At 39.7% G+C, this 72,089-nt stretch overlaps 1 protein-coding gene across 1 annotated transcript; it reads right to left on the reverse strand.

Moving 5' to 3' along the window:
* Positions 1-22,736: 22,736 nt before the first annotated feature.
* SERPINB7 (serpin family B member 7) lies at positions 22,737-45,617 on the reverse strand. The gene is made up of 7 exons (XM_045886310.1): positions 45,450-45,617; positions 39,172-39,222; positions 38,484-38,600; positions 31,652-31,769; positions 27,884-28,026; positions 26,176-26,322; positions 22,737-23,518 (listed from the first exon to the last, which is right to left on the reverse strand). Exons 1-7 carry the CDS (start codon positions 45,615-45,617, stop codon positions 23,120-23,122), a joined length of 1,143 nt encoding a protein of 380 aa, XP_045742266.1. The 3' UTR covers positions 22,737-23,119.
* Positions 45,618-72,089: the final 26,472 nt, after the last annotated feature.

Consider the following 72,089-nt stretch of genomic DNA (forward strand, 5'->3'; position numbering starts at 1 on the left):
TGAATATAAATTCATTTCCTTCCTTATAGGCTGGATATTCTGCCATAGAAGAAAACCATCTTAGTTTCCTTGTGTAAGATAAAGAAGAGGAGAGGACCACCCACCTTGAAGATGTCAGGATTTTCCACTTTGCTCATTTGGTTGGTAAGTGCTAACTCACCACCCTCAGAAACCTCTAGCATGGCCTTATGGATTATCCTGGAGACCACAAAGCCTCTTCCTGCAGTTATGTCAGACAAGTTAGCCCTCGAGGGGTCCAAGACATTGGCATTCCCAAAGCCGCCAATATGAAAGTTACATCTTCATGAAACTGGTCAAGTCCGAGCGGGGGCAGGTGCAGAACCACAGCTGTGTCAGTCATGTTGGCCGAACCTATCCAGTCCTTCAGTTTCTCCTTGGCAACCCATGGGAAAAAAAGCAGGAAGCAAAATATGAAAAAAAATTTTTTTATTTTTTTATTTTTATGTTAATCCCCGTACATTACATCATTAGTTTTAGATGTAGTGTTCCATGATTCATTGTTTGTGCATAACACCCAGTGCTCCATGCAGAACGTGCCTTCCTCAATACCCATCACCAGGCTAACCAATCCTCCCACCCCCCCTCCCCTCTAGAACCCTCAGTTTGTTTTTCAGAGTCCATTGTCTCTCATGGTTAAAATATGAAAAATTTTAGTTAGAAAAAATTATACGCAAATGTGAAGCATTCGAAAGGCTGGATGTGAGGTTCTGAATAGGTCAGGCTACTTTCCCTTGTCATTTTGGAAAGCAGGTTCTATAAGAATAAGTGGCGAGGGGCGCCCAGGTGGCTCAGTCATTAACCGTCTGCCTTCGGCCCAGGTCATGATCCCAGGGTCCTGGGATCAAGCCCCACATGAGGCTCCCTGCTCAGCGGGAAGCCTGCTTCTCCCTCTTCCCCACTTGTGTTCCCTCTCTCACTGTGTTTCTGTCAAATAAAATATTAAAAAAAAAAAAAAAAAAGAAGTGGGGAAAACGCAGCTGTGTGCGGGAACTGCAACTGAAGCATGTGAGCCCTGGAATCTCTGCCTTGACACACCATCCCAGAGTCATGTGGGAAAAAATAAATCATCACAGGGAATTGCTACTTTCTTCCTTTTATGACCCTCTATAAATAGCACAACATGTATTATAATTGCACACTTTACGTAAGTGCCTACACTCTTCTCTCATTCACATTAAAAAGACACCTTTGAGGGGCGCCTGGGTGGCTCAGTCGGTTAAGCGTCTGCCTTCGGCTCAGGCCATGAACCCAGGGTCCTAGGATCAAGCCCCCCATCGGGCTCCCTGCTCAGCGGGGAGCCTGCTTCTCCCTCTGCCTGCCACTCCTCCTGCTTGTGCTCTCTCTCTCTCTCTCAAATAAGTAAATAAAATCTTTTTTAAAAAATACACCTTTGGAAACTGAGATCCTCTGATTTTGATGACATAAATTATAATTCTAAACTGACCAATTTCTTTTCTACCTCAACTCAAACCAACATTCTCACTAGTCAGGCATCTGAAGACACTGAATTTATATCCAAGCAACATTTGTAAATGATTAGAATGAAATAATCTTAAATTTGAAAGAGACCTTCGAGAAGCGTCTCTCACAGCATTGGCGCCACCAACCAGCACCCACTTGAGAAGCCCTTGTGTCAATGGTTCACCTCTATAAAAACAGCTGGGCTCCAGGGTTGCCCAGCTCGGCTTGCAAGAAAGGCCCTTGCCATTTTGACCATAAACCTCCTTCCCTGTAATTCCCACCTATTCGTTTTAGTTCTCACTCGGGGAGCCACACATTACCCATTCCTTCTTCCCCAGGGCCACGAAATATTGTAAGACAACAAACATGCTCCCTAATGCAGAGCCCCTTTCCTCCTTTCCTCTTCACAGGGCACCTTCTCTTGCTTCTCCTCATTCCAGGGGTCCTTGCTGGGAGGAGGTTTAAGTGTCCCATGGCTCCTTTAGACTGTGTTGGGGATGGAATCTATCTGGGGTTAGGCAGACCACACACCAACCAATACAATCTCGAGCAGAAAAAAAACTTTTTTGCATGGAATTGACATCCATCATATACTGCCTTCAACTCATACTCATTTACAAAACAGGGATGACTGTCCTCATGCACAGAGATGAATTAACATGACGTATCATAACAGGAGAAAAGTGGTTGACCATAAAGACCTACTAACTGCACCCCATTCCCTCTTTAAGATCATTTCATCCAACTGTGACTGTACTTCAGAATCTGCTTACTTCTCAGAGATCTTAACATCATTCTAAAATGTTCCAATTTTATGATTCATGTCAAGGATATTGAAGTACACCACAAAGTATTGACAGTGTAATCATGTAGTTTATATTAGATGGATGCCATTTCACTGAACTTTCATGAAATTATCAAATTTAAGAGCTAAAAGGAACCATAGGGATCATTTACTGTAACGTCTTCATGGGGTGGATAAAGTGAGGTTTGGAGAGATTAACGCACTGTCCCACAGCCCTGTAGTGAGTTTGTGGCAAAAACCATGGTCAGATTTCAATGTTGCCACCTACATTCAGCATTCATGCATTGTCGAACCATGGGAAAGGAACTCTAAAATAATAATACTATCTGGCATTAATAATTTTTAATTAGCAATAACTCAAACCTCACTTATCAGAAAGGTTTTCCCTTGTCCAATGTAAAATAGATGCTCACTAACCCTGTCTTTTTCATGTCTGTCTTATTTTTCTTCACAGACTATAGCAATCATATTTCTACATTTGCTTATGTGGAAATATAATTATACATAAGAACTGAGATTTTGATTTTCAGCCATGTTCATACAGCATCTGAATAACTTAAACACCAAGCCGGAGCGGGCTGAGAAGCCAGGGAACTGGGCTCTCGTGGCATCACCGACATGAGTAGCTATGAAATACTGAGCAAATCATGGCTTGGTCCCCAGGTTTCTTGCCCCTGATGGGCTGCCACTCCCAGCATGGTCACCTCACAGGACCAGTAATGATCCTTGCCACCAGGGATGAAGAAAGAGTAAAGGGGAGGATGAGAAGTCCAGCCAGAGAGAAACAGGTGGGAGGGACGTGAACTTGAGAGATGCATAAAATGCAGAAGCGAAGGAGGAAAGAAAGGAGTTTAAAGAAAGCTGCAGGGACTAGATCCTTTCGATGCTGGGAGCAAGAAGACACCGTCACAGTGTGGAGCAAAACATCCACATGGGGCTCAGGGGAAAGTACCAGAGAAGGAAGCACAGGGAAAAGCCTGAGCATTGAGTTTGTATGTTTGGGCCTTGGGTGTTGGTGGAAATTAATTTAGTTGGTTGGCAGCAGGTCCAAAAGAGATGTCAATGTGTAATATTTTTTGAAAAAAGTATATGTAAATCAACAACCAGCCATGAGGACTGAAAGAGGAAATGTGGTGACGGCTTTGAAAGCCTAAAATTTTTTTTTTAAAGATTTTATTTATTTATTTGATACAGAGAGACACAGCGAGAGAGGGAACACAAGCAGGGGGAGTGGGAGAGGGAGAAGCAGGCCTCCTGCGGAGCAGAGAGCCCGATGCGGGGCTCGATCCCAGGACCTGGAATCATGACCAGAGCCGAAGGCAGACACCCAACGACCGAGCCACCCAGGTGCCCCAAGCCTAAAATTTATACAAATAGAAGCAACACATCCTAGCACAAGGACATGTCCTTCATTTGGGGCTTCTGATTCTTTTTTTCAAGTGGACATAACACTGCATTAAGTAGTCACGTAAGTGCTTATTTTAAAGCTCCAAGCCTTCTGCATGGAATCCTCAAGCAGAGCCTTTTCTTGTGGCTCTGTCTGCAAAGGCCAGTGGTTTCCCTGTCCCAGGACGACATCCCCGCTGGGTAGCAGGATGACCACACTCAGGTGGCCCTCGGCGGCGGGCACTGTGAGGACCTGCGCCTGGGGCTCCTGTACGGAGACCATTCTCAAGTGCCCTTGTGGTTGCATTATCCGCTGGGCTTTGCTCTGGGGCTGTAAAAGTAAAACCAGGGAAACAACATAGCCAATTTCTTCTTATTGTTCCATTTAAGGCATGGGAAATTCACATTTATATTCATCCTCCAACGTTGCCTACATTGCAGTGACCAAAATGAAATCTATGTCTCTTTCCACAGAAATATCTGATCACTATCGTGATGATTTGAAAGGAAGAGTCACCTCAACAAAGCAGCCGCTGAAGGACAAAATGTCTGTCTCTCAATATGTTCTTTTCACTCAACTGGATGTGGTTGATGCCCAGAAGCAGTTAATTCACTTCAAAGAACTGGGAAATGTGCACCAAAAGATCTTATCAGGAAAACTTTTTAAAAGTCAGATAGATCCTTTCAAGAACATAATTTAGAAATCTTTCCAGATCAAGTAAAATGTGACTCATCTGGACTAATCTGCAGCATTGAGGTGCATGGTACAAAGTAGTCACAAAACAGCTAAGAATGTAAGTGAGCTAAGTAGCTAAGTGAGTTCCATATAATGAGACCACTTTAAGGAAATCTAGTTGTGACCCCAACCATATTTTGTTTTTCTCTATGACATGCTAGTGAACATAACATAAAGATACTTGCATTGTGTATGTAAACCAAAGGGACCAGATTTCACTAGAAATTAAAGATTCCAATTGATTAACTGTTTCCTCTAGCAGATGTGCTCCTTTTTGGGTATGCTTACCCCTCAAGTATCTCTCTATGAATCCTGCTAAAATCTCCACTGCATTTTCCTTATACTGGGGTCCCCCAACTGGGCTGATCCTTGGAAGGACCTACGGGGGCTATTTAAAAAATGCAAATACTCAAGCACTTTTTGCAAATCTTCAGGAACGTGGCCCTGGAATCTGCATTTTTAAAAAACATCAGCAATAAAAAAGAACATAATTTCACTATGTGTTATGACCCCAATATGTGATGGTAATATTCTTTAGAAAGAGAATACTAGATACTTCCAGATGTGACTGATGTGTTGGGCTAGAGGGTTATTTTTTTTCCTTAAAGTCATTCACTATTCCTTTTGCATAAAAACATTTTATTCAGAACTATAAACCCTCTTTATTTTTATAGTTGACTATAACAGATTTTAAGTTGACCAACAATTTCAAGCATTTGAGAGAATAAACACATTTGATAGTTTAGGGACTGAATTATCATATACAAATTCATTCTTTTTTATTAAATGACATGTCTGATTTTGGGTGCAGCCTGATATCTTGGACACCTTCGGGGCACTAAGAAAAGCTGAAGAAAAGAAAACTGGAGGTGGGAGCAAGACAGCACACCTGGAAACTTTTATTGTGATTGTGAATCTTGTTCTCTGGTTTGGCTTTGCTTAAGATCACACCCATTTTACAAATGACCTGACGATTAGTTCTGAAAGTGTTGATTCCTTGTTCTCCATCAACTGCCTCATTTCCAGTTTGCAGTTAGTGAATTCTTTAATAATGATTTAAGTTTAGCCCAAAGCCCAAACCCACTTTAAACAATTCCAAGGTCTATATTTTATACCACTTCTTCATTTTACAACTGGAATGCCAAAAGTAGTCTCTATTTTCAGAAAGGGTAAAAATACTATGGAGAATTTAAAAGAAAGGTTTAGTAGCAAAACCAACATTTTGTAAATCCAACTCTGCACTTAGTTGAGTATGTACTTAGGACAGTCGCTTAGAAATTCATTACCTGCCTAAAGCCAGAAATAATGTAACGTATTTTAAGGGCAAAACTGTTGAGGATTGCCTTGAAAAGAAAAATAAATTAAGACAGGAGACTACTTCATCCAACCCGAAAGCCACTGCTTCGGTGTGGTCTTTCTGGAAGGCACAGCAATAGTGTTAACCAGCACCTGATGATGGGGTGCCATGAGGCTGTTGGGTGATAAGGGTCTGCATTTCACCTTTGGGGAGAGAAACACACCTGATGAACCATGGGATAGGAATTATTCCCACTGGCATTAGATGAGACAGTAGATGTAATAAATGTGAAAGACTCAGAACAGTCTGGTGTAGATGAAGTGTCATTAAGGTATTCATCATCAGCACCATCTAACAGGAAAGGGGGATTTTAAAAGTTAGGAATCCTGTTGAAGTTAAAAAAACGATTTAATGTATTTGACGATTAAGTTACCCAGTTAAGAGGCGGTTTAGAGATCCTAACACATTAACCATTCAGCCTTGGCTTTCCTGTGACCTTTCTCCTCCTACCACCATATGCTGAAAACATGAATGTCAGAGTAGGTAGTTTTGCAGATCACCACTGTCACCTGACAACAAGTTTCTGCTCAAATCAAGCAAAAGAAATCACTGGGAAAATGGCAGAAGAAAGATTTTATGCTTTTTATGCCTCCTTACTTCTCAATAATAAAATTAATAAGAAACTCGTGGTTTTTCATTTTACGAAATTAAAAATGTCTTTAGATTGTCAACAAATGATTTTGAAACAACCAGTTATTCACATGGAAAAAAGAAAGAGCCTTCACTTTTATTTCACTTCCTACATAAAAGTCAATTTGAAGTGGATCATAAACCTGAATGTAAACACTAAAATAATAAATGGAAAAGAAAACAAAAGAGAATATCTTTGTGACCCTGGGATAAGCAAAGCTTTCTTAGAGAGTATACAGAAAGCATAAACCATAAAAGAAAAATATTGATAAATTGGACTTCATTAAAATTAAAACTTCTGCTCATCAAAAACACAGTTAAGAAAATAAATACACAAGACACAGACTGGGAGAAAATATTAGCAATATATGCATCTGACAAAATTATTTGTCTTGAGAATATGTAAAGAGTTCCCACAACTCAAAGATCAAAACAATCCAACTGAAAAATCTTTATAAAGAAAGATATATTAAGGTCCAAGAGACATGAAAAATGATAGTTGATGTCATTAGTTATCAGAGAAATGTGAATTAAGGCCACGATGAGACATTACTACAAACCCACTGAAATGGTTAAATGAAACATATTTACAACACTAAAAAATTGGAGAGGATTTGCAGCAACTGGAACTTTCATACGGAACTGGTGAGAGTATAAAATGGTTCAGCCACTTCGGGAAACTATTTGCCAGTTGTTCAAAAGTTAAACACGTCTCTAGATCAGGACCTAGCAATTCTCCGTCTCTAGACTAGGACCTAGCAATTCTACTACTAAGTACATGAGAGAAATTAAAAGATATGTACACAAAATGCCTTTTACAAAAATGTTCACAGCAACATTTTCATCATAACCCCAAACTGAAAACAACTCAAATGTCTATTGACAGGAGAATGGATAAACACACTGTGGTAGATTCATACACGGAATTCTACTCAGCAACAAAAAGGCACAAGCCATTGATACATCTAAAAACCTGAATGGATCTCAAAAATAATATGCTGAATGAGAAAAGCAGTTAACAAAAAAGTGCATACTATACTGCATTTATTTAGAAATTTAGAATAGACAGAACTAACCTCTGATGATAGAATCAAATCAATGGTTGCTTGGTGGCACAAAGGAACTTTTCAGGATGATGGACATGTTCTGTGTCTTGATATGCATTTGTCAAAACTGTCCAAGTATACTTTTTAAAATCGGAGCATTTCACTCAATGTAAATTATTACTAAAAGAAGAAAAAGATTGAGGAAAAGAAGTCTTAGATCCCTTACCTTTTGTCTTATTTCCAATCCATGAGTTAATCTGCATCCTGGCTTCTTCTAAATTATCTTTCAAATCCAAATTTTCAGGTTTCAGTTTATATAATTTTTCAATACATTCTAAATATTCCTATAAAGCGAGCATAGAAAAAGAAGAGACGTAGCAAATAAATTATGATTTTAATACATTTAGGCCATACATGGTAAAAATCTTACATAAATAAAGGCAGAAATATGTAAAATACAAGTATGCAGGACTAGGCCCAACTAATAAAAATATATACATTTGTCATATTTGAGGCATATAGTGAAGGAAAATTAACAAATTACTATAGGATGTTATTTCAATGACAAAGACATTTCTCTTTCTTCTCAGCCTCTGAGGGTGCACTGCATAATTAGGATAATCTGACAAGAGAATTAGTGTCCTCAGTAATTAGTGTCAGATATCTTGGGTTCCAAGATATCAATTCCTTCTTTATTACTGATATCAAAATTTTGTCAGTGTTGTTTTTAATCGTAACCTATGTAAAATGTATTATTTTTATGCTTCAACTGGACTCATCTGAAACATGATTGAACATGTCACAAATTAACATCTGAAAATTAGAATCCTAAACTCTTCTATATGAGATAAATGCATATATAAAATATATTGTATGTTCTCTACATAGCAATATCTATCTCAATATATACTACATCTTTTTATTTTCCTACAGTTTTGAAAACACAAACAGTACTAGAATAAATTAAATAAAGGAAGGAAGGAAAGGCTTCTACCTTACTTATGGAAACATGTTTTACTTTAACTCCCTAGGAGGAACTTCTGCAAACATCCCACTTGCCATGGGGACTTGACTGGACATACTGATTTCCAAGAGAAGTGTTTGAATGTGTGAATGGATCCCTGTTTCTTGTTCACACTAGGATGAGGTTAGAAAATACTTGAAAACAGGGGTGCCTGAGTGGCTCAGTCATTAAGCGTCTGCCTTCGGCTCAGGTCATGATCCCAGGGTCCTGGGATTGAGCCCCACATCGGGCTCCCTGCTCCGCGGGAAGCCTGCTTCTCCCTCTCCCACTCCCCCTGCTTGTGTTCCTGCTCTCGCTGTGTCTCTCTCTGTCAAATAAATAAATAAAATCTTTAAAAAAAAAGAAAAAAGAAAATACTTGAAAACAGGGACCTTGGTATCACCCACTTAACTATCAGCTGAGGTTAGACGAGGGGGTCCTTGGTTTGCATTAGGACATGAGATTTCAGGAAAAAAACGGAAACAAAGACTATTTGTTCCGCCATGTGGACATATTGAAAGTTTTGCCTTTCACGGACTGTGCCTGTCTGACAGTGAGACCATGCTCAGAGAGCAGGCACCACGACATGTCACCATCACCTCACGGCATGAAGGACAGCAACATATTCCATGCCCCTGGGCGGAGCTTGCCCCGTCTCCTCCACAAGATGGCCCCGGGCACACATTCCCATGGACGTATTACTTTTCGTAGAGGTGGCATCGGGGAAAATGTGTTTGCTATATTTTGTAATAAATAAGAATTCTGGGCAATGAAGTTTGGTCTTAGTAGCCCACCATAGATAATAGTGGGAAGGTCACATCTTCTAAAATGCTATAGACCTCCTTACATAAATGAAGGAATACATTACACTGGTTTTTTTTTAGAAATTACTAATATGGAAAAGAATTTAACAATAAAGCTTATAGGGGCTCCTGGGCGGTTCAGTTGGTTAAGCATCTGCCTTCGACAAAAGGTCATGATCTCAGGGTCCTGGGATCGAACCCCATGTTGGGCTCCTTGTTCAGCCAGGACCTTGATTCTCCCTCTCCCTCTGCTGCTCCCCCTGCTTGTGCTCTCTCTTGCTATCTCTCTCTCTCTCAAATAAATAAATAAAATCTAAAAAAAAACAACAATAAAGTTTATAAAGATAAGCCATCTTTAGTTACCTTCCCAAAAAATAATATAATTATATATTTTGAGCACTGACTATGGTCCAGGCACTTCTACTGTCTGGGTAGCTTTTGGGTTCCATTATGAAGTCGCTCTGATAAACTGCCATAAAAGAAATGAATACAGAAGTAGGAACTATATACATACCTTTGTGTTTAAGGAATTTGCAGTTCTTGTTAATTCATTCAAGTGAAACACCTACAAAGGGAAACAAAGAATTGTTTTCAAAGGCTATTGAATGCTACTCCAAGAGACCAGATGGTGAGAAAGGAAATCAACTTCTTGCCATGAATGTTAAGCTGTTTACATTTTTATGAACTTTCTGTTATTCATTGCACCTTTCTCTTATCTGTTTCTTAATTTTGTTCCACATGAAAATAAAAGATATTATCTCAAAGAGGAAAGGTGAGTTTGAAAAACAAAATCTTTCATGTGCTCTTAAGCAGGAATCTGAGTATTACAGTGTTAGGGATGGGGTGTAGACACTTACGTGTGTGTGTGTGTGTGTGTATTTACCTTTATAATCCCTGTGACAGAATGCAAGACAGGTTTAAAAAGGTGTTTAAAAATAATTCAGCCTTATCCATTTGTGTTGTCACTTTGTTTTGTTCATCCCTACATTCTCAGTTGTGAAACACTGTAGGAAGCCCATAAGTATTTGTTGAATGAAGAATGAATGATTGTGTGGATTAATGAATGGATCTTAACATCATTTGCAGGCGGTTAATACCATTGGTTACTCACCAGGCATGCAAAAATAACCATTAAATTCATATAGTAGGTAATTATTGCCAAGTTATGTTCACAAATGGTATCCAATTTGATGTTCACAGTATCCCCTCGAGATTCCAGTACCTTCTATCATTTTCTCCACAAAGAGTTAATAAGTTTCCTAAAGACCTATTGACTAACCCAAGGTGTAACCATAGTTTCCTAAGATCTTTATCAGAGAACAGCTGAAATAAAACATTGCAGCTCTCTTCAAATATTGAAAGGCTGAGTACATTTAACATGCTCTGTAGACATGGGATAAAGAAGTAGCTGATATGGAGCAGATATTTCAACTTTCTTAAAATACACATGCAAGAGGATATAACTTTTGTGTACATCTTTTAAGAACAGGAAAATGATAAAGGAGCCATGGTTATGGAGAGGTAGATTTTAGCTCAAGGCTAGGAAGAACTTTCTACAATGTTGAACTTTCTGAATGTTTGTTAAAAAGCTACTTCACTTGGGATGCCTGGGTGGCTCAGTCGGTTAAGCGTCTGCCTTCAGCTCTGGTCATGATCCCAGGGTCCTGGGATCGAGTCCCACATCGGGCTCCTTGCTGAGCAAGAAGGCTGCTTCTCCCTCTGCCTGCCTCTGTCTCTCTCTCTCTGATAAATAAAATCTTAAAAAAAAAAAAAAAAGCTACTTCACCCTCACCCTCTCAAGCTCCGCCTTATTGGAGGACTTCAAAGAACTGAGCAGCCTCTTGCCTGCTGGCTTCTAGTGGAGATGGAAGTGTAGAGTGGAGAGTGACTCCCGGCTCTGACCTGGCCTGGCAGTTTCCTTTATCATAGGACAGAACGGTTCCATAATCCGTGGACTCTGCATGAATGGCGCCCCCTGGTGTTGCTTCTGTAGTCCACCTCCTCCTCCTCAAAAGAAAGCGCAATTGTGTGCATCTGGCTGGGTCTTTGAATGCTGTAAGGGAGAATCATTAAGGGGATGAAAATACGAGGGATTTTTCTCCATTTTGTATGGGAAGGAGCAAGGAAAAAAAAAATTTGACCTCTTTGGGTCTCTGCGAACTCAGGTGCTTGGCTGCCAGAAGAGACAATAAATATTTCTGCTCCAGACTCTCTGCCTGACTTGTGCCCTCAGCACAGCGGGCCAGGCCGTGTCTCTGGTGGCAAAACCCGAAGTGAGCTGCGGTTTAGAAGGAGCCCCCGGTCAGCAGGTCGTCTCTTGTTTTGAAGGAGGGGTGACGGGAAGAGGTGACTCTACACATACTCATCCCACGACATGTAAAGCGTCCTTAGCATCCTCCTGTGCTCCTATTTCTCCCCTGCCACAAACAAGTATTTATTGAGCACCTACTGTGGGTAAGACATTTGGAACCTAGTCTACCAATGCACGGAAACAGGATAAAATTGAACAGAAGAGCTTTTACATTTAATTTTTCTTGAGTTTAAATATATCATTAAACTCAGAGTTTGACTCAGCTCTTCAAATTCATTTCCACTTTAAATTCTGACTGGGGAGAATCTTTGTTCCACTAGTTACTCATTCCCTCTATAATAAGCAGAGAGATAGTGAAGGCATGTTGACAGAGACCTACTAAGAACTATTTCTTCCAGTCACCCAGAGTCATTGGCTGAATTAAAGCACTTATGATCTCTTTGAAAATGTAACTGTATAGATTATAAATCCTTGAAAATATTCTTTATGTGACCCATCAGAGGAAGGCCCTGGGAGGATGCATATGGGTGGGAATGGAGGTGGGGATTCCCAATTCTGCTATGGGTCAGGTTTGCCTTGATGAGTGCCTCCCCTGTTTGCCCTTTGCTGTGCTCACTTATCCCCTGCCCCTCAGAACAGAGCTATGGGAAATCTTACTTTTTGAGCCCTTTTTGAAAGAGCCAATTTGATAAGTAACCTGAAGTGAAGGTAGACATTCTCCTATGTTTAGAGTTGGGCATCTATGGGCGATCTCACAGGAGAGTGCTTGAAATCACCACGTGATTGTCTTCTAGACATGGCTGAAAGTGTGATATACCTTTTCCATCTGAGATGCACCGGTGGCCTCTGGCCCCTAAGACAAGGGAGAAAAGAAGAGGTTCTCAGTGGTGTGGTCATAGCTCATCTCCTTAAAAACATCAAAGCAGAACTGTGCATTTGCTTCACTGAGTGCTTTCCTTTACCTGGGTTCTGGAACACAAAGATAAACAACAACAAAAATGTACATCAAACCACCACTATGTAGCAGTTTATTTCAAACTAGGGAAATAGTTACTTCTATTTTGTGAAATCAAAATGCTCTAAGAGGGGCTTTGTGTGAGCAAAAAGAACACAGATGTTGGAACGAAATGCATTTCTATCTTTGCCACCTTCTAGCCTTTTGACACTTACTTTAGTTCTCCTGGTGTCTACATTCTCTCTGGTGATGGCTAAGTAACAGCTTTCTTACAGGATTCGTGTGAGGATGAAATCATGTAATATCTGTAAATTGCAGGAAGCACTGTGCACTTGGAGTCATACAGACACAGGGCTGGCACCTAAGAGTGAGTGCCTCCTTAAAATTTGCTCCTTTGGGAACCTTGCTTGCCTGCCCCTGCTCCTGGCCCTGGTTGGGATGCTAGGTCAGGGTTTTGGATACAGGAGGCTGCAGGTCTGTATTTCTGGTGGCTGTACTTACATTGTGTTATGGACACCTTAAGGGGCTTCAAATCAGAGTGAAATGCTCCCTTCATCTGTTGTTCATGTAGACGGAGTATCTCAGTCTTAGAAAGTCCAAATGTTTTAGGAAAATGCTTTCTTTGTCCTGTACATTTTAAAAGGGGAAAGAACCCAGTGTGGTACATTTCCTTAAAAAGCACCTGAAAAGGAAAACGTGTCATTGCTGAGTTTGAGTGAGATACAAATAGAAAAGTCATCTTTTTTTTTTTTTTTTTGCTGAAGTATTTAACTCATACAATGTCTTGCCAATATCCAGAAGCCCAGAAGCAACTTTTCCAGCCCAGGGGTGTGGTTCCAATAAAACAGCCTTAAGAGTTCCTACAAAAAGATCAAGTTTGAATAATTTGGCTAGCTAAATAGCTGACATTTCATTGGGACTGGAAATGTTACCACTTGCTTAAAAGCTACCACTCTCTTCCCATCAACATGGAAGTAAAATCCTCTAAGACACCAGTATATTCCTATATATTCTGGAAATGGAGTTGGGGGGAGGGAGAAAAATATGAGTCAGATGGGGTTCAAGTTCACAAGAAAATAGCAATAGATGCACAAACCAAGATCTGTCCCTCAGAGTTTGCGAGATGCTGACCCATTGTTTTTTTCCTCCCCACTCAACTGTTTGGGAAGTCTACTTCCTGGTAACCCACACAGCCAACTTACAATCAAAAACCATCCTCTGGCTATATCAGTTAATTCTAGTTGGATCCAAAGAATCTGAAAAATAGGATTGCTCTACTGAAGGAACAAGTAGTTGAAATGGCCAAGCATGGGTCTTGATAATGGAGAGCCTTTAAACCTGACAAGCTTGAGTTCTAATGTGAACTTTGCCTTCTGTTACACATGTAACTTGACTTCTCTGAACCTAACTATAAAATAAATCTCCTATTATAAAATAGGAGTCACCTGAAAAGGTCGTTGTGAGTGTGAAATGTGATAATACATATAAAGCCTCTAAATGGGAATATTATTCAATACTATTATCTTCCTTCCCCCTTCTAGTGATTATGGATTTAACTCAAAGAAGAGTCAAAGAGATTTGAGGAGGAAAGTATCAGGTCCCCAAATTAATTCTACAAATGTGGACACCAAAGTGAGCCTAGAAGGGTTACATGACTTCCTCAAGTCTGCACAGCTAGAAAACATGCAATTCACAATGAACACCCAGGTTTCCTGACTCATGGCCCATCATCTCTCCCTCTAATTTACCAGATAGAGACACAACCCAGAAAAAGAGGATCTAAATTTGGTACCACATAGCACAGTTTCCTTTTAGGTGTGGTAGCCATTTACCAGCAACTTTCTCACCTAGCCTCAGTTCAGGCATCCTGAAAGTCCTCACCTTGACCTGGGAAGAGATATTGGTGACAGGAATGGCTCTCGTCAGTATTGGAAACCATGACATCAAAAAGCTCCCTCAGTGAGTGAGAATAGGGGAAAAGAGACCACATTGCCGGTTTTATATTCATGCCTCCCTACAAAAGTCCCCCAAACCATGGTGCTTCTCACTGCCCTTTTCCTTTGATTACAACTAAATATTTTCTCCTATGCTTTCTGAGACAAGTCATCACCAGTTACAAAAATCATGTCAAAGAAGGTATGATGATGTAGCGTTTGCATTTTTACTTGGTCTTCAGGTTGGCTGAAATTCCACTCCGTGTGAGCCCATACACAGACACACCGTGTACTCGGCACCAAGAGTTTGCTTCTCTTGTCTTCTCAGAATTTGGTTGCACAGGTCATTTTTTCTTGCGCTGTGAAGTGATTTAAAGTATTTATACCAAGGGTAGAGAGTGAGCCACCTGATGTACGCAAGGTAAAATACACTGCTTCTCTGGTCAGCGTAGTGACCCAAGAGATGTGGAAAAACTTAATGAAATGTTTAATGCCATGGATTTTATACAATAAATTGAGTGTTCTTTTATAATTACAGAATATATTAGATGTTGAAAAATTAATTTGTACGTATATATTACACATAGAACATATTATCGGTGTTTAAAAGGCAGAGACGAAGCATTTTGTATTGGGAACTGGAAACAGGTTTCTTTCCTTGACTCTTAAGATGATGAAATGTTGTTCTGTCTGGAATAGAGGCATCCAGGGATGGAGTAACTCTTGTTGAGTAAGGATTTCAAGCATCTCAAGGCAAAGGTAGGCAGGATTCCCATGGGAAACAAGTTATATACCAGCTATTCTAACTGAGACAGAGACTGATAGGGTGTACTAGAGTGTGAGAGGTGGAGACAACTTAGCATCTCTTCAGAGACTTTTAACCCATCAAAGAAGTACTTTTTACACTGTGATCCAGACCACATATTCAAAAAGGAAACAAGAGTTTTGCAAAAAATACTTCCCCTTAGGGTTAATGACACATTCTGATATTTCCTTTCCTGTTTTCTCCTTTTTCATGTTTTAAACACTGAAAGCAATTCACTAGATTGTTTTTACAACCCACTAATAGGTCCCATTCTGCAGTTGGAAAATGTTAACCTAGCCCAACCGTCTCATCTTGCAAAAAAGGAATCTAAGCCCTAATATAACTAGGTATTCATTTAACATGGTGCAGAGACTAGAATGGATTAGTGTTTTCAAATTGTTTAGTACAGAGAAGTAACATGTAAAAGATAATTCTGAGTGTTGGTGTTCAACCGGAGATTTCATCTATGTATTGATATTAGGCCTCCTGGTTGAGTTCATCCATTTCATTTGAATTCCCTAACCACTTTTGGCTTTCATTTTACCCCTACAGATTAAAATTACTATGCTATAAAAATATTTTTTGCTAAAAATAAAGGCACATATTTTTGCCTTTTCCATAAAGAATTCCCCCAACAAATGATTATCTAGCATTAATTGGGTTCAATTAAAGTCAGATCCAGCCATTTGTACTAACTCCTTCTATCAAATTATACACACATATACATACATAGAAAAGCTTCTACTTTAAAAGAATGATATCCAAACTACAAATATATCCAGAGGAAGAAGAGGTTAATTAAGGAAGAAAAAGATTCAAAGCAATAAAAAAGAAAAAAAAAAAAAGGCAGGATTTAGGTCCTTTGTATTTCCATTAAATGACCCCTGACTTGTGTAGGTAACATAAAAGCAGACACCAAATATAGTTACCACAGGACACAAATCCAACTTTATAGTGAAAAACTTTACAGTGAATTGATAGCGAACTTTATAAAATTACTACACACAAAGGAATAAAAACTTGGATTGGGGTCTTCACAAAACAGAATTGTCAAATGCCCACCATATCAGACCATTAGGCAGTGTTTGGCTTCACCCTACTCAATGAGAAAAGGCAATGGCGCGCACAAGAAATGCCCCTTTGTTCCACTGGGTTCTCAGATTCTCAGGAGGTAAAGGGAAGAAATGAAACAACTTAGTTACTTATAACATAAGCAAGAGGCATCCTGGATGCTCAGACTGTATTCTCAAAAGTCCACTCACCTCCAGGTTGCAATCTTCCCTCTGGGTAAAGACCCATCTAAAAGGGATGCAGGAGACACGGTGTTACCCGTTGAGGAGCGGAAGGCCTATGTAGGGACTCTGGAGGCAGTAAAAGGGTCAGTGTTCTTCATGCTCCTGGAGAGAGAGGAACTTCTAAATGACTCTTCAAACCTCTAGACTCTCCAAGAAATATACCTTGAATCATTTTGCCCACCAACATAGAGAACTTCACTTCTCTCATATACAGTCCTCAGGAGAATTTGGATTCAAGGAGGAGAAGGGGTTCACAATGAAAAAAGAATTCTATCAACCTCACAGGATTTTGATTCATCTATAGATGCTGTTCCCCAGGAGACCCAAGGAACAGGCAGTTTTTCACTGGCTGGCTATCGACAGAACCAGAAGGTCATTTTGCAAAGAGATGGCTGGGCGGGTTCAATGACTTCTGTGCTATTATTACCTAAAAATGCTATTAACAAAAGAACATTTACTGGCTTCTCTTGCACATAAAGCGTCTTCTCTGTAAAGACGCTGATTCAGGGCACCTGGGTGGCTCAGTCACTTAAGCGTCTGCCTTCGGCTCAGGTCATGATCTCAGGGTCCTGGGATCGAGTCCCGCATCGGGTTCCCTGCTCAGTGCAGAGCCTGCTTCTCCCTCTCCCTCTGCCACTCCCTCTGCTTGTGCTCGTCTCTCTGTCAAATAAATAGATAAAATCTTAAAAAAAAAAAAAAAAGACGCTGATTCATAGATACGAGTGAGGGTGTGTGTTCCTGCTTATTGTCCCAGATGTTTAAATGGACAGATCACTGTCTATGGTCACCCCTGGAGCCCTCATTCCACAGAAATTGTACCCATCTAGTGGACTGTGGCTCGTGTAGTTTTCTTGGTGTTATAGTGGATGGCTTCCACCCGGAATGCAGTTAGATACATAACAATGACTTTTAATCTAGCAGATCTATGGATGGGATTAGAGAGGTCTGTGAACTTGAACATGTATATGTAAGTTCTTATGTATGTGCATGTTTTGATACTTTGATTCTCAAAGGGAATATTTACTTCAAAAAGTGAAGGATCATGACCATCAAAGCTCCCAGTGGCCTCACATAGAAGCCCCTACCCTTCAGCCTTCTTCTCTGATGTCCACCCTCCCTGCTCCAGCTATTTGATGTCACATCTTTAAATGACTGTCCTTATCTTTTGACCTCAAATTCATTGCCACAAAGCTCTGACCCCACATTCATTCAATCAAAGGCTGCCTCCTAAATTTGTCAGCCTCATTCCCTTCTGTCTACCCTATACCTACATTGTGGTCCAGACCATCGTCGCTTCCCAGCTGGACCACTGCCCAGTTCTGCCCATTGACAGTCTTAAAGCACTCTATCTAGCTCAGCATCCACACACCAAACACAATCCTTCAAAATACAAACTTGAAAATGTCACTGCCCTCCTTGAAGCCCTTTCTGCCCTTACATCCCAAACTTAGAACAAAGGGGCAAACTCCACATGGTGCTGCCCAGAGCCAGTACCTGCTCCCCTCCCTCCCAGCCCACCTTTCATAGCCCTCTGCCCTCTGCATCCTGTGGTCACCCCAGCAGCTCTCAGATGAGCCCATGGTCTTTCAACTGTGGGCCTTGGAACATGCTGGTGCCTCTACTGAACCCTCTTCCCCTCCCCTCCCAGTCCCTTTACCTCCTCATTCCTTCTGGTTTGAGCTACAACAGTCCTTCCTCCAGGAAGCCTTCCTATCCTTCCAGGACTGGTTTAGAAGCCCCCATTTCACCCTTCCACAGCATCTCTGCCCTCATTCATAGAACTTATCACCCTACTACAACTTGCAAAACTTGTGATAGTCCACCCTGCCTCAGACTCAAACTCTTAGCAGCACTGACAAGTCTTGTCTGAAGAGACACACTTGGAGAGAAATTTTACATTTAAAAATGGACTGTTTTTAAAATATCGAGAAAGTATTTCTGTCCGTCTTCTCTTCCCTCCATATGCTTTTCATTCTTCTCCCTTTTCTTTCCCTCCCAACGCACTGAGTATATCAAGGTATAATATTTTGCTTTGTTAAAAAAAAAAAAAAAAACAGCTCAATATTTACAAAAGATTAGTCATCTTCGGTTTCACTAAAGAACTTTCATGTTTCAAGTTCAATGGTCTTCTTTTGGTTCACAATGCCACGGGCAAGAAACAAGGAGACGAAAAGAGACTATCAAAGGAATGTTTCATGACACAATTAAGTTCTGATAGCCAACTCTTTACCACTTTTAGGTAAACTCACTGTGGCCTTCTTTTCTTCAAGGTGCTACTGGCATCTAAAGGGAAGATTAAGCTTATGAACCTAGTTCTGAGTTTTACAAATTCTAGGACGTCTGTAGGGACAGAAATGAAATATTAGTGTCAAAAGATAACCAGATGATTACAGACACATATGCTGCCTTTCCCTGTTGATGAGTAGAAACTGTCAGTCAGTGAAGGGGTACAGAATGTGCTGGAGAGAAATTATAAAGTGAGCAGAAGATAACTGTCTCTTGTTTCACAGAGTTTATACTTAGGAGAGTTTATGATTAGAAGAGTTTGCACTATCATTATCATTCCTATATAAACTCTCAAAAAGTTTATTATTAGGACAAATAATATGTAGTCAAATTAAATCACCCAAATCATAAAAGCATAAATGACCCAAATATAAGAACACAGAGTCATGTAATTGTGGATTTGCCCAAATTTATAGGAGGTGTGGTGTTTCAGGAAAGCCCGAGCTCATCAGAGACATATGGTGTCAGCCAGGAGGCATGCCAGAGGAGTGAAACACGTGAGGCGCTGGAGCACGAGATAAGAGGACTCTGAGCAGAGCCAAGGCACAAGTGAGATCCGTGACGTCCAAGGCAGCGGGTTATGATGGAAAGAGCACACATGATCTTAGGCAATTGCTCAACTTCTCTGACCCTAATTTGCCTTATGAAATGAAAATAACATTAATAATCATAATAGTTTCCACCTTACAGGACTGAAAGGAGAAATGAGATGTCATAGTGAGTGGCACTGTGAAAACATTTTGTAAATGATAGAGCAGCGATGGTGGTGAAGAAGATGACAATACTGCTCTTCCTCTTCATTGAAAAATGGGTGGAAAAAAGCTTCCTGCTCCTGCAGAGACAGAAGATCCAACAATGCTCTTTCGCCCACCTTAGAGATCTTGCCCTTCTAGAGGCTTTGGCATGTGACTGGTGAAAAATAGCATGCTCTCAAGGAGGCGCTCATGGAGGTGGGGCCAAAGGCTGGCGAGGGCCCCTGTTGTCTGTCCAGAGTCTCTGTCTGCACTACACTCTCTGGTTGATTTTTGTCCTTTCTTGGGACCTTAGAGGAATTTATTCATTTAAAATGAGGAAGGAATACCTATCATATGCCATACCTGCCCTTAAAGAGCTTATAATCTAGCAAGCCACGTGCACACCTGCATGCACACACACACGTGCACACACACACAAACAGAAGGCAGCAGGAAATTTGAGCATAGCTCTCATAAAAGGAGGCACAGTGTATTTTGTGAGTCCACGTGAATGGAGTTCTCCCCAGGGAACATGAATGTGGTCAGCTGCTTGAACAATTCAATGGGCATTAAGCAAAGAAGGAGAGAGCGTGCCACTCAGAGGGGACAGGTTGAACAACACAAAATAGTAGACTGGGTTTTCAATTAATCCAAGGTATGTTGAGCTCAGAGTCTTTGGCAGGGAGAGGCAAGACCAAGTGGAAAGGAGGATAAGGAAAATTGTGGAAGGCCTGGAGGGTCATGCTGGAGTTTAGACTCTGTCCTTAGGTGCTTAAAGAGCCATTGGTGCTTTATAAGAAAGTGACTTGTTCAATCTGTGTTTCAGGAAGATAACTGGCATCTATGGATGAAAACATAGAAATCTTCATGACTTTTGGCTTAAGAGTGAGAGGGAAATGCAAATCACAAGAGGCAGACAGAACAGATAAGAAACAAACTACAGACGTGAACAGTCTAAACTTGAGCAGTGCTGATAGGAAGAAAGAAAAGGAGATAAATTAAGAGACATTTTAGTGGTAACACTGGTGAACAGTCACAGTGTGAAAAAGAAGGAATACACAAAGATAATCTTGATGGTTTGAGCTTAGAGTTTTAGACAATATTTGTCCTTCACTAGAAGCAGGCCCCCAAGAAGATCATGTGGAAGATGGTGATGTGTTTTAGCTGAGACATGTTTAGTTTTACTCCACTAAAGCTCCACTTTAGTGGAGTAAAACTTCGGTGGGCTTTTCAGGAGGCAGTCGTGAATTTGGATGAAGTAAGCATATAGCTAGGTGTCATCAGCTATTATGGAAGCCATGTGTTCAGACGGGATCATATATAGAATTTTGAGTAAGAGGAGAAGAGCTCTGGAAAGACCTATGGTTAAATAAGCAGACTGAAAAAAAAATGACCCTAAAAGATAAAAATCGATTACAAGATCAATGACTTGAACTTACACCGAAGTGGTCCCTGAGGTCTCATTGCCACTTCAAATCACACCCTTGGGATTACCAACTACATTTATCCTAAAGACACACTGAGTGCCCACTATATGTTAAGTACTGTTCTAGGGATGTTGGGATACAAAACAAATCAGTCACAGCTCCTGCCCCAAGAAGCATGAAGCTCAATGCTAAGACAGGTTCAACAGCGTTACTTTTGCTGTCACTGAACCCGAGGTGTATTGACGACGTTCACAGGAAACATCATGCTTCCACAATTGCCACAGTTTCCGAAGCTGTTTCGGGTTTGTGGAAGTGACACCAAATGAAGCCTAGATCATGACTGGACAAGGTAGCCCTTCTCTGCATGAGCTGGGGCCCTTAACCATGAGGTGGACATATAGATGGGCAGACCAACCGAGTTGTAGGGAAAGCTCACACCAGTTTTTCCATATGATTTCCTCACAGACCTGACTCTCACTCTCTTGGATGCTTGCTTCAAACCTCAGGAGCTGTGAGTCCCACCATGGCTGCCCAGAAAACCCTACCAGCAGACAAGAGTGTCCATGCTTCTGAACAGCATGGCGGCCATCAGAATGCATGCTCCTGTACCCCCTTCTTGTATCTTTACCACCTAAGGACAGAGTCTAGAAGTATGTCATTTTTGAATGGCAATAGGTGGGAATGGAGTTAATCAGAAAAATAAGTTCTTTAAAAATATATATATATATAGAGAGAGAGAGAGACATACCACTGCATACCGGTTAATTTCACTCCCCCCACCCCCGCCGCCCCAACAAAGGTCTCTGAAAGACATAATAGTTATTTCAGGTATGGCAGGTTAGCAATTAAATTATTTTGGTCAGAAGCTTTTCTACATCTCTCAAATCATGTCACATTAACTCATTCATGCCATATTCATGAATTCCACATCTGTTGAAAATCAAATAGCTGCCAGGTCTAGTATTATGCGGCACAGTGCCATGCTATAGACTACTCCAGATTAATTTAGTTCCTATTCAGGTGAAAGTCTTTTGTGATAAAAACACAATTCAATAGGCTGTTTATAAAATCCTAAGTGAGTTCAGCTTGGTCTATTGATTCTCAATTTATTTTTTATCTGTTTTGTTAATGTAAATCTTAGTATTTAAAATTATTTAAAATTACCTTATCAGCCTATGCATCTGGAAAAGTAACTTTCATGTGTAATAAATTAGCAACATTGAACCAAATCAGATTTATATTTAAAAAGCATTCTTTCTATTCATTGCTAATTTGCTTGGCCTAGCAAATAAAGAAACTGCTGGTAGTCTCACAGTTGGTCAGAGGAGAACGATCACACTGTACAGTCATGTTGTATTTATTTATTTTTCATAAATAGAGAATAAACTATACAGCATGTGAAACATATACTGTAAATAACAAATGGCAATAGTTCAAAGATACATAATGTTTGAAAACTATGTACATGTTAAGTCTCTATCAAGGAAAAAAAAATCTCTATCAAGGAAAGCCTGAAAGACATGAACTTGAAATTATTAATGAAGTATTTTAGTTGTCTCCCAATCCCAAATCTATATTTTTTTGTCATCTAAATTCGACACTGATTTCAAATCAGATGTGTGAAAGGAAACTCTCTAGTGTCTTCCTAGGTCAACAGGGAAAGGTTATCCTTCACACCTACATTCAGTAGCTAGGCTTCCTTCCAAGCTCATTTCAATGAAACTGGAATAACTGGGATAACTAGAGAGTTTCAGACAAAACCCTAGGGCTGCTTCTACATTGTCATTACCAGCAGTTCCCAGACGTGATGCCCAGCTCCGGGTGCAAGGGGCTATGGGGATGTGGGGGAGGGGAGGGTGGATGATGCGAATGAGTTGAGTTGGGTCAGAAAGGTAATGAACTTAGAAATAGGTAAGGCACACGGTAGTAGAAAGGCCAAAGCAGGGTGAGGACACTCAACCAGGTGTCTGCAAAAGGTCAAGTCTCCAAAATCATCTGCCGACCAATATTAGAAGGAAGTAAACACAAAGGAAACACAATGTGCTTTGATTATGCTCAGATCTATTCTCTTGTGGTGGTTCCTTGATGTGGTACGGACTACTATAATAGAAACCAACTGGATTTTCAAGGGCAAGACACTTTGCCACTAAACAAGATGATGTCATCCTTCCTGATGAAGAAGAGAAAGGGGTGATCAGCTCTGAACACCCTGGACTTGGGAAGCTGCTTTTCGACGATCTTAATTCCTGTGGCAGCAGTGGCCTCTGTGCCCTCCTCGGTGACCTCTATATAGGACTTGTGCATCATTTTGGACACATATAAACGGCCTCCTGGAGCTATACCAGAGAGATCAGCTCTGGTTTCATCAAAGATGTCTTTCAGCCCTAGGGCTTTTAAGTGGTGTTTGATTTCATAATTCTTCTCTATCTTGAACTGAGGAAGAAACACCTCAACATACTGAGAGCTCATTTTTCTTGGATTGGTCCACTCCATTAGATTCTGAAAGGTCATTCTCTTTTCAATCTGTAGGAATATTGAAAAGGCAATTCAATATGCTTAAGAGACAGATAAAACACCAACTATAAAGATAGATGGTTTTTCATAATTATCCTCTCCTGGATATTTGACTGTAAGTATGTCAATGGGTCCAGGGGAGTCTGAAAATGGGAAGTTACTAACACAAATAGTTCAAGCACTCTTTAACAAAGCATGGTTAATTTGCTCTGCTATGACAAGGTGTGACTTACCTGTATTTCAAGGCATTTCTGTTCTCTTCCCGCATATGAATAAATACAGCCAAAGTGGAAAAATGGGCAGGTGAAGGAATTAGGGTAGCAGAGAACATGAGAAGGAGAAAGGAGCTCAGTGGTCATTTAAGTCAGCATTTCTTGACCATTTCCCATCATGGAAGACATAGAAAATGGTAATGTTTGCATAGCTTGCTAGAATAACCAATGGAACCTCAGGGGGCCCAAGGCAAGGAGCCCAGAGCTCTAGCCTCCAGAGTTTAGGTGATTAGTACCTTCTAGCACAGTCACCTACACCATCTGGGGGGCTTGCATCCAAATATACCCTCCTACTCAACACATGCAACAACTGAAACTCAAGACATTGTAGGAAATGTGCCAAACTGCATAGCTGGGCACATCAGTTACATAGCTAGGTACCCACAGCTCTCTCTCCAGCATCACTGCTGTCCCCAATGATTCACAATGGAACTCACCAATTCCTGAATACTGAGAATTGATCAGAGACAATCCAGACTTATACGGGGAAGATTTTTCATGCAGATTGTTTACAAATCTTATATGTAGGTATTTGTTCACAAATTCAGTCTCACTGGAATCCTAAAGATAGCTTTTCACAGCTATCCTTATCAAGGACCTAAATTTGTATAATCAAATTTTGTCTAATTTAAATTTTATGTGTGTAAATTATCCAGTTTATGGTTAATCTATAATAACTTCTCATTCTGAATTAGAATTTTTTCCTCATTTAACTCACTATAAAGCCAACTTCCCCATTATTTAGTTTCATAGGATTATGTAGGTCTGTAGGATAATGTAGGAATATACATTTATACTCATCTGATCCAAACACTATTAGGAAGATCTATTACAGAAAAGAAAAATTTAGACAATAAGTATAAAAACAAATCTATCTTTGGGGCGCCTGGGTGGCTCAGTCGTTAAGCATCTGCCTACGGCTCAGGTTGTGATCCCAGGGTCCTGGGATCGAGCCCCACATCGGGCTCCCTGCTCCACGGGAAGCCTGCTTCTCTCTCTCTCACTCCCCCTACTTGTATTCCCTCTCTCACTGTCTCTCTCTCTGTGTCAAATAAATAAATAAAAATCTTTAAAAAAAAAACAACAAATCTATCTTTTGAGTTATCTGCTGTTTATTTTATATGGGCTACTTTTCTCTGTTATTGTAGATTATTTGAAGTTAAAATAATTGATGCATGCTAAAATCTAATTGTGATAAAGATTATCAAGTGAATGATTGGTTTAATATGAGTGTCAATATTTTATATTGTCACTTTAGGTTTAACAATAGCAACTTCATGACATTCCTCTTGCTGTTCATGTGAAAAAAGGTAATTAAAATGAAAAATAAAAATCATTATAATGATTCAGTGATTTTGTCCATTTAGAAATTATATTTCCAAAGTTCTAAAATCATGTTTCCAAATCATAGAAAAAGGATGGATAGAAGTAATGCCTCTAGGTAGGAGGAGTATTTCTTTATATTCTTTTTACCTTCCAGTTATTTCATAAGCAACAGTCATTATTTTACTAATCAAAATACAAAAATATATTTTAAACTTTAGTTGTAACATTTTAGGGTAGCTGAGATATGTGTACACACACACATATTTGTACATATGTATGTATCTATCAGACAAATTGATCAAATTCCATGAGCCTCCTTTCCCTGTCCCACGTGACTGCTGTATGGATCAGAGATAACATAAATGCAGCTTAGAGTACACAGCCTGGAACATAGTAGGTGCTCAATGGATGGTGTCTAGTATTCCATTTACAGAGAGGGACCTGACATCCAGGCTTCTGGGATTTCAGGTCACAGGCTCAGGAGGCCACATTCACAAGCCTGAAAGATCAGGATCTGAGATATGGTGATGCTCCCTGGCTTTGCAGGGCTACCATTCTTTGCCCTTGCACTGTGCTGGTCTATTGCCCCGGCCATACCAGTCACAGGGCAGTCCCTAACCTCTGCTTTTCCCAGAGACACAGCAGCTCAGAATGAGACCATACATTTCAATGCGCAAAGGCCCGGGGCTCCAGACCCCACAGTATCATTCCTGCCTGAAAATACTTAGTCTGTCCAAATTCCAATAATACATGAAAGACTATTTTCATGACCAAGTGCAAAGACCTAAACTCGTGCCATTTTCCCTCCAAGGTCGAGGTTTGAGAGGGTTCCAATTTCATAGCTATTCAACTAAAATTATATTAAACTGAAGTAAGTCAATCTCAGTAACTATAATGGTGTCTGGCACAGAGTAGGTACTCCTTAAATATTTGTCAAATAAATGAATAAGGGGGTAAATCTCTAATTCTTATAACCTGAAATCATAAAGTTGATGCATAAAAACACAACCAATAATATCCTAAAAATCTTCTAATTCTCCTCTAGTGAAAGCGGCAGTAGCAACTTACTTGGGACGGGTCATTTTCAGGCAGCATAATGAACATGCTTATGCCACCATGATACTTGAGCTCAAGAACCTGCATGGGTGGGTCTCTAATGACAGAAAAATTGAACTTCCGTTCTTGATGCATCATGGCGACTGCTTTTCCGGGACACTGAAAGTCAAGTCACAAAAAAATATTTATTAGCCCACATTATTTCACTTTATAAGAATAGTGCTTCAGTTTTTGTCCAGTTGATCCTGTAGCTTTTTCCTGACTTGCTGCCAAGAGTGGTTGCAGTGGTTCATAGCTTAGGGATATAAGCACAGACTTTGAGATTAACTGCCTGAGTTTAAAACTTCCAGCTGTGCAACTTTGGGCAACTTACTTCACTTCCCTGTGCCTCCATTCCTGCATAGGACTGTTGTAAAGATTATGTGAGCTAACATACCTAGCGTTAGGTACATTGCTTTGCACTTAGCATTTTATCTGAAAATGTCTATATAGTAAGTAATGAATAATTATTAAATAGCATTATAACTAAAAATGAATGCTATAGATTTTTTATTTTTATAATACCTCATTCTTAAATTGTGTGATTTTGATAGTACTGGTCTGTATTTGACTTCTGATGATAGAAAAAAATCTATAGTATTCATAGCAATATTTATCATTCATTCAGTGATCTTTGATTTCTACCAGCTCTCAGCACTCCTATGTCTAAAACTTCTGATGTGGAAAAATGCAGAAAGAACATTTCAATAAATAAAACTAAGTTTAAAAGTTTAACCTGAGTTTCTCTGTCTCAACACAAAAGGCTGAGTGATTGAAAGAAACTTTAGAAGTCAATTACTGGAATCGCCTCATTTGTGAGGATGGGAAGGTCTATGGTGGTTGAGTTAACTTGCCTAAGACAATGCAGATTGGCACTGAAGCAAGGCAAGAACCCCAACACAGTACTGCTGACTCCAAAGCCTTTGATGTTTCTACTATCCTATAAGATTATTGTGTACAAATTGGTAAAACACACACACACACACACACACACAAGAATATGTTTTACAAAAGTTGGTTAGGACTAACACTTGGGAATGCATAACTTGACTAAACATAATTTCTTCCTTTGTAAAAGGAAACACATCCTTGCTTTGACTCAGGAAAAATCATTGATATTAAATTACTGGAACTATACACCCCACAGTTAGAATCACAAAAAAATGAAAAGCATACTTTTGTCATATTTTCTTCTTATAGGCATCCAACTAGAATATCTTAAAATGAATTCATACATTATTGTCTTTCTCAAATTTGAATATATTCTAAGAAATATCAATTTATGGGACACCTCCAGTAGTGTACCATAACCTGCATTATCAGGAAAATAGGTTGTTTTATAAACAATTCACCATATGGTGTTGGTAAGCAATAGAAGAAATAAGTAAAGAAATGATGAATCCATCATTTGTCTATGTAAATTCCATAATTTCTGCGAAGGAATACTGTGACCAAAAAAACCCACTTCTTTTGTAAGATTTTATTACGCACTTGATTGAGAGAGCACAGAGGGAGAGTAAGAGGGAGAAGCAGACTCCCCGCTGAGCAGAGAGCCTGATGTGGGGCTCAATCCCAGGACCCTGACCCTGAGATCACGACCTGAGCCAAAGGCAGACGCTTAACCAACTGAGTCACCCAAGCCCCCTGGCAAAAAAAAAGCTTCTTAAAAAGATTTCCATACCTTGGGAGATTTGAAATGGCAATTTACAGTTTCGTCCTTGGTGAAGGCCAACTCCCACTTGCCTTTGAAGTACACAGCATTCACCAGCACCATCACAGCCAAAGAGCTTATGCTACCTGCTTGAAAGACGCTCTTGATTTTGCCTTTTGAAAAATAAATGGAGAAAAAACGTGAAATTTTAATGTAATTTTTTATTTTTATTTTTTTAGATTTATTTATTTATTTACTTGAGAGAGAGAGGGAGAGAGAGCAGGGGGAGGGGCAGAGGCAGAGAGAATCTCAAGCAGAGTCCCCACTGAACATGGACCCCCGTTGCGGGCTCAATCTCACCACCGAGATCACAATCTGAGCCAAAATCAAGAGGTGGACGCTTAACCAACTGAGCCACCCAGATGCCCTGTTAATGTAATTTTTAAAAAGACAAGGTGAACATATTTTTCCTTACGACATAATTATAATACAATGATATTAGTAATAACCCATGAGCGAATGCTCCGTCCAGTACTCTCTGAACCTCTTATATGGAATATTTGGTTTAATCCTCACAAAATCTCTGTGAGGTGGGCACTTTCTTGTTGAGGAGGCTGGAACACAGAGAGATGAAGTAATCTGTACAACATCACACAACAAGTTAGGGCACCAGGATTCTGACCCGGAAAGACAATTCCCAAAGCCCCTTCTTGCTGGTAAGCACCAAACTACCTTTCCTGCCTCGACGAGGCCACAGCACTCCAAATATAATTTACTCCATTCTGTTGGGCTAATTACTTCCTTCCTTCCACATGGACAAGATTTTTGCCGGATGTCAACCCTGTTCTCGATACTTGAATCACAACCATGACAGAACAGTCCATGCCATCACTGGGCTCCCGGCCCAGCACCGGGGAGCAGCTGTTCACACTGGCACCACAGCCACGTGCTGAGTGTGCTGTGGGAGCACAGGTGAGGGGCACCACCTCTGGCTTGGCCCTCTGCTTGAGCTGATGGCAAGGTGGGAGGCGGAGAGAAGCTGCATATAGCAGAGGCTGTTCACCCAAACACATGGAAGCTTGGAAGAGCACAGTGTATTTGGGGAAACCCTAACTCATTCTGATGTATAGGGAAAGTAGGCTTGGAAAGGTTATGAGCAGGGGCCGAAAATGAAGAGCCTTGAATGTCTGGTAATAATTTTGGGTTATCCTGAAGGCAATGGAAAATGATCGTTCAGGATTCATTGGAAGATAAGAAGGGACATGGCCATGATGGGTCAGATGTACCTTTTAAAAGTCCTTTTAAAAGGACTTGGTAGTGTGTGGAGGATGGGGAAGGGGTGAAAGGACCTGGGTGGGTTTGTTGGAATGTTGGCAGTATTCTGAGGTATTCCCCCCAAATGAGCATTGAGAACAAATGCTTATCAAAATAAGAATAATTTTAAGATATATTTGCATGAAGAAAGAAGGAAGAGAAATAACTAATTGGTCCAGATGGAAAAAGGTATTAGCAATCTGATACCCTTAAAAACTACACACTAAATAGAATTCCATTCAGTTATTAGGAAAAGCAATTGCATAGTTCCACTTGGTTTGTGAATAGTACATTTGAAACATGTGGTGGCTAATGGTCAAAATAACCCTCTACTAAGGTAATGATGAATGAACAAACAAAAAGAAAACTGAGACACTGTATTGTTATTCCCAGGACTAGTTGTAGTATGTTGAATGTTTGCAAGTCACCTTTCATACTTTTGAGACAGAATCAGACTCAGCAAATACATGTATATTGTTCAGAGTATAAAACCAGGTCAAGCCTTAAGTAAAGAAATGACTAGGTTTGGAAGCAACTGATCAACAAAATAGCAATGAATACATTTCCTTATTTGTTTTGAACTCAACCAGAACATCTGCTGGAATTCAGTTTTTAGCTGTGTGAAAAACACCAAAAAAGCAATGTTCTTTTTCTGGAAGGTACCACTTTTGCCACATACATTATTTTGCTAAATGAAGAGGGTTTTAAATGAAAGACAAACAATCCATCTTTCAGAATAAGCAATGATATAAAATATATTTCCCACATAGTAATTTATGAAATGGTCATAATGAAATCAATATTTGTTTCATAGGATCATTTCCCAATCCAATGAGATAATGTAATAGGTAAGATTTCTGAAAAGTATAAAGCATTCAAATTATTAAGATTATTCAGAACCACATTTGGACAAATACTAAAGCAATTTTTCTTTTTTTATCTAATAATTTATTTGATGTAACCAATATATCCCAAATATTATCATTCTGCCATATAATAAATATAAAAACTATTAAGGATATGTTTACATTCTTTATTTCATACTTGGTCTATGGAATTAAATGGTCATGAAAATTGCAAAGTAGTCTGTAAATATGTGGGAGATAGAATGTGAAGAAAAAAAAATATAGACACAGATGTGAACGTAGGCTCCGAACATAACTAGGTCAATTTATTCTTTGTGCATAAAGCCAAGGACTAGAATAGAAAATGCGAAAAGGAAGCAGTGATTTGTTGAGGTGCTAGGATTGTGAGGAATTTTTGCTCCCCATTTTTTAATGTGATTAAAAATCATAACACCAAATTTACCATCTTAACAGGTTAGTTGTATTAACTATACATGCCTTGTTGTATATCGCGTCTTCAGAACTTATTTTGTCTCACAAAACTGAAACTCCAAATGCATCGAACAACCCCCTTTCACACACAAACCCCCAACCCCTAGTAACCACCATTCGGTTTTTTTTTTAATTGAAGTATAATTAACATACAGTGTTATATTAAGTTTCAGGTGTACAATATAATAATCCAACAATTCTATACATTACTTGGTGCTCATCAAGGTAAGTGTACTCTTTATCTCCTTCACCTCTTTCACCCATCCTCAAACCCACCTCCCCTCTGGTAACCACCTGTTTGTTCTCTGTATTTAAAAGTTGGTTTTTTGTGGGCGCCTGGGTGGCTCAGATGGTTAAGCATCTGCCTTTGGCTCAGGTCATGATCCCAGGGTCCCGGGATCAAGCCCCGCATCGGGCTCCTTGCTCAGCGGGAAGCCTGCTTCTCCCTCTCTCCCACTCCCCCTGCTTGTGCTCTCTCTCTCTCTCTCTCTGACAAATAAATAAAATCTTTAAAAAAACAAATTGGTTTATTGCCTGCCTCTTTTTTCTTTGTTTCTTAAATTCCACACATGAATGAAATAATATTTGTCTTTCTCTGACTTATTTCACTTAGCATTATACCCTCTAGGTCCATCCACATTGTTGCAAATGGTAAGATCTCATCCTTTTTATGGCTGAGTAATATTTCTATCTGTCTGTCTGTCTGTCTATCTATCTATCTCTCTATCTAGGTATAGAGATATATATCACATCTTCTTTATCCATTAATCTACTGAGGGACATATGGGTTGCTTCCACATCTTGGCCACTGTAAATAATGGTGTAATAACCACAGGTGTACATATGTATTTTCAAATTAGTGTTTTTTCATTTCCTTTGGATAAATACCCAGTAGTGGAATTACTGGATCATATTGATAATTCTGTTTTTAATTTTTTGAAGAACCTCCATTATCTTTCCACAGTGGCTGCACCAATTTGCCTTACCACCAACAGTGCATGAGAAATATTCAATAGCAGCAATTATTACTTTGGATTAGGAGGAACTTTTCCTTGCATGTCTTACAAAAGATGTCCAGCTTTAAGGTTGACCATTCTCAGTATTCATATATCACACAAATCTTGTAGAAAAATAGGGTTGCACTCACCATGTGTTTCATTTTCAATCCATTTATGAATTTTATATATGGTATCTTCTACATCATTTGTGAAGTCAACTCGTTCCACTTTGGCATTGTATAATTTTTCAGCACACTCAATATAGTTCTATAAATATAAATAATTACAGTTCTATAAGTAATACACAGTTTTTATAGTCACAAGTCACCATCAACTAAGCATATAACAACTCTGTTTTTGAACTTGTCTCTTCATTTTCGCCATCTTACTCAAGGACTCATTCCTCACTCAAAGATGAGGAAGTATGGCTAGAAATATGAAGTATGGCTGGATGGGTTGCTGGAGAACCCAAAACTGAATTTGCACAGCAAGCACACTATTTGAACCTAAGTTTATCTGAAGTGGATTAAGGGAGGCTAACAGGGATTACGGCTAAAGCCCACTCCCTTGGCTTGACCACTGCTTTCTCACCATAAATACTTCAACAGTGTCCTCACTCATCTCCCTTGCTTGTGTCATCCCCTTCCTACTGAAAGCATTAAGAAGGCTTCCAGGCTACTTCTTGTACTTAAGATAAAGCTCAAGCCCCTGGACCTGGCCTGCATTTGAAAGAAAAAAAAGAAAGAAGTCAAGTTGAAGAAGATGAGCAGAAAAGGCGAGCCCTCCAAGTAGTAGTACCCTCAGAGAAGTAAGAGGATCTTTGCACACTCAGGAGACCAGCAGCAATTTGTGATGACTGAAGCATGTAGTGAAAGGGGGAAATGGAGGACATGAGCCAGGACAGAGGAAGAGCATGAGTGCCTTGTTTCCCTTGACAAGGAGCTTTCATTTTATTTTAGGGAGTGTTATTAAAAGGATTTAAACAGGGGAGTAATATAATTAAATGTGCATTTCATAAAGGGGACTCTGAAATCAGCATAGAAAAGAAAACTGACTGGAAATAGAGGGACTTGTTAAAATGTCCGTATAGTTTATCCTGAGGGATATAAAGAGGTCCTGAACTGAGGCACTGGAAGTTTCCAGGGCCATGGGGAGGACAAAACGAACTTTAGAGATACACTAAGAAGGTAGAACTAGCTCTTTCTTACCCCCTAGCCTTCCATTTCCTTCTTGAACAATTCAGACTCAAAGCCATCATGAGGGGCAAATCTAGGTAGGTATACATCTCAGTGTGGGGAGGACCAGTGTGGCAGAGCTGGATGGTAGAGCCCCATCACGGTGAGGAGCAATTCAACACAAAGTATTAGTGGCCGAAGGAGACAAAGAACATATTGCCTTGTCAGGGAAGCCCAGCTCTGGAATTCAAGTGTAGGCAGAATCCAGAGGCATCCCTGAGGAGGGGTGGCCTCAGGCAGATGTTAGTGTGAGGTAGGCATCCTTGTGGGGTGTCAAAGCCCAAAAAAGCGAGAGGAACATCTCTGTGGTGGGCAGACCACCATGGGGTGTGGGGGACTAAGTGGAGGGAAGAGGTATACTCATGGAGAAGCAGCCTAGCATGGAGGGGCAGATCTGTCATGGGATGAAGAAGGTGTTTTCACACTGGGAGGGGCAACAGCATCAGTGATGGGAAATGGGTTACATAGAGGGTGATTGGCCAAACAAGTAAATATGTAAGAGTAATGGCAGCCAGGTTTCTCACTATTGCAGAAGGGAGTTAAACACAGAAAGAGAGAAAACAAAACAAAAGAAATGAACCCTGTGGTGTTTGATGGAAATTGTAGATATCAGTAGGAACTCGTGGGTTTCACCAAATTTAGGTAAAAAGATGAACATTGATTCAATATACGCATGTATTTTCCTAAAAAGGAACCAAGGCTCCTGGAGAAATGACTGATTCTAGGGCTGAGGCAGGAAAAGAAGATGCGATTGGAACATCTCATGGTGCCAGAAAGAAAGTGCTCAAATGAGGGGGGCATGTCAAACAAATGCAGATGCCAATAGAAGCGATAATTTGAGCATGAAAATAATATGATGGATTATAACCCTTTGGCGAAAACAGGACACCATATTGTTATAAATAAACAATATTACCATAAATAAACAAATATGTTTTATCAAGAATGAGATATTTACACAGCCTGAAAGCAGTTCCTCACAAAATACTTAACAACAAAGGGAAGAAGAGTAACTTCACAACAGAGAAACCCAGCAGACATCCTTGTAATCACGTGACCAAAGATGGCAGGATGAGCAATGGGATAAATCAAAATCCTGCTAGTGTGCCACAGGGATAATGCAATGAAAAATAAACACTCAGATGTTTCCCTCAAATCTGGTGCAAGTGTTAGCTAATGCTATGGTGATAATCCTTGCATAATATATAAGTGTATCAAATCAACATGTTGTACACCTTAAACTTATACTATATTACATATCTATCATATTTCAGTAAAGCTGGGAGAAAATAGGACTCTAATCATGAAGACACATCAAACAAACCCACACTGAAGGGCATTCTAAAATATAACTGGCCTAAAACTGGACACTGTGAATAATTATCAAAGTGTCAAGATCATGAAAATCAAGACAGACTATGAAATGTTCCAAATTGAAGGAGACTAAAAGTGAGTCAACAGAATATAATGCATGATTCTGAACTAAGTCCTTTGCCATGAGGGATGATGTTGGGCTGATTGGTGAAACTCAAAAGGATCTGAAGATGAGCTGAAGTAATGCACACTGTTAACTTCCTGATCTTGATGGTTGTATCATCACTATGTAGAAGAATGCCATTGTTTGTAGGATTACATGGGAGTATCCAAATATGATAAAACATCTCAAATGGTTCAGGGGGAAAGTGTTCTTTCTACAATACTTGGAATTTCTATGTGAGTTTGAAATTATTTCAAAATAACTTTTCTTTGAAAGTAGAAGGAAAATCTATTAGGTCTTCTTCACTGATGGACTATGAAGCTCCGGGAAAGGGAGATGTCAAAGTTGATCAAAATACCTGGTAGGTCATTCACTGAAAGAGAACCCAGGGGAAAGAGAATGTGTGGGGACAGGAGAGATGGTGTGTTGAAGAACCTGTCGATGCCCACCTGAGGACTGGCAGTAAGTAGGCAGGCAGAGAGATGAGCATGACACTGAGGGTGAGGAATGACTCATCACACAACTACAGAGAGCTGTGGAGGTATGGAGGACAACATCAAGGAACTATAAACTTTCTAAGTAGATCATCTCTCCTTGGGTGAGACAGTAGGCTCAAAGTGGAAGAGGCCGGAGGGCAGAACCCTAAAGAACACCAGTATTTCAGAGATGAATGGAGGAATAAAGATAAACAAAGGAAACTGAAATGAAGGAGAAGGTAGAAAACCAGAAGAACTCAATGCCATAGAAACCATGAGAGGAGAAAGTTTCAGGGAGCCCCAGTAGTGTTGAATACTAAAGAGGCAGGTAAGACCCAAACTGCAAAGTGTCCACTGGAAGCCATTAGTCACCTTGGTAGGAGCAGCTTCAGGAGAGCGTGGAAGGTAGAAGCTAGTTTGCAATCGATGGAGCAGTGAGAAAGGGTGGAAAAGTGGATTCTGCCTATACATATCACTCTTTGAAGAGGCTTGATTTTTCAAGTTTAGACTGTCAGAGTGAGAAACACAGAAATGGGAAGAGAATCATGGGGTAACTTTACAAAAAAAGGAGAGAAAAATTTAGAAGGTATGTATCTGGAGCACATTTATATGCGATGAAGAAGAAGACAGTAGAGTGACAGAAGTTCAGGAAAAATAGTGATGGAGATATCACCAAGAAACTGGGGGCAGGGGAGGGGGTGAGGTGGCAAGAAGAAAAGGAGGAATTATCCATTAAACAAAGTGTTGCCTCTGAAATCGAAGGGAAAAGGGAAAGGGAGCCGGGTGTAAGTTGGGATATGGATCCGCCCTGATGGTGTCTATTTTCTTTGTCAAGTAGAAGACAAGTGGAGATGGGAATTTATTGCTTAAGTAAGAAAAGGCATTATTCTGAGGCAGATGTGCTTTTACCTATAGAAGAGAAGCTGGAACATAAGACAACTCAAGTGCAGTTTTTTTCTCTATACACAATTCGTTCTATGAACTTATATAATGTATTCATCTTTAAGAGACACACTGTTGCTTTGTCACTTGAAAATTCTTCCATTAATTCTAAGAAGATCAAATGGCCTATCCAGAACTAAAATATTCATCCCGTGTATATTGCAACATGTATTTCCGTTTCAGTATTAAAGTAAGTTCTTATTTAAAAAAGGAGAAGTTAGAAAGTTGAAAGCGCTTGTGCCAAGTATGGAAATTCTATTTTTGAGGTGAACAGGACAAACAGGTGTAAAATTTAGGACTAAGTCCCAGCGTTTGGTCTTGGCAGGGTGGAGAGCAGTAGGCGTGCAGGCGGGCCCCTCCCCTGGCCAGCCACCCCAGGAGCCGAGAGCAGCAGTTCTGAGGAGCAGAGGGGTGTCACCCTGAGGTCTCGGTCTATCCCAGATGACCCAGACATCCACCCACCCACCCCACCAAAGGCAGAGGCTAACGCCCTGTTACTGTCGGGATTCTGATGACCAGGGGAAGCAGGATGTGCACTGAAGAAAACCCAGAGACATTTCCACTAAGTCCCATGGCTTCCAGTCCTCACCCGGGCTCCCACAGCACTGGGCCCTTCTCCTGCTCTAGGACCAACTAGACAAATCTAAGGCAGCAGAGACCTAGAGCTCCTGGCACAGACCTAGTTGAAACTGATGGTGGCAATAAGGGGTTGCTGGGAAATTGAGAGAAGCAGAAGAGTTTTCAGTAACTGGTGTGAGGAACGAGAGAAATCACTGTGAGCGCCCAGCTGACGGCTGGACAGCGTGGAGGACACCTGTGGGGCTCGGAGCCCGTGGTGTCGTGGTGGTGACCACACACGCCGAGGCTTGGCACAAGTGTCGCCTAGTGGCCCAAGCACAGCTGCCGAGGGAAGTCATGGGACCCATCTGGGTGGGGCTTTGCTGGGGGAAAGGGAGAGCTGATAAGTTGAGAGACGATGGAGAGAAGGAAAAATTGCATAACTCGATGCAGTTGAAGAACAGGTAGAGTGGGGCTGAAATAATGAAAGAACGAGAAGCACGGAATGATGAGGCCCCTGACGGGGCAAGTCCAGTCGTACATTTTAGGAGTGGAACAGTTCTGGGCGTTGATGAGTTTCAGGGTGTGGCTTGGGCCTTGTTACTGTAATGGTACAGGGAGAGAGGGTCAGGAGACTGTAAGGAGGGAAGCTGAGCTCACAGCTGGCTGTCACAGGGACGCTGAAGTCACCCTAAATGGTGGCAGAGCTTGGGGCAATATGGACTGACATTCACAGAGGTCTGACCAAGACAGATGGAGCACAGATTCAGGAGGAGGGCAGAGAAGGTATCAGAGATGGCGGCTGGGTCTTCTATATACTTTTTGTAAAGACAAGTTATACATTATTATTATCTTCATCAATTCAAATAGACTCATCCATATTCAAATATGAGTAAAAAACTGTTACACAACAAAATGTAGAAAATTTGGAGATGATCTATCTTTGTACTGATCTGACAACTGAAAGTCAACAACAGTTACACTTTTAATCAAAAGTAGTTTTTAGAATAACTAACTGTGTTGTAAATGTTTGGGAGGAAAAAAATAGCAGTGTCTCTTTTCCATGTTGGTGATCAGATCTCACCTTGCCTGTGCTGGGTGCATACACTGAGCGCCAGATAAAGGAACATGGAAATGTGCTATAAATAGTAACATGATAGACACATCAACTTCTGGGTTAAAAGGGTTAGCAGTCCCTCGGGGAGTCCACAGTATGTGTGGGAAAAGACACAAAATGTGGAGTTGAACATACAAGGTGGCCCCTGGAAAGCTTGTGTAGGACTCTTTTGGAAAGGTTAAAAAAACAAAGTGGCCTAATGCTTCATACTTGGCAGGCTGCCAAAGGGCTTGGGCGCGGTGTCGGAAGGGGCAAAGAATCTGTGTGGGTGACAGAGGAGACAATAATGGTTGGGTGGAACACAGACAGCTGACAAAGATGCAAGTGGAGATTAGTCCAGAGATGTCAGGGAAGCAAAGCTTTATGGTTGTCTGACAAGTGGAGAATTACAAGGGAGAACAAACATGCCCAGAAAATCATGGCCACTGCACCAACCAGCGTCCGGCTGTCACAGCGACAGTGGGCTCTAAAGCACTGGTTGAGCCCAGGAGCATATAAGGTGCAGTCTGGGTCTCACTGGTCTTTGGGTGAGCAGGAAGCCATGGTGAATGAACTGAGAACACAGACAGTGCACAGGAACATGAAAACTTCGCCCGCTGACCTCGAGGGAACCAGTCCCCCGCCTTCTGTTCAGCCTGAGCTGTCCCTCTGCCAGTGGCTGGCCATATCTGCCTATGTCCCCTACAAGGGGCTCTTCTGTAAGTGGCCTTCACCGCAAAATTACTGTTGGTAGAAGAGATGAAAGGGTGTGGCTGAGAATAGAGAAGGTGAACTCAGCCCTGGGGATCCACAACGATCCCAGGAGACACAAAGCTTAGGGGAAAAGTGGGGAGACTTTTTCCTCTGCTGCCCACGGACAATCCTAAATGAGCAGTCTTCTCCTCCTGCCCCATTACAGCCCCGCACCACTGCCAGAGGACACAGTCTCCTCTGCTTTGCAGCCTCTCAGTCTGGGGACCCTGAATGCGGGGATCACTCAGCTCAAGTAAAGCTGTATTCTAGAAACAGGGAGATGAAATTCTGGAGACATCTGGCAACACAATTAGCAGCTATAAGAAAAACGAATCACCGTTGTATCGCCCCATAGAAAAGATACAAGCCTTTTTGCAGATGATGGATTGAACAAGACTAGGGTCCAGAGTGGAAATAACCTGTGACAGGGGAGGCCACACTTACCCTATGAAGATCAAACACTTTTTCTGCAAAAAGACCATTGGCAATGTGGAGTTCGTAATCCCTATGCGATGTGTTCATATCAGAGAGAACTCTTTTCAGTTGAGACTGAAGTCCTGGCTGTTATTAAAAAGATTTATAAAAATGTATTACAGGACTGCAAATATATCCACACTCTTATTTACACATGAAATAAAACATGTATATTATACCATGAAAGAACTGGAAAATAATGATGCTAGTAAAAACAGCAATGCCCCCTCTATTTACAATTTCTTGCCCTTTCTCATAATAGTATCTGTGATCAAAGTTAATTACAAATTTTACTAAAATAATTAACCTTAGAATAAAATTATTAACAGCAGATAATGAATATGCCTCACGTGTATACTAAATAATTCATTTTACCAATATAAGTTGGCTGTGAATATCAAAGGATAAAAGCAAAACATTTAGTTCCAAACTATCTTGCCAAAATCTGGCCAACGCACAAGTAAAATATTGGTACATTAATAATTAACAAAGAAATTATCAAAAATTGTCCTTGAGATGCCACAAGATGGAAATCTGAGTGAGACATATTCCTTTGCTTTGAAAGGATAGTAAGCATAATTAAATACATCGGTGCGATAGTAATTTCTCTAAATTTAGTCTCACACTCCCTTTCCTTAAAAAAATGTGTTGTCTTTACCTGAGCCTGAGAAGAGTTTCCCCATCCTGAGGCTGGGTTGAAGTGAAGCATCTGCAAACAGGGAGCAAGGAAATCAGTTAGCAGGTGCTGCTCGACAGGAAGGGACCCCACGAAATGAAGGAAGGAAGAGACTTCATTGTTAGTGGCTGTGTTTGTGTGTGTGTGGTAGCTCACAGGGCAGCCATGACCGGTGCAGTCCCACCACTGACTTGGTTAGAACACAGATTATTCACTGGGGAAAGCACCCCAAGCTGGCAGAGTGAATAAATGAGAAATCTTATTTACCCACATGGCGGGCGAGATTAAGGCTAATTATGCAGGCACCAAGACATAAAAGAGAGACGTAGTTACTGAATATCTAGGAAATCCTAAATGTGAAGCTAAATTGGGACTTGAGAGATGTGATTTAAGATCCTGCGATTATTTGAAACAAACAAAAAAAGATCCTACGATTATTTGAAATTAAGTAGTTTTAGGCTTTTCCTTTTCCAGTGTGGCTCTCATAATCCCATTATTCTAATAATTGCTATTCTGCCCAAGCTTTAATTTTCTATTGCACTTTATCCGAATTCCCCCAGGCCCTTATGTCCATGGGATCTGAAATGCAAAATGGCTTCTGTACTAGGAAGTAATAAAGGGTACTACGCATATGATAATCATTTATGCAGCTGTCTGGAGCAAAATGAATGTGCACTGTCAGAGACAGGCAAGATTTTCCGTAGAAAGATGTAGGTTTTCTTTAAGCGGTCTTCTATGGGGGCGCCTGGGTAGCTCGGATGGTTAAGCATCTGCCTTCAACTTGGGTTATGATCCCAGGGTCCTGGGATGGAGACCCAGGTCAGACTCCCTGCTCAGCATGGAGTCTGCTTCTCCCACTCCCTCTGCCGGCCACTCCCCCTGCTTGTGCACTCTCTGTCTTTCTCTCAAATGAATAAATAAAATCTTAAAAAAAAGGGGGGGTGTCATGTGAGCTATATCTGAACCATATCCTTGGTGGGAGGCAGAAGTAGGGAGAAGGGGTAAGGGACCACTCTGACACTGGGTAAAGGAATTATGGATGGGAATCTAATTAAGTCAATATTGTTATCAGTGTGTCTGTGGGGGCTTTCAACTTCAAGACTTCAGACCCCTAATTAATAGCACCATCTTCTTGGCTAGGAGGAAATGGAAGAGCTCAGTAAGCTACATGAAAACGTATGAAGACTGTGAGTGTCATTATTAATCTTAATAGGTCACAGAGAATTGGAACCTACCTCAGTTTCTACATCCTCTTAATCTGAAATAATAATTAACATGAGATGGAGTAAGAGATAAGACAAAGACAACAAGGCAAACTTGATATACAAATTAGCAGTCAATTTAAAATTCACAGGTGGGGTCTTTGCAAGACAACATGCCTGGCACCCTGGATGTCATCCTGAGCCCCGAGCTCGATGCCACAGTGGAGCATGAAAAATATCAGGCTCCTTTCTCATTTTGCCTTGGCATTGGATAGACTGGTATTTGGGAATATATGGAGGTACCAGAAACATAAAATATCATGGTACAATGTCAGGACTCAAAAATGCTAATGTCCTTTCTGAACTAACTCTTGTGGAACTGAGGCAATATTATAAAAAGTATATGAATCCCCAGAAGTCATTCTTGTTAACTTTTTGAAATAGCTTTAACAAGCATAAACATTTAACATCATTCTTTGATCATTTCTAATTTTACTCTATTGTGATAATAATCTGGTTGTCTCTTCTGACATTCCTAATTGGCTTTTAGTAAACTGGACTGGTAAATATTGAGGTGATGCATATATATTTTTATATTTTCAAAAATTCTAAGATACTACACATTCAACAATAAAACTACCATGACTAAAGATGAATAATGATACTAGTAAATATTCAAATGTAATAGGTATTAAATAAAATATCAAAGGGCATATTTATCACAATCCAAAATGCCGGCAGTCCTGTGTTCTCATATCCCCTGACTGACCCTATGTAGGAAAATCACAATTTCTTTTTATTGTTCACAACTTTTAACATAGTCAGATAATGGCAAACAAGGAAAATCATGGGTCAACACAATGTAAGAAATTTTAGGATCTTTGGATTGAAAGTAAAAAAAAAAAGATTATGAATCATTGCATCTCAATGGCCTTCTACCTGTGTATTCACGCCAAATTATAAAACTATTAAGTTTTCTCACAGCGTGGTAGAATAAGTAACATATTACAATGATTATTTTTTGAAATATTTTTGGTAAAACCCAATTGTTTTAGAAAATTCAAATTTATATAACTTTTAAATAACACTGTAATATAAAGACATGATTTAAGATAAAAATTTATACATACTTTATTTCAATGAAATGCTATGTGAGAGGAAACAGAAAAGTAGGTAGCTCAAAGAAAAGAAAAATACATTTTAAAAAGCACTGTATTAGTGTGAGCAGAGGTATTTCTGTCTGTTGCCAAATTCCTGTTTACCAGAAGGATCACCAAATCATTTTCCATATGCTGTAAAACAAAATCCAGGAGGTCACTAATGGGGGGGGGGGAAGTTTCTAGATCTTTGTTTTGCTTGGTTTTGTTTTATATACAAGGGCCTGAAGCTGATTTTTAAGATGTGGAGTTAGGAGACGTAGTTTGGATAAGAACTTTGAACACTTCCTTGGGGCTATCTGTTTCTGGCCAGGAAGATGTGGATATGCGTTTCTTGAAATACACATTACATCTCCCAACTGGGAGACCCTGCAAATACACGGGAGGTGATGCTCCCCTCGGTGTGGGAAGCAGTCCTCCCCCTTCCTGGCTGCCGTGATGGGCCCCGAAGCTCTCTGCTGCAGAGCCACTGGACAATCTTGCAGTGACACCCTCCCTTGAAGGGAAAGGGGGCTTCGACTGCACTATATACCAGTATCCAGGAATGAACATTGAAGGATGAATTGATGGCTTCTTAATTAAGAGAGTTATTAAGTACTGGATTTGGAAAAAAAATCTGTTTTTATCGAACAGAATGGAATGAAAGCCTAAACTCAGTATTGCTTATTTAGCCCCCTGAAATAACACAGCCCTATTGAGACAATCCCTGGGCAACAGGAAGGTCAAAGGAGAAAAAGTAAGCAACTCAGGGCGGAGCTACGATTCCTTTAAAACAAAAGAGGAGCAACCCGCCCCGCCCTTTACCAAATACCACTTTTGCCTGGGGCCTTTGTAGCAAGCAGTGTTCCTGCCCTAGCTCTAGCACCTTATCATTTTGATAAGGACCTTATTTTCTTTTTACCAGCTTATTACTTGAAATAATATAGCCTATGTTTGGTGTCTCAAGGCTGTGACACATTGTCCAAGTGTTTCAGTCTTTTTTTTTTTTTTTTTTTTTAAAGATTTTATTTATTTATTTGAGACAGGGAGAATGAGAGGGAGGAGGGTCAGAGGGAGAAGCAGACTCCCTGCAGAGCAGGGAGCCCGATGCGGGACTCGATCCCGGGACTCCAGGATCATGACCCGAGCCGAAGGCAGTCGCTTAACCAGCTGAGCCACCCAGGCGCTCGCAAGTGTTTCAGTCTTAAAAAATAAATAAGGTTGAGTTTTTCCTCCAAAAATAAAATAAAATAAAATAAAAACTATTATATTAAAATAAGAAAGTACAGTAATATTAGAGCTAAATGAAAAAATATGAACCTGAACACAGGACCTTATAAATAAATATGCTTTTCTGCGCTTTCACTCAAATGGCAAGCAGCTGATATGTCACTTTAACTCTACTGAACCTCACACATGCCTATTCTGGATTTCAATGCTATTACCTAGTAAAGGAACCAGGGTTTCCCTGAGAGTGGGTGACCTGACCTGTCTTGAGCCAAGAAAATTCAGGACAGGCCCAGAACATCGTGTTGTCAGCAAAGATTTAGAGTCATCTGAAAGCATTGTTTAAAAATGACAAGTTTAAAGAGACTTCTACTGGCCCAACTGTGACCATCTGAACATCAAAAACAAGAATGACCACTGGTCCATGGCAATGCTTGAGAGAGACAGAATGATGCCATAAATTACAACTAAATTGATTGAGGCTTGATTTCTCTAAGATATACATACGTGACCCAGAGTGTCAAGTGCTGGGTATTGCAAGGAGAAACTAACTGGGACAGAGTTTGGGGACGGGAGGGGGAAGGCTAACAATTAATTCCCAGAAGGTATATTGCAGATGACTAAATATTTGTACAGATGAATTATATGAATGTTTCTGTGTCTACAGTGCATTTTTTTCCCTCTTGCCTGTTTCTTATAGGTTATAATAGCAAGAAGTATAAAAAGTAACTCAGCAAAGGCACTGATTCCAGCAGTGACAAAGAGCAGACCCCAGTAAGACAGGCTCTCTGAATCCACCGTGACCCACCTCCCATGAGTTGTTGACCGGGGCTACCAGGCTGCTGGTGGGGCAAGGAGACCTCAGGAAATTAATCAGGCAATAGCCTGGGAATGTTCCTAACCTGAAATCATGCAATAACAAGTGACTGTGTCTTCTGTTGTGTTAAAGGCGTGGGGTTTTGTCATAGGGTGGAGCCTACACATCTTTGTCTATCATATGCCACAGGAACAACTTTTAAGCTATTTGTTAAGTGGATACCACCAAATCAACCCCCATAGTTTGTAGGTGAGGATACTGAGGCCCACATGGATGAACTAATTTTCCTAAATCAGAATTTGGATTTGATTTCCTAACTCCCAGACCAGTGTTCTGTTTCCATGACACCACGTTGCTTTACTTGGTTCTAAAACATTATGTACTTATAATAACGAAGGAATACATTTTTATTAGTTGCTAAGTTTTTCTCCCCCAAAGTCTTTATATTTGTTTATCAAAATACTAACTTTAAAGTAACTGAGGCTTTGCAATAATGTACTTTGGGCTGCATTTCAGTTTGGTGGCTTTAAGGCAAACAGTTCTCAACTGTGGGTTGATTCTGCTTCCTGGGGGGTATCTGGCAATATTTGCAGACATTTTTGATTGTCATGACTGGACAGAGGTACAGTAATGGAATCTAGTGGGGAAAAGCCAGGGATGCTGCTAAACCTTCTACAATGCACAGAAAAGCCCCCTCACAACAAAGAACTATCTGGCTCAAAATGTCAGTAGGGCCAAGATTTAGAAACCCTGATTTAGAAGATCACCCTGAGTTTGATTCGTAGTGCTGCCACTTACGAGCTAAGATGGCATGGGAACACACAAGATCAGGGTAAGTGCCTACTCGGTGCTATCGCGAGCAGCCAGTGAGATACGCATAAGGCTCATCCCAGAGGCAGACACTGATGAAGTTGTCAGCAGTTAGTTGCTATCATCTCATTAAAAGTGCCCAATGCTCTGTGGTTGTGAATCACTCCAGCTCTTGGGAAAATGGCATTCTGAGACTCTGTGGTTATTCCCTAGAAACAAATATTCACTGAGCTATCCAGAGTGAGAAACGAATTGTCCTAGCTTAAATTATCAGCACAATCTTCAACAAGTGCTTAGTTGTGAAGGGTTACAATGCAGACAATCTTCCGCTAGCTCTCATTTATGAATAAAATAATGGGGGGATCCAGGGGGCAGAAAGGGATAACAAAGACCTCCACAGGCAGCCTGGACCTGGGATCTCACCTGCTACTGAGCTACTACAGTTCCGTGACTGTGTCACTTCCCTGCACAGCCTGGTTCAGGGTAGTATACAAGGGTGAGTTAAAAAGTACTTTCTACATGTGTTGGTGACAATGTGATAACCATTCAGGTAGGCTGCTATTATCTGGAATGCACTATTATGTCATTGGTGCCCACGTCACTTGTGTTTAAAGTGGGACTTCATTGGTATCTTGCTCTTCTTCTTTCTCATCTACTTCTACTCAGGCGGTGGTTCCCAAGCTTTAGTGCGCACGTGGAGAGTTTATTAAACCACAGATTGCTGGGTTCCATCCCCACAGATTTCTAATTAGTACGTCTCAGCTGGGGCCCAAGCATTTGCATTTCGAACAAGCTCTCCAGGTGATGCTGATGCTGCTGGTCTAGGAAACACATTTTGAGAACCACTGTACTAAGGAAAAGAATCAAAGTGGCAGTTCTGAGAATATTCCTTCTGTCTCTCATCCCAAAAACAAGTGCTACAATCAGTGTGTCTTCTTCACACCCAGAGAGGGACTCACTGAGATGTTTTCATTTACATGGGACCATTGCAGTAGAATATGCTCTTGTAGGAAACAATTTGCCCCGATTAATCGCAGAAACCATGGGTGGTGGCTAACCGAGACTGACCTTATCAATCTGAGACACACAGTCACCTTGTGCACCCAAACGGACCAGGGCCAGGGCAGTGAAGATGCTCAGAGAAGAAAAGAACACATTTTCACTCCCTTGATTGTTATCCAACTCTCTGAACAGATCGAAGCAAAACTCTGCATTTGCTGCAGCAAGGGAGGCCATTGTGGAATGGAGTGCCGCCTAGAGGACAAAGAGAAATGGAATGAGTTCCAAGTATGTTTTCGGCGCATATGATGGTTTTTATATTCATTTATTTTTGCATTTAAACTTCATTTCTTCAGCCTTGGATGTAACCATCAAATAACTTAGAACAAAAAAAATTTCCTTTGGTCCTGTATCCTTGTTATCAACACTCTAAACCTCTCTCTTCTGCCAACAACATCATGATACACTCACTTTCTTTAACACTGATTCTCTTTAGTGCAATGTTTCTGTGTTTCTGCCTATGCTCTCACATTATATTCCCACTTCTCCTTGATGTGGCATTTCTATCATCAGTGCCCTCTGAGAGTTCTGTTTTCAACTCCTAAGCAGACACATTCCTGGGGTCTACCATTCATCAAATCACCCCAGCTTTCTAAGCTGAAATAGAGCAAAAGTGCTCTTTGCAGTAAAACAAATATTACAACATTAGACAGTCTGTTAAATGGGGCTATAGTCCTTGCTTTCTCAATCTGTAATTTTAAAAAATGTTAACATTTGGAGATTTAACACATAATTTCCTTACTCCTTCTCTCTAGAATAGCCACCATACATGTGCTTAGAGTAATCATACATCCTAACTCTTTTCAAGACTGTCCTAATTTTAAATATTATGCATCCTTGATCCTGTATTTATTATTTTCATACAACTTTCTAATTTTTTTGGAATGGAAAGTGTGATTAACTATATTATGTATCATGCACATGACTTTCCAACACAGAGGTCTCTTACTGGAGAACCTGAGGTATAATAGCAAATTTAGAATCCAGGATGAAAATGAGATTGTCTTCAAATTCTTGATAATGTTGTTTCTGAAACATAGAGGGCTGCCACCAGCAAGGAATTCTTTAGGAATCTGCTTTGGTATTTCTTTGCAGAATTTTTCCAGGATACTAAACTGATCCCAATACCACAGTTGGGGTTGTCACAGACTAAAGGAATTCACTTGGATCCTCCAAATTATTCTCCTTGAATATTCTGTGACATTATGCCTAATGTGTGGCAGGTTCCAATACTCATGGACCCGTAAAGGACCCAGCCCTAACCCCAACCTTGTTGCTAAAAGTTGTTGACTTGGGTCAAGTCTTTAATTTCTCTAACCTTCTAAACTGCATCTTATTCAGTGAGATGATCAATTTGCAGGACAGAAAACCACGTGTCCTTCCACCCTTACAGCTGTAAAAGAACCACATAATATCAAAGCATTTGGGGAGGGGGGTGGGGGCATGGTATGGAAAAGAAAGAAGGTCAAGAGGAGGGAGATATGTGTGGTTTGAAAAGATAATATTCTAAAATTACCATGGAGTTGATTTTGTTGAAGTCACAAACTTAATGCCTTTCAAAGTTACAAATGACATTAAAGCAAGTTTTCAACTTTTATTTTATCAAATGGAAGTTTGAGTTTAAAAAAAATGAGGAACAATCTAGTATAATTATAATGCCTGATTCATTGTAAACAGTCAAATGAACTGAAGCTGCCCTATATTCATTATTCTTTATTAAATTTGCTCTTCCTAAAAGACCACAAATTGGACATTTCCAGAGTATTCCTAAGGAAACTGTATTCTGCACTTTGGAATTCTAACCCCTGAGAACATCACTGAGGCACAGGGCCATAAATAATGCTGTTTTGCAAGGTCAAATTCAGCTACTTTCAATTCATTACAGGTCCCACTCCTCAGTTTTGCCCCCAGAAATACAGGGTGAAAACATCATTCACACTCCAAACACTCTTCACTCCAAGAAAGAACATCTAATGTTTTTTTAATGGTTATCCAGAAAATTTAATGATTTCATATCAAATCCATGTAAACTAAGGGGATGCCCAGTGGCCGCTGTGATTGGAAGGAGAAACCCCTTCTAGCAAAGGCAAGAAGGAACCAGAAGAAGGAGAGGACACAGGATGAGAGATGCAGGGCAGCTTTATGTGAGTGGTATTGTCAGGGACTAAGGCCCCTGAACTTTCCAGGGGCTCAAAGTCACATTCTACATTGGAAAAATAAGTATTGCTTCCAAAAAATGAAAAAAATGACAAAATTGAAATTAGTGAATATATAAGTAAATTGAAACATATACTTAAATTGGAACTCAAATTGAAACATATTGATTTTTATATTAAATTTTGTACTCATAAGAAGTTCCTTAATTTTAGAGAGAAATTGTATGCTAGATTCTGTCTCTTCAGTTTCCAAGACTTCATACTGAAAAGCACAGTAAATGAAATTAATCACTCTTAGGAAAGTAACTTTAAAAGCAAAATTACAGTAATTATTTCCAAATACTTACCAGTGAAAATTATACTTAATAGAGGATTGTGAATTTATATTAATATATTCTATATAATTTATTTGATATATTTGATATAATATATTCAATATAATTTGAATCTTTAAGACCTCCAAGATTTAAAAATGACCCTATTTGGGGACCTGCTTGTGTGGGTCAGTGGAGTCTGGAAGCTACTTGGTTAGTGTCATATCCCAAAGTACAAAATTTCAATGCAGTTTTCTTTGGTCAAGCCCCAATTCTTGATGCTTTATAAAAGTATGTCTTACTGGGGCACCTGGGTGGCACAGTGGGTTAAACTTCCTACTCTTGGCTTCAGTTCAGGTAGTGATCTCAGGGTCGTGGGATTGAGCCCTACATGGGGCTCTATGCTCAGCACGGAGTCTGCTTAGGACTCTCTTTCCCTCTGCCTCTGCCCCTCACATCCCACGCAATCTCTCTCTCAAATAAATAAATAAATCTTAATTTTTTTTATTTTTAAAGATTTTATTTATTTATTTGAGAGAAAGAGAGAGAGCGCACAAGCCTGGGAGCGGCCCAGGGAGAAGCGGGCTCCCCACTGAGCAGGGCTTGATTCCAGGACCCTGGGATCATGACCTAAGCCGAAGGCAGATGCTTAACTGACTGAGCCTCCAAGGTGCCCCAATCTTTAAAAAAATTTTTTAAATAAAAAAGTATATCTTGCTATATTACCCCTTGGGCAAGGGGGGTGGGCCCTTCATATTTTTAAACCGTTCCTTAAATCATTTTCTAAGCAATAATTACAAATGTTCATTTTCTAATTTTTTAACCATCCTGGTGACTTTTCACAAAACTATCATTGTATTGGAGAGAAGAGAAGCTACGCAGGAATTTGTTTACTGAGGCAACTGAGGACACATTTTTATGAGTTAGATCAATTTTATGGCAGAGACACCATACTAGATAAACATAAAAAGAAAATGAGCTGAGACTCTCCTAGACCAATACAAATTCTCAAGCAATGACTTTTAAACTGACAAATGGTACTAGATCATATATCTTTAAACATTCCTGTACAGACGTGTTTATGCACTTTGAAAATAAATACCAAATACTATGTTCCACTTCACATAAGTGTTTTTATCTTTCTCTCTGCAGGTGCTCTGCAGTTTCTAGAAATGGAAGCAAGATTCTTTCCCTGTCTTTTGATATAAAGTCTAAATCTCACTGGCAAATAGATAAACAATATTTAAGGGTGAGTTACTTTTTTACATGGAATCCCAAGATTCCATCAGGTGACAGATGAATAAATATTAACATTAGTGCCAAAACTGTGATTTTCCTTTCTCTTATAATTACTTTTTATCGCAACTTTAAAGAAAATAATAAACAAGCACCAAAAGAAATAAATTAAATTCAAACAGGCCATCCAAAAGTATCCAATGATTTGGGTCCCAGTTAAATAACTAAAGGAAATAGAAAAGGAAAATAAATCACGTTAAGCCACAGAAGATATCAGTATGATACTACCCAGGACCCAGGATGCCATTGTCCAGACATAACAGTGAAGGAATAGAATTTCCAAATCAGGAGGGAACTTGGCTTCAGATTAATTTTTCATCCCACTAAAAAATACTGTATTCTTACATTCTTTACACAAATATTTTAGTTTACTATACAGATATATAATTTATAATTTTCAAGTTAACACAAAATAACAAAGATTCCTGAAGGTTTTTAAATCCCAAGCGTCCACCTTGAGGATCTAAAACCCCATGGGAACTCAAAGCTTATTTGTTTACTTATGGTATATTTTAATCCAAGAAATTTTTTACCCCTTCCTTCCTAAAGTCAACACTTTTTATGTCAAAAGAAAAGAATACATGTTCTCACTAAAGCTTTTTCAAAAGTCGAATAAAAGGCAAGAAAAATAATTTTTAAATAAAGCATAGGAAAAACTAGGGACAAAACACAATTAAAAAAACCCATGAAATTATAATGATATTTTATGGACCTAAACATACTATACCTGATTGATAAATTGTGTGCCTTAAATATTAGATCAAAATATTACCTATTCTCAGGATAATTTTGTCTATACAAGGAAAAGTAATCCTATTTCATGGTACATTACTGAAGAAAAAAAAAAAACTCCTGTATTTACTGAATTAAATGTACTTATTGGGGAAAAAAATGAGTAACTACTATCAAGCATGCTTAATTTTTATTCTTATCATATAAGTCAAATGTAATGCTATCAATAGTTACTCCTCTACAGAAGTACTTTCAAATCTTTCCATTTCTCTTAAAATCTGGTTTCAAATTTTAATAAATCTTTAAGCAGACAAACACCATGCTATGTGATTTTTAAAGTTCAGTTCTAATCTCAAAACCTAGTTTTTCCTATGCTGTATTTAAAAATTCTAAATTATAATGCCTAAAATAAGAACACTGGAAATACAGAATCTAGATTTAGATTTGTACATAATTCCCCAAGTGCTATTTATCTATTCAAGAATGGAATATGAGGTGTTCAACGGTCTCCAATCCCCTGCATGGTGCTGCCTGCCCTTCTCCCCCGGACACCACACAAAGTCAGCCACAGACAAGCCCTAAGATAGAGAAGCTGAGGGCAGGAGTAGGCAATGATTCTAATAGTATTTGATGAGTTCAGACCCTCAGGTACAAACAGCCATCATTCTCTCTGTCTCTGTCTCTGTCTCTATCTCTTGCCCTCTTTGTCTCTCTCATTCAAAGTGTCTGGCCAGACTTTAAGTTGTGGGCTTCAGAAATATTTACCTTACTCTCTTCATAGAGGAAGTTAGCAGCAGGTTGGGTGAGTCTGAAAGAGTTCCTTGCATTACTCTGAAATATAAAGCCTCTGACTCAGACACTCCCTACTTCCTTTTGTGATGACCATGGAAGTTTTAAATAATGGCATTAAAATGTAATTATGTTAAGGCCCTTTATAAAGCAAATTAAGAGAAATGTGTAGCGTATGTGCTACAGATCTAATTAAAAGTAGTCAAAGTAGACATGCTTTAATAAGTATAATTTAGCATGAAACTTTAACTTGGTATTAACATCACATAGTATTTTTATGTAGTATATGTAAATATGCATATATTGTGCTAACCTGGTATTTTTCTACAGGGAAAGGCATGCTTTTCAGATTCAAGCACTGATTTTTGCTATTGCTGTTTGTTGGAGTCCACCTCCTCCTCGGATTTTGGTATCTAACAAGAAATACTGCAGAGCCTCACCTAGAAGAGCATTAGTAGGCCCCTAGAGAAGGGGAGAGGGCGAAGAGGTGGGGAACAAAGTGGGGGCAGCAAGCACTGTTTTGGCTCAGAGACGGGATTTCTGTATTTGAGGACAGCAGATGAGCTCACTCTTTAATGACTCCCCAGGTTTTACTTTACGAAGTGTTTCTGACTTTACCTTACACATTATTCCTATGAGCATTTGCCCACCCTGCCTTCATTTTTTTTTTTAAAGATTTTATTTATCAGAGAGAGAGAGAGAGAGCACAAGCAGGGGGAGCGGCAGACAGAGGGAGAAGCGGGCTCCCCACTGAGGAAGGAGCCTGACGCAGAACTCGATCCCAGGAGCCCAGGATCACAACCCAAGCCAAAGGCAGACGCCCAGCCGACTGAGCCACCCAGGCATTCCCCACCATGCCTTCATTTTAATTGCATGTTTTAATGCTAGAAGGGAATATGCTGATCATTTAAAGTTCTCTAAGGTGAATATCCTATCAGAGGGATAGCTGTGTTTGAACATATTGAGCACATGGGGAGAGACCTACCTCCACCAGAAGACGAATAAGCTAGTGATAGGAACACTGAAAACTAAGCAAACAAAAAAATTAGGAAAAAAATATAATTATTAACTCAAGGGAAAACAAAGACTACACAGTGAAATGTGTAGCCTACTACACTTTACAGCTCAACTGTAGGTAATATTCTCTTAGTTGTAATGATTTAAATATTAAGTATTGAGCTAAACAAGACTCATGATGTATCTCTGTAAGGAAGCCAGGAGGAAACTGTGGGTAGGGGTCAGGTGGTGAATATAGGGTATCCAAGAGGCGTATCTTCCTTCCATGAAAGGAAGTCTGTAGTATTAGTCTTTAAAAGAAAAATGCAAAAAAGAGCAGGATTAGCATGGTATTAGCTGTCTGGAGGAAGACACAAGCCAGCATTAAAAGCACTTGAGACTGGAGATAAGTATACACCTACGAAATCACCACCACAGTCAATCATACTTCAATTAAGTGGTTTTAAAAACAAGAGTTGTTTTTCCTGTTACATGAGAAGCAGTGTGGGAGGGGGAGGGAAGAAGGCACTGCTGGTCTACTTGATCTTTGGTCTCATTTTGACTCCTCACTGCTTAGATCATATCTAAACTTGCAATAGATAAAAGGATAAAATACTAGACCTAGGGTTAAGTTCCAGCTTGGCAACTCTACTAGCCATATGACCTTGAGTCAATAACTTAAGTTTCTCTGAGCCCCCATTTTTCTATCCATAAAATAAAAATTCAGATCAATTCTACTTTTATTTAAAGACATATGAATGTATGTGTACATCTATAGATACTATATACTATACCATTCATACTATGTCTATATACACCAGAATAGCATTTGGTGCAGGAGAGGCCCTCAATAATTTTAATCCCCCTCCATGCTCACCTTGCCCTGGCTCTATTGTATTATATGTGATTACATACAACATAAGAAGTTGGATCACCTCAACTGTTTGTATACAGCATTTTACCTTCCAGAATCTGGGGTTTTACTGTTATTATCTTTCTAGTGTGATAGTTCCATCCTTCTGAAAATAATACAATGATAAATAATACATGGAGATTTTCATCACGGGAGGAATGGAGAGGGCTTTTAGGAATAATGGGCAGTTGGGAGTACAAGCTCAGAGTTAAGAGGTGGGGAAGGGACCTCTGTTGGCATGGAGGTTTAGGTGTGAACCAAGAACCAGGGTGCTCAATTGGTTCCAATTTGCCTGAGACTTCCTCGGTTTTAGCACTGAAAGTCCCACATCCTGGGACCCCCTCTGTTTTGGTGGGATGCCCACTGGGGCACATTTCCTCTCTTCACCTGCAGTTCCCAGACCACTGCTTATCTAGCACACCCCAAAACTGTGCTCCACACCAGGTCCTAGTCATTCCCTTCAAACTATCTTGAGACATACAAAATGTATTACTGACACCCAAAATACGTCTGCTCACTGATGCCTGAAATCACTGTGACAGGACACATGGGGTCCCAAGCCACAGTCAGAAGGGAAGCACAAAAGAATACACACATTATGATTCCCTTTATGAGAAGATCAGGCCAGGCAAAATTGTATTTTTAAGGATGCTTACATAGGTGGGCAGACTATGTTAAGGGAATGATTGCCTTTACTTAGCTCTACTTACCTCTTAGGGGGAGGGAAGGGTTTTGGTAAAAGGATGAGGAAGGAGGCTTCAGAGATATTGGCAATGTTCTATTTGTTAAATTGTATGCATATATTTTATGTATCCAAGTTATATTTCATGATTTTAAAAAGTCGATCAAAATATATAAGGAAATAAAATATCTCAGAAGTAGGATCAAGTGCATTGTATATAACTAATAATTGATCTATTCCTGAGGGCAGATTTTGATGGAGGATGGGCGGGGTACCCTGAGCTAAAGATAAACAGAGAGGCAGTGAGGTAAAGAATAGGATGCCAAGCAGGACAGGAGACCAGACAGACCTGGTGCATGATGGGAGACCAGGGGTCCCAGTGTTCCCTCCAGCAACCCCCAAACCCAGCAATTCCTCCAGAGGAGTGACCTGGAGAGATTTCAGACCTCTGCATGGGATCATTGGCCATTTTTTACATCTTTTTTGAAATTCAGCAGTGAGCTTACCTCTCACCTACAGCAACAGAAACAGGAGCAGCCTTTTGAATATGCAAATCAATAATGCATTCACACCAGCCTCCTGGCACATGCGCACACACATAGTGATGAAACTCTGATCTCCCTTCTCAAAGTGATGCATTCTCACTCGCAAAGAAAGTGTTTCCACGCCACTCTGGACTGTTCAGCCCTACGTGTTTTCCCAAGGCACTCAGGAAGGGGACAAAGAAGAGGGGAGCTGAAAGCCTGATTTACCACAATCTAATAAAAAAAAAAAACACAAGCATTTCTAAGCTGAATATTTTCCTAAAAACCTTAGGATTAGGTTTTAAAGGCTGCCCATAGGTGCAGTCTACACCCTCCCTGCCCCAACAACTGCTTATTGATGTGTAGACTTAGTTTCTGGGATGGATTCTCTGTGACTCAGAGTAAGCACTGTCCCTAAAGAAGCTAATAAGCATTAAGCCTTTGTACCAAGTTTCAAAATAGTATCTGACTAAGGCAATCATTATGGGGTTCCCTCAGTTTGTATGTGAATTTTAAAGGGGGAATTTGCCCATCTCTCTTCCTTACAATGCCAACAGTTTTAATGTAAGTACAAAAAATTTCAGGATCTACAGTATTTATTAGCCTGTCTCAAAACATACCCTCTGTGAGAGGGATCATCAGTAAACTAAAGCAAGACATCAGGGACTTCTGTGACTTTTGTATGAAATTTTATTGCAACTTATCATTGATCTCTTGTAGTCTAATTATTTTCAACCTTATCCTGTGTAGATGTGCTTAGCATAGGAACCTAAAAATAGAGTTTAATACAGTATCTTCATCATTCCTCAAACTCAGATGTTCATCTGGACCTCAAACTATTTTAACTGGCTTCTTTTTGTACTGTCCTCCATCTTTCTCCTACTTCCTCTTCATCCCAGTTTTTTTCTGGCCTGGAATTTTCCAGAAATATATCTGTTGGGTTTGTAATCTCACCTAGCTTCTCTAGATGCTTACCTGAACTGAGCAGCTTCAGAGAGAAGTTGAAACTTGTCACCCGGCCAGACTTTTCTCCACCCTTCTGATCTGGCAATGAATGGAAAGCTCCATCTGCAATATCTAGATCCTCCCTGCTATAATACAGGCTACAGTTCATTGAAATGGGTTTGCCCCTTGGCAATGGCCATGTGTAGGCAAAAAGGTAGGTTAGGGCCAACTGGTTGCTGACAACTTTGCCATTAGAACATAACCACACAGGGCAACCCTCTCAGGTCCCCTTCCCTCCTCAGGAGTTTTGTACTATCACTTCGGTCTCACTCAATAAACTTTGCTTTGCTGCCCACCAAAAAAAAAAAAAAAGAACATACCACACAGGGGCATCCATTCCAGTCCCAGTGCTAGCATCACATGGTTGAGCTGTGTACCACCTGCATCTGCTGTGTACAGAAGGAACAGCATGCCTGGTTCTTTTGGCTGAATGTTTTCCAGCATATAGCCAATGCTTACCCAAATGACTGGGTCTTCTACTGTAAAAAGCTACTGGAATCTGAAGGAGCCACAATCTTACAGTAGCTTGTCAATTTTATCTATTTTGTTTCTTTCCAAGGAAGAAGAGGAGCCAGCTAGCTTATCCAAAATCAAATAGTCATTGTTCACTTCCATGATGGTTTATGGGTAATATAATAGTAGAGAAAAATAAAGTCACAAAAAATCCCTGAAACTTATTTTGATTTAGTAGTTTCAACAAATTTTCTGGTGGATAAGGGTACTGTTAATATGGAAAACAGGATTACAAATGGATTTCCTATTCTCTGTGTTCTGATTGCATAGAGCTGAAATATGTTTAGTTCCATATTCTTTCTATCATCTGCCTATTGTAGGCATAAAGTACTTTCAAGTGGTAAAACAGCCAGTAGGTAAAAGGTGAGCAATCCAAGTGACACATAAACTAGATAATCCTCCTGCAATTACCAAGAGTCAACCATAATTAAAGTTCTTCTCACCAATGTTTTCTTCTCCACTTTAACTCAGACAAACCTCCTACTGTGTTTGCAATAGTCTATTTAGAACTAACCAATCCCAAAGTGACAGAAGTCTGAGAAGGAAGCTCAGCCATGGGAACTGGCATGTCATATCAATTCTTCTCTCTTGCCATACAATGATAACCCAAATTTCCATAGGCCTTACCAGTTCATGAGTACAGATGAGATCACATGAATTGTAATAACCTAATTTGACTATCTCTTGTCCTCACTTATTTACCCAGGACTGAAGCTTGGGATGATATTTGAGGGTTCCCAAGGAAACAAGTTTGCTCACCAGCTAAAGCCACCATATAAGCCTTCTATATTTCTCTTCTGTTCTGGTACCTTCATCAGCATCCTCAGTCTCCAGGATCCTTGAGGATCCCTCACCTTTTTTACTTCTCAATGAAGGAGGACCACTGTCCCCACCAAGAATATTATTTCCTGGTGTCCCCACAATTGTTGTGGAGGGGTTCAACACCTTCATTTGATACCATGAAGAAATGGGAAGAAGGTCCCTTCATCACTCATATTGTACCTTATTATCAGGCACCTGGCAGAGATGCATATCCTGGGATTTGTCATCTCAACAGTTTCTTTGGCTGATGCTTATCCTTGGGACCAGGTGAATAACAGAGATTCTTCCATTTTGTTTTGTTCTTTTTCACTCACCCATGATGCCCATTAATACCCACACATGAACATCCTTTTGATAGGCTCCTTGCCTCAATTAAATTAACTATTATAAGTATGCACTTTGGGGGACTACCAAACCATCATATGACCCAAATATGTCTACATTGTCTTTACTGTTACTACTGAACTTTCAATCTTTAACATTTTATATGAAGGCTTTATCTGAAGCTTATTCTCCTGTTACTATCCTCAAATGAACTGCTAAGCATATCTTCTCTTTAAAGGCATAAAGTAACGTGAATAAAATGCCCACCTTTCCCAAAAGAAGGTTGGGAAATAAAACAAAGTAATCTAGACTGAAGTCATTCCTCTTTCTTCCCTCATGTACATGACAGTGTCTGATATAATATGCAGCATTAATAAATGCTATTGAATTAATGAAACGACCTAAGGTAAAATAAGTGTTATGACAGAAAAGCAAACAAGTGAGAGTTCTGACGGAGAAATAATTAATTGGAAGTGGGAGTCTTAAGTAGGCCTCACAAGTGAGCAAGCATCCAATCTGGATCTTGAGGAATGAGGATGAGAAGCATTCCAGGGAGAGAGAACAGCCTGAGTAAAGGCCCATGGGAGTAGTGGACATGATGTGTTCTGGGAATAGCTGGAAAATAGCTAGTGAGAAGTGGTGGAGGGGTGGAGGCATGGCAGGCTCTGCTGTCTGGATGGATGACGATGCTATCGACAGAGACAAAGAATCCAGCAGTAAGAGTATATGGGACAGAAGAAGAAGAGATAACAGGGTCTGCTCCTGATATATTGAATTTGAGATGCCTATAGGACACCCAGCTGGACAAAGTAATTGGAAATTCAGGTCTGTATATAAAAGAGGTGGTTGGCGAGATAGACGCTAATTCAGGAGTCTTTGACACCTAGATGGTAATTAAAACCATGAATGAGATTACATACAAAGGTAAGAAGAATAAAAGCTCATTGGGAAGGCCCCCTGAGAAATTTCTACATTTATGAGATAGGCAAAGCAAGGATCCAGACCCCTAAAGGGACTTAAAAAGGCCTGGCAATCAGCTATGGCTAAAAATTAAATATTTGAAGAAGAGTCAAGTAGTACGGCTACATGATTTTTCTGCAGTAGCAGCAGGAAGCCCAAGAGCAGCACAGATGAAAAAAAATAAAATTGTTGGGTTTTGAATTATAAATGCAGGTGATGTGGAATCACATTTAGTGAGTGTAATAAGAGTACAGTTGAAATGGTGGACCATGAAATCCAGGTTTAACAGAGCATACTAAAGAGAGAGCATGACCCTCTTCACAATTTCCCAGAGCAGAGATGGTTGCAGAACCATGGACATCAGCACATGATGCTCCTGCCCCAAACTCCTATACCTGCAGTGAGCATGGTGAGCCTTGGCAGGCTACCTGGAAGGTGAACCATAAGATTATGCACATCATTACGCTGGAAGACAAGATGTTATTAAGCATGTTTAATGGGAATGTGGGCCACACAAAGGTCAGTAAGTATGACTGGGGTAAAGAGCTCAAAACTCTAGAAGTGGATCTTCTCCAGGTTGTAACAAGGTCCACATGTGCTCAGAGAAGTGGCCTGCAAAGGAGGACAAGAGGCTAGGTATTAGATGGTATACCAACATCAATGTTCAAGCCAGGGACACTTTGAGAGAAAAATCACAAATAGTAACTAAGACCCAGATGCCAAAGTCCTCTAGAGTCCTCAGGGCATAACTAAGAGTCTGGCAGATGGGAAGTGGACAGGCTGGGAGAGAAAGGGCAGATGTAGGTGTTTAGAGTTTCAAAAGAGAAAGGGCAATAGAAGATGAAAAATGCTCTGAAGATGTTGGTGGGGAGCCAGAGAAAAGCTCTTACCTTTTCCTCCTGGCCTCAGAGAAGGAGTTCATAGGAAATAAATAGTTTCCACTTGAGAAGGGTTTAATGCAAGTACTAGGAGTAAATTCAGGATTATACGAGGTATGGGTTGAGGAGGCTGTGAACTCTGGTTAGAGCTCTGTAGTTGGGTTAAGAATACACCATTTCTGCAGTGACAGAATACTAATACTAGCACTGAGAGGGGAATAGCCTCGGGATTAGTGATGATTTTTCCAAAGAACAGAACAAGAACTCTTTATCATGTGCCCTCTGTTAGTCAGATACTAAAATAGGCATATAAAGGCACATATATGGGGAATGAAAAAAAAAACTCCCTGTCTTCATGGAATTTTCAGTATATTTAGACTTAAAAGACATTAAAATGCATAAAAATAATGAGAAATACAGGGTGGCATAACGTAAATAACACAGTCTAAGTGTGTAGAGTTTAAGGAGGCTGAGATCCTTGCAGGCTGAAGCAGCCATGTTGGCAGCATGAATGATATAGAAAGAGCTGGGTCTGGGGAACAGGGACATTTAGAATGAAGAGAAGTGGGAAGGCTACTCCAGGAGAGGATGTTCACATCAGAAAGACGTGAAAGCATTAAAATGGATACCTTATTAAGGATTTGTTTCAAAATAACCCATGTTGTGGCAGAATGAGAAAGGAGCAGAGATGAAACAAAGGACGGGGATGAAGAGAGACTGGCCACGGGCTGCTTACTGTGGAATCTGGCTGATGGATACAGGATTTGTTGTAGACTATTTTCTCCCTTTCTGCATATGCTTGAAAATTTCCATAAACAATAAAATAGAGTTTAAAAATTTCAATTGGAATGATGGTCTATGAAGAGAGCAACAGTATACAATTAAATCAAATTTAAAAAAAAAAGAATAAACAATGCCTAAAAATAGAAATATACATTTCATGTCCTGACCACATGAAGGGGAAAGAGACCAGTTTGGTTGCCTTACAGCATTTCCGTGTGGGTCAATTTCGAGAGCTCAACAGAGGCCTGCAGGAAGCCCCTGAGGACTGTGCTTATGTATTTTTTACTGTTTCCACTCCTACACCACAACCATCATATCATCACCTTCTTCATCATCATCAAGTACTGCTCAGCGAGCTCCCAGAACATGCAGGCAATACTCCAAGGTATACAAATAGTCTAATCAAGATCTGCCTTTCTTTTCAGGTTTATATTCTGCAATCCATGTGCTTGCTGAATTCTCACTACTGGGCTAGCGAGGATTCGATTCTATTGAATAAGCAGGAAAGGACAGATTGGCGTGTGGAAAGGCAGAAGAGCAAGAGGTGAGAGAGTAGGAGGAAAACTGTAAGGAAAACCTGCAGACCTCCAAAATGCTTATTCTTCTCACTACACTAAATTGTCTCCTATTTACTGACATACGATTTTTTCACTTTTTCTCCCTAAAGTTTCTCTTTACATAATTGATATGGAGAAAATCCACAGTTACATTATGGTTATGGCTACTTCCTTTGAAAAGCAATGAATTCATACACAAACAATGAATCATGGAACACCACATCAAAAACTAATGATGCAATGTATGGTGATTAACATAACATAATAAAATAAAATTTAAAAAAATAAAAAATTTATAAACATTGAACATGCAAACAAAGAAAAAAAAAAGAAAAGCAATGAATTCATACTCCATCGCTTCTGCCTCTTACTCAGCAACACTACTTTTGGAGGTTATTACTAAAGACCATCAATAAGAATAGCAATAAAATATCACTTAAGGGAAATTTCCTACACATCCTAAAATAGATTAGAATATTCTCTGGAAGTTGAAGTCATTTGCTTTTTGTTTTGCTTGGTGTTTTGTTCGTTTGTTCTGAATTGCAGACATTGAAATTTTGTTATAAACTGTGCTTATCAAATCTAATCCTCTAATCTATCTATTTGAATAAAACCTTGCAGCAGCAAGTTCCATGGCTTAATTTCATGTTGTATCACAGTTAATTGATCCTACATGCTTTGAATGTTAGGTTTATTTTTATTTCTTGATGTATTTTTTGTTGTTGCACAATAAGCAGGGCATAAAAGAATTCCATTAGTCTACATCTCCTATTTACATGTCAGTATTTACCCTATCTTTCCTTCTGGCTCTACCTCCTTCACCTTTTTCTTCCCTCTTTTATTTTCGAAATGAATAATCTGAGCTCTCATCTGGCCATCAATACCATGATGGTGTATTCTCCTCAGACATTTAAATGAATGCAGTCATTGGAACTTCCTACAATCTCTTCTCATCAGAATTTCAAATATCGGAGGCTTTCTCAGTTTCCACTTATTTGCGCCATGTCATTTCATCACATCCTCATGGCAACAAACAACAGAATAATGAATGGTAAGTTCCTAAAGAACTGAGTCATCACTATTGCTTATTAGTAACCTTTCTTATTTGAGCTCTTAGTTCTCCGATATTTATGAACAGGCTGAGACAGGGAAGTTTCCCAAATAAAATCCAGTTCTAGTTTCTTTCTTTTTCTTTTCTTTTTTTTTTTTTTTGATAGAGAGAGAGTGCATGTGTGCATGCTCCAGGAGGGGTCAGGGGGAGGGGCAGAGAGAGAGAGAATCTCAAGCAGGCTCCAAACCCAGCGCAGAGCCCAACTCAGGGCTTGATCCTGCGACCCTGAGATCAGGACCTGATCTTAAATCAAGAGTCTGGTGCTTAACCCAGGTTCATTAAGCCTTGATCAATTTCAGTGGCAAAGCTGAATGTAAATGATGTATAGGCATCACCTACTTCTCAGAAGTTTGCATTAAGCCACTTGGCTTTTATGAAAGACCTGCATTAGTAGCTGTTTTTGCTAACCAAAATAAATCCAAAGATTTTCTTTTATGAAAAAAGGTAAAAAATGAAAACAGAATTCTGAGATTGTTTGCAGGAGTCACAGCCACTGTAGGGGCAGTGGACCCCCCCCTCCCAGCAGCAGGGAGAGGGGCCCCACCGGTTCCTTCCCCGGGAACCACACTGGGCACCTCAGCAGCAGCCCCAGCTGTGAACTGTATCTATGAGCCTCTGGGCTTTGTCTCCATTTATTTTGTGCATCTGTGTCCTAAGGTATCAGGAATGCCTAAGACAGGTTATTTTGGGATCAGGGAACACTCAAATATTTTTCCATATAAATTAACGTAATTGCTTCTTCACTGCAGGCCATCCCAGCTTAGAAAATGATGGCAGGGGAAACCTGTATTTAGTTTTTCTATAACCTTTTATTTTCTCATCCTTTATCATCATGGTTCTGGTTCTCACTGGGCTCATTAAAACTATATTCTAGATGCATTCCTCTACTTGCAGTGTAATTTTAAGATCTCCACTTTAATTTTAATTAAATTTGTGAATTCAGTGACCTGGAAGGTAAACATAAATCCAATTCTGCCTTTATTAAAGATAGGTATATAATGAGCTAAAGGAAACTTCAGAGAACATTTAAATCTAAGTCTCCCATTTTACAACTTGAGAAAACTGGAACTCAGAAAGTTTGTGCTTTTTTAAAATAAGAAACATTTGGGGGATGCCTAGGTGGCTCAATCAGTTAGGCATCAGAGTCTTGATTTCGGCTCAGGTCATGATCTCAGGGTTGGAAGATCCACCCCTGTGTTGGACTCTGTGCTGGGCGTGGAGCCTGCTTGGGATTCTTTCTCTCCCTCTCCCTCTGCCCCTACCTCTCCCCCAAAAAAGAAACTTTTGGAACTATACCCAGGATACCTGGGATTTTTTTTTTTTCTCATTGAACTGTAATTTCTTCCTGAGTACTTCTGGCTTTTCTGCAAGCATCCCCCATTGCTTCCTCTGAGACTTATTCTTAGTCAGAAGTCAGAAGCTAATATGGCTGCCTTCTTGATTTATGCGTGAATGTGCCCACCATAGATTTCTGCCTCATAACTAGCAGCCCATCAGTTCTCATAAGAGCCTATGAGAAATAGAGAATCCCATATGATCTCATAGGAAACTAAAATAAACCAATCAACTCAGAGTTGTTTTCTCACCATTTTTGGAGTAATACTTTCCCAACCCATGCAAAACCTTAAAGAGGGGTGCCTTTTTGAGTGGAGGTGTCAAGCATATAGAGATTCTGGTCTTTAAAGAAAAAACTATGTGCAGGGTATATGAAACATAAAGAACATATTAAATGAGTATAAACTAATGCCAAATCTATACAGATAATGGAAATATTAAAAAATTTCTTTTATTATGGTAATTTTATGTCAAATTATGTTAATTATGGATAAAATATAAACAAAACTGAGAATAAAAACTAGGACCACTGATTCAGTTTGTGCAAAAAGTCACATTCAAAGAAAACACATATCCCATTCCATTTATTTAGGCTTCCTTAAAGAGACCATTCTAAAGATTTCACAAAGTATGCCACATAAAAGTCCCTCCTAGATCCTTTTTAGAGATCTCTTTCCATCCCCAAACTTTCACTCAGAACAGCAGCTAACCATCCTTCCCTATATCACAAATCCTCACCACAACTATGCCCCACTTTCCATTCACCCCTTCCACTTTTGCACAAGGCCACCCTATCCCCATCCATGGAACAACTAATGACAGGAGACCCACTTCTCCCCATCATGCAAAGTCCATGCACATCTTTTGGAAGTTCAGCTTTTCTCCCACTCTGACTACATTTCATGAGACTATCATCCCCTTTGTTCTGGTGAAAGGGAGTAACATTCTGTGGGGTGTGTGTACCTGTGTGAGAGAGAGGAATGAAAAGAAAATAAGGCCAGATGCTAAAAGATTTAAACAACATAGTCATCAGAGTAAATCTTACATATCTCTATGAACTCTGTACCCTGATACTGGAGAATACACTCATCTCAAATACCCATGGCTTATTCACAGAAATTGATCATATACTGCATCACAAAGAAAGCACCCATCAATAACTTCAATAAGGGAAAATACTACAAACAACACCTTCTGATCACATTGCAACAAAACAGAGTTTACTAACAAAAACAAAGCACAAAAGACCCTAACACATGGATAGTTAAAATCCTCCTATTCACTCCTGGGTGAAAGGGAAAATTGAAACTAAAATTACACACACAAAAAAATTAATGACAATGGTTTCCAGTTCTAGTTAAAATAGGAAAAACATACGCCACCCTATTTTTCCCAAAAATTACAACTAAAATCCCTGGACAAAAGCCATATAGGAACTATGAGAAGACTCTGAAAGGAGAAAGAAAGAAAGATGGAAAAATGCCTAGGAACCTCAGGACTAGAGGGTCAACTTAGTGTTAAATTTGCTGGGTTTGTATTGTCCTATACATCCCAGCCTGAGTTCTATACTCTGGATGGAACTCCTAACAGGGACAGGAAAAAAGTCTTCAAGGAAAGCCTGTTCTCTCTAACCAGAGGTCTAGGAAGAGGGTAGCCCTTCAGGACAGAGCCTTTTAGACTCTACCCACCCAATTATAGGCAGATGTCATGAGAGAAGCAACACCCCTAACTGCGCCGCCCCCCCCCCCCCCCCCCCCGCCACACCACGGTCTAGTTGCTGCAGAGACAGTGGAGTGAAACCATGGTGAATATCCCCACCCTATACCAAGCAAACAGTGTCACATGCCTGGCCACTGGTGGTGGCTGCAGACACAGACAAGAGAACCCCACTCCTTCCCACTTGCCCTGAGAACACAGTCTGTGAGGTGGGATCTTGTCAACTATAACCACCCCAAAGGAAGTAAAATGAAGAATACAATAACCAGCAAACAAGTAGTCCCCCCTCCTCCTCCCAACTAGAGAGTTGGAGGCAGGAGATGGAAAAAATGATCCTTTAAATTTGTATATGAAGTCTCAGGCACACCCTTGTTCCACTCATCTGTGACTGAACAGAATCAATAAAGCAAATACTCTGAGAAGTGAATTACAGTGCAGTTCCACGCAGGTCGCTGGATAATGCAAAAGTGGGGCAGACCAGAATAGCACTGCAAAGTTGGACAACTAAATTGACATTAAAATCACAGCCCACCAAAGTGAGCCAGAATGTACTCTGTGATCATAAATGTTTTAAAAACTACTAAAAGAGAAGATTTAAATGGAACCAGAGTCTCATTACATAATACTCAAAATGTTTAGGTCACAATACAAAATTAGTCATCTTACCAAAAACCAGGAAAATCTCAAATCACATGACAAAAGATGATCAACAGATTTCAATATCAAGATGATATAGGTGTGGGAATTATCTAACAAGGATTTTAAAGCAGCTATTAGAAAATGCGGCAACTAGCAATTTCCAACACTTTTGTAAGAAATAGAAAATAAATAAATAAATAAGTGGATGTAGATACACTGGAAAATCTAGATGAATTGGATAATTTCCTAAAGAACTACAGATTACTAAAACTAGATAAGAGCTGAGAAGCTTAAACAGACTGATTTCCATTGGAGAAATAGTATTATTAAGGAATTACTCCACAAAAAAGTATCAGGTACAGATAGTTTAACAGTAGAATTCTACCAAACTTCCAAAGACCAGAAAGTCCCAGTGCTCATTATTCTAGAACATTGAAAATAAAGGAAACTTCCCAATTCCTTCTATGAAGCAATTGTAACACTGATACCTAAACCAGATGAAGACAGTAGGGCAGGGAGGGGACACATATCACTCATGAATATTGATGCAAAAATTCTAAGCAAAATATTAACAAATAGAATCCAATACCACATTAAGAAAACAATACATCAATACCTGTGGGATTTATTATAGAAAGGCAAGGTTAGTTCAATATTAGTAACTTTATTACTATAATATGCCATATTAATAAATCTAAGGAAAAATATCCTGATTATCTCAACATATGATGAAAAAGCCACTGACAAAACTCAATACCCATTTGTGATAAAAAAATTTCTAATGCTCAAGAAAAAAAGGGTGCCCACTTTCTCTGTTATTACTCATCATTGCACTGAAGGTATTAGTAAATTCACTTAAATAAGAGAACTCAATCAGAAGAATAAGAGTAGATCGAAAAAAATAAGTTAAATTACCTGTATTTTTAGATGTTGTAATAGTATACCTGGAAAGCCACAGATAATCAGTGATAAAAGCAAATCAAACAATAAAAGAAATTCAAAGAAGTAGCAGGCATAAAAGAAACATACAAGTCTATAGTTGCACCCAAATACCTACAGACAATTAGAATATGAGAAAGGCAGCATCTCAAATCAATGGAATAAAGATGGATATTTAAATAAACAACTCGGGCGCCTGGATGGCTCAGTTGGTTAAGCGACTGCCTTCGGCTCAGGTCGTGATCCTGGAGTCCCGGGATCGAGTCCCGCATCGGGCTCCCTGCTCGGCGGGGAGTCTGCTTCTCCCTCTGACCCTCCCCCCTCTCATGTGCTCTCTCTCTCTCATTCTCTCTGTCTCAAATAAATAAATAAAATCTTTAAAAAAAAATAAAAAAATAAAAAAATAAAAATAAATAAATAAATAAACAACTCTGGGACAACTGGGTAGTCATTTAGAAAAAGATAAAATTAGATCTATATCTCACCCATACATAGGAATAAACTCCAAATGGATTAGGGAATCTAAATGTTTAAGAAATTGAATCATGGAAGTACTAGAAAAAAAATATTGGTCAATTTCTAACTTCTGTGAAGAAAAAGGCTTTCTAATGATGGCCCAAAATCCAGAGACAGTAAAAGAAAACATTAATATATTTGACTAAAAAATAAAAATAAAAACTAATGCATGTCAGAAAATACTGAAAACCAAGTCAAGCTGAAAAATTAACACATACACCATAGACAAAAAGCCTACTTTTAACATATAAAGAACTCTTAAATGTGAAGGGCAAAGGACCAAAAACTTGATAGAAAAATGTAGACAAGACATGAACAGACAATTCACATATACAAAAAAAATTTTTTTTTAATAGACTTTACCTTTTAAAGCAATTTTAGGTTTACAACAAAACTGAGTGGAAGGTCGAGATTTCCCGTATATACCCTGCCCTCATTCATCTCAGATAATCAAGATCCCCCACCTGAGTTGTACATTTGTTACAACTGATGAACCTAAAATGACACATCATTATCACCCAATGTTTATAGTGTATATTAGAGTTCACCCTTGCTATTGTATATTGTATGGGTTTGGACAAATGTATAATGACATGTAGCCACCATTATATAGAATTACAGAGTAGTTTTGCCCCCCTAAAAGTTCCTCTGTGCTCTGCCTACTCATTTCTCTCCTCTCTTCCCCACTCCTATTTTAAATTTTATGCAATTAGAAATATCTGATTTCCTCTACTGCTCTTATGTTTAGAAACCCTTTGCTCTGAGATCCAATACCTAATTACCCACGTCTTTTGCTAATTTGTTTTGTTTTGTTTCCTTCTATTATCCTTTGGTATAAAATGAAGATCTACATACTTAACAATAATAATAACCAATTATCCTACTAGTATCTCTTTAAACTCTCTTGCCTCCAAATATGTATGATTCCCATTCATCACAAGCTAAATTTCAACTATGTAAGTCTATTTCTGAGTTCAAGTCCATGCCACTCATTTGTCCATTTATTTTTTGTCAGTTAAAACTGTTTAATAAAAGTGTATTTCAGGGTTTTGGAGGGGAGTGGGGTGGGAGGATGGGTTGGCCTGGTGATGGGTATTGAGCATGGAGCACTGGGTGTTATGCACAAACAATGAATCATGGAACACTACATCTAAAACTAATGATGTAATGTATGGGGATTAACATAAGAATAAAAAAAATTTTTTTTTAAAGTGTATTTCAGTATTTGTTAAGGCAAGTCCTTCAAATTGCTCTTCACTTTCAAAACATTCTTGACTATTTTCATTCATTTAAATTTTCTACAGAATTTTAGATTTATTTTTCAAGAAAAACATCCCAGTACAAAGTATAGTAGAATTAATTTCTGTAATTTAAAAAATATATTGAGTCACGCATTCCTTAAGGAGAATACCCTTGGTTCTTAGATACAGCCACTCCTGGAAGACTAGTCTGAGGGTTCCTTAGGACACTTCCATCAGCAGCTTGGGAGAAGCAGGAAAGAGCATACATGGGATGTATAAAGAGACAGGGACAGTCAGAATTCCAACAAGCAGAGACCTGGCTTCCTTCAAAGGGCCAAACTATTCAGTCACCCCATATTTATTTGAATATAGACAGAAAACAAATTTGGCTTTGTGAAACCTCCAAACACAGTGTGTGTCATTGGGGTACGAGCTACAGAAGAATAGAGGAAGCATCTTCTTAGATTAGCTAATCAAATCCCATCTGCATTCACTACAGAAGAACAGAGGCAGCATCTTCTTAGATTGGTTAACCAAATCCTATCTGCATTCACATTACTCTACTGCAGATATTGGGACCAAGGCTGCAAGTGATTGAGAAAAATGTATCCAAATGTATCAGATCATCCATCACTCAACAGAATCCAAGTCTTGGGAGAATTTTCTTTTACCCTGAAGGTTGGTTAAGTTTCACTCTTGGGCCTGCCTTCAATTCAGTTCATACCACATAAATGGCATGCAGTTTCTGCTTTCATAACTTGGGAAATACTACACAACTGTAATTGTATTGTAATGCAATTCTTTATAGTGACCCATTTAGAAACACAGGTCAAACTTGTTCTTTTCTGGGTTCCTTGGCCTGGAATATGTTCCCAAGTCATGGAATTCTCAAAGCATGGCATGGTGAGATGACAGGATTTAAGTCACCAAAAATTAGTCCTTCATTTAGTAAAATAACTTAGGGCATGTTCAAAGGACATGATCTTTAACAAAGGGAAGCAGATAGTCTTCTTTGCCCAATGGCCACTAATTTCTGCTTCACTGAACCCAAATCAAAGGTATCACCACAACCTGCAACTCACCTACATTATGATTCTTTAACCCCAAACCTCTTTCTCTATTATTTAAAGTGCTCTACATAAATGCTTTATATTCCCATAATACCTTAACATCCCATAGCACCTTAAAATTTGGACAAGTAGTCATCCTTTAGGTTTAACATCTGATGAATTTGAACATTACCAAATTTAGCTCTGGCTGTGATTTCACCAGAATTATTTTTAAATAAAATAAGCTTTTTTTAGACCCACTCATAAATTTAAAGTGGATTATTTACCAATTTTTAAAATATTAAAAATTAGACCATCCCAAACATAAAATCATTTCAGGTTGAAAATTTTAAAATATTTAATAACAACAGAAAGCCTATAGTTCAGTTTATTCTAGTGACCAGATTACTTTCTGGAAGATGTCTTAGTTGTTTCCACTTTTCAGCATATTATTTATGCTTATTCAAAAAAAAAATAAGCAGCAAGAAAGTCTGAAGCACAAAGCTGCATGCAGAAGACATAGATTTCAACAACTTTCTGTAGGAGTTCAGTAAAATTACATCAACATTTTGATAATAAAATTAGCAGAGATTTGTGTGATATTCATTAGGATGCTCAGGCTCCTTCTAGAGCTGGATTTTCATCCATCCTTCCACTCCTTTCCACAATTACAAAGCGAGTCTGTCACTAACCAATCACATCCCCCAAGGTTGTAGCTAGACCACAGTAAGCAGGGCCCTCTCCCCTTTGTTTCTGATGGAATCTAAAAATAAGGATATGACCTAACCTCAAACACATATCATCAACCTAATTCACAATTATCTACTGATATTATAGGCATGAGAGGAATTCAATGTTTATTTTAAAGTGTTGTTATTATATTTATATAGTTCTTGTTTTATGATCAAACATGTGATTGAGAGGGGCACCTGGGTGGCTCAGTGGGTTAAGCGACTGCCTTCGGCTCAGGTCATGATCCTGGAGTCCCAGGATCGAGTCCCGCATCGGGCTCCCTGCTCGGCAGGGAGTCTGCTTCTCCCTCTGACCCTCCCCCCTCTCATGTGCTTTCTCTCTCTCTCATTCTCTCTCTCAAATAAATAAATAAAATCTTTAAAAAAAAAACAACATGTGATTGAGAAATAAAAATTAATCTAAAATGTGCCACTGAATGTAGTGAAATACCTCATCATGTTAAATGATTCTTCTCTTCCTGAATATTCATACATGGAGAGGCAAAGATTAATAATGCCCTTATTTTATGTATCTATTTTAAAAAGGTGTTCATAGCACCTGCTTGTAAAGAGAACAGATGCTCAAAACCACAGAACAAGTGAGTGTCAAGTGTATCAACAAAACTCAGACCTCTAAGTCTCCTGCACTTGCCCCTGCTCCTCGGACATCTTCAGAGGTGGATGAAAGCCTGGTGGGGTCCATACCACACCCTCAGTCTCCTCTGCTGGTTTCTTCTGTTTGCTTTGTGCTCTAAATGCTAGTCCCACTTTTCCCACTCTCTCTCCAGAAGATCTCACCCACCCCCATTACTTCCATGGTCACCCACCACTGGCAACTCCCAAAGTTGCATCTCCAGACCCAAGATCTCCTTTAATTCCTATATTCCGAAGTCTAGTAGACATCACCCAAGCATCTCAAACTTCTCACCTTCAAATCTGCCCTCATGATCTTTCCCCAAACCTGCTCTTCCTTTCTAGCCTTCCCCATCTCAATAACTCCGATCAGCCCAGTTTTTCAGTACAAAATTTTGAGGGTGACCTTTGATTTCTCCATCTCCCCCATACTTATGTAATCCAAGTGCTACTGATTCCTCCTCTAAAATATATCTCAGGTCTGTCCGCTTCTCATCATCTCTTCATGGACTACCTTCATCCAAATCACCATCATTTCTCATCTGAACTCTGGCAATAGCTCCTCATTGCCCTCACCTCTTCCACTCTTGCCCTCTCCAATCTGATCTCTAACATCATCCAGGACAGTTGTCTTCACACATGGGTGGATCATGTTACTTCCCTGCTGAGGGCCCTTCAAAGACTTTCCTTTGTTCTTGATCTTGCCTACAAGGCCCATGGCCATGATCTGGCCATGCCCACTGCCCACCTCTTCGCCAACACTCTCCTTCTCACTCCTGTAGTGGGTTGAATTGTATTCCTTCCCCAAAAAGATATACCCATCTCTTAACCCCCCCGTACAGGTGAATATGATCTTAATTGGAAATAGGGTCTTTGTAGACTTGATTAAGGATCTCAAGATGCAATTATTCTGAATTACCCAGGTATACCCTAAATCCAATGACTGATGCCCTTATAAGACACAGGAGAGTGATATTTCAGCCACAGAGACTCAGGCGGAGATGGCAAGTGGAGAGATAGGAATTGTGCTTCTACAAGGCAAAGAAGTCTAGAGCCACCAGAAGTTGGAAGAGGCAAGCCAGGATTTTCCCTAGAGTCTCCAGAGTTAAGTGTGGGCCTTGCTGACTCTTTGATTTCAGAATTCTGATCCTCAGAACTGTAAGAGAATACATTTGTGTTGCTTTAATTAAGCCACAAAGTTTGTGGTGGTTTGTTACAGCAGCTCTAGGAACCTAATGCACTCCCTAAGATCCAATACAGTGGTATTTCAATTATTTAAAAGAGTTAGCTTTTTCCTCCTCAAAGATTTCTTACAGGTTTCCATCACCAGGAATGAAATATCTGGCATAAATACCACTTCAACAAAGAGGCTTCCTCAACATCTGATCCAAATTCGGCCCTCCTTCCTATTCTCAGAGACCTTCCCTTTAGTATTTATAAGAGCTTACAATTATGTATCTATGTATTTGTTGAATGTCTGTCTCTCCTTTACACTGGGTTCCATGAAGGCAATGTCTGTGTTTGTTGTCTCACCACAATATCCTAGTGGACACTAAAAATTGTCCTTCAATAAATGAAATTACAGAAATAAAAAAGGACTAAACAATCTCTTTTTGTTGGTGAGTATTCTGAGAAGTGGCTTTTCCCATGTTGAGTCAGTTGAAATCCAGCAACCATATTAAAGTTAAATTTTAACTGACTATTGATAAAATGAATTATATTCCACAGATATGGGATTAATTAAATTAAGCCAATATAAAATTTGAGATGAAAATGCCATTACAAAGGAAAAGACTTCCTATTCAATATTTGATCTTCTGGAGAACAAGCATGACTGCTTACATGCACCAACCGCCACGTGCACTGGCTGAGACAGGCAACATATACAATTCAAAACCATGCCAATGAAAACCATGTGAATCAGATCCTTGGCACATGCAGCTTTTCATGAATGTGCCTGAAGCTAGGATCCTTAATGTATATAATCTTGTCCCATTTCCTTTCAGCCCATAAACTAGATGTGTAGGAGGCCACTGTGTCTCCTACCACTTGATACACATACTAATGCACATAACAATCTATAAGTCCGATTCAGTAATAGTCTTGGGCAGGTATGATCTGAATCAAGATACAAGGACTATACCACCAAAGATGAGAGAAAAAACTCACGATCTTATTTCAGAAGGAAACTCCATGAACATTTTGGCATTGTGCACAAAATGAAAGAATAATAATAATGATAACAGAACTTATTTTAAGAAGGTTGCCCATTCAAATCCTTCATCTAGTGGCTTTTTCCCCCTCCAGTCAGTAGTTCCATTCATCTACTCATTCATCCCACAAATTTGCATCGAGAGCCTACTAGATGTTGGGCCTTGTGCCATACTGTGGGGATACTGTGGTAGGTAAATTTAAAACAACCCTGTCCCCGCCTTCAATGGACCCAAAGTTTGGAAAGGAGACCCTTTATGAACAATTACAAGGCAGAATGAAAA

The sequence above is a fragment of the Mirounga angustirostris genome, unplaced genomic scaffold (genome assembly GCF_029215605.1).
Source record: "Mirounga angustirostris isolate CCGP_5_RB_7025 unplaced genomic scaffold, mMirAng1.0.hap1 SCAF_14, whole genome shotgun sequence".
NCBI lineage: Eukaryota > Metazoa > Chordata > Mammalia > Carnivora > Phocidae > Mirounga > Mirounga angustirostris.

What these genes read in the sequence shown, in the direction of transcription:
- SERPINB7 (XM_045886310.1), bottom strand. Translation starts at nt 45,617, where the DNA reads ATGGCCTCCCTTGCTGCAGCAAATGCAGAGTTTTGCTTCGATCTGTTC. An exon ending in GTGTGTCTCAGATTGATAAG is followed by an intron (nt 39,223 to 45,449) that starts GTCAGTCTCGGT and finishes CCCTGTTTGCAG; the next exon opens with ATGCTTCACTTCAACCCAGC. An exon ending in GAAACTCTTCTCAGGCTCAG is followed by an intron (nt 38,601 to 39,171) that starts GTAAAGACAACA and finishes TTTTAATAACAG; the next exon opens with CCAGGACTTCAGTCTCAACT.